Source organism: Mytilus trossulus, chromosome 10 (assembly GCF_036588685.1).
Source record: "Mytilus trossulus isolate FHL-02 chromosome 10, PNRI_Mtr1.1.1.hap1, whole genome shotgun sequence".
Classification (NCBI taxonomy): Eukaryota; Metazoa; Mollusca; class Bivalvia; order Mytilida; family Mytilidae; genus Mytilus; species Mytilus trossulus.
In genome coordinates, this window is record NC_086382.1 from 20,843,677 (window position 1) to 20,915,765 (window position 72,089).

A 72,089-nucleotide genomic window follows, 5' to 3' on the forward strand; every position below is an offset into this window, starting at 1 on the left:
GATCCTTTATCGTAGGATTTTCGGCTTTCCTCTACCAGGAATACAGCTGGGCATTTAGCGGTATCGGTTTGGATTCCAAGTATGTCCTCTCCGGTTTCCCGTTTGTTGTCTAGGCATTTGTGCGGCATCCGGGGTGACCCTATCCTCTATTTTGTATATAATTTTTTTTATATTATGCATTTTATTTTATATTTTTGAGGATGAGCGAGTCAGGTGAGTGGGTGTGTTCGTATGCTTTATTTCATTGTACTTATTGTTTTGGGGAAGGTTAACTTTCTGGTAGTAAGACCCGTCACGGCCAGGCTGGGAGACTGGATAGGCAAATGCTCACATTAAATCTGTACCGATACAGTGTGTTAAATGTCTTCCTTTTTACACCATAACCCATGGTGGTGCTCCTACTAAAGGAGGAAGATACAGAACATACATACATTGAGTGCAAAAAAAAAAAATTTAGGTGGATAGGGTCATTAAGTGCGAAAAGTGAAACGTTTAAGAAAGTATACTTGTCGCATATTAAATGAAAGGTCGTAAAGAATGCATTACAAATATCTGACTTTAAAGGGAAAGACCTTTCAATTGTTTTACAAAAAAATCGAAATACTAGTTATTTATATTATTGGACCAAAAAGAAATATGTTTTACTAATCGATTAGTCGGTTAAAATAATCTAGGTATAGCATTTAGATAAGAGAAAACATGTTTCAACCAAACTTCAAAACCAAATCTTTATATCTATGGAAGAATTTATTTAAGGTTTTAAGTAATTTGTGGTAACGAAATCCCTGGCTTAATAATTGACCAGTAATACATAGATTACGTTCTAGTCTGGTTTTTTTCATGATTCGTTCAACGTTAGATGATTCACTGTTTTCAACACAATTTGTGTAGCATGAAAATCTGTCAAGTAAAATAAAGAAGATTGCAGATTAGTTTCCATTAATTCTATTCAACTTGTTCACATTTTTTTACTTGGAGTGTTACTGTTCTGGCGTGTGTCTTTGTCTGATGACTGTATTGTGTTATTTACTCAATCTTAAAATAGTCTTACTAGTTGTGATGCTAATCTGTCGTTCAAAATTTATGCAGTCATAATTTCAAACCGTAGAATTATAAATATAAATGTACTTAACAGTTTAAAACCTATTTTGTAATTTGAATATATCCTACTTATAATGCGACAATTTGTGTTCAGAACATTGAACTGTGAGCGCAAACTTTTTTTGATTTTGTTATTCACTGATGTTATACGATATTCATATAATGTAAGATTTAATTACAGCTATACCTGCTAATAATTGTGGTATTCCTGCTGCAAAGTGCACAGATTATAACGGGACAGAATCCATTGGACCAGCAGCCAGATAATGTTGTGATCGTTGACAGTGGAGCTTCAGGTAAAATCATTCATAATTGATTAATTTTTGGAAACTAATATTAGTAATTATTATGACTTAGTATGAATCGCATTACATAGATTTTGCATCGTAAAACATTCATCTTTACCGGCTCTTAATAAAATTTGGTCGAAGGCATAGGCAAAAGACAGAACCCTTTTAGAAAACACGAAACTACATAACTATACTCTTCACATACTTCTTGTCTTGTCCATATCTAAAATGTAGTCGAATAGATATCTGAAGACGTGAAATACAAAAACTAGAAATGTCGGTTTTAAAGGGACTTGAACTAATATTTGGTTATGCATGTCCGACGTTTTCTTAGCTGTTCCTCCAAATTAAACCCTTTTTAATATTCTATATGAAAAAATGTACAATATATATATATATATATATATATATATATATGTAAATCTATGTCCAACCTCAAACATGCATTATTGTTGTAGATCTATATCCCGTAATGTAATGAAACAGAAAACTGTTGCTCTTTTTCCAGCCACAAATTTGTTTTTCGCATATTTGTGTTAATGACTTTGTGCAACTCACAGTTTGGCCCTGTGATTTTTCAAGACCATGTTGTTTTATAGCGCAGATTAATTCAGCGTTTGGCGGCCATGTTAAACCCATATATCCCATCGAATTTGAAACCACATATACAGTTAATATAAAAAAATAAGGATACGTGGTATGATTGCCATTGAGACAACTATCCAAATGAAGTGGATGTCAGCAATTATAGGCAACCGTACGGCCTTCAACAATGAGAAAAACCAATACCGTATGGTCATGTATATAAAAGGCCCCGACATGAAAAATATGAAACAATTATATTTAGAAAACTAACGGCATAATCTATAACGAAACAATTTACGAAAAACACATATGGTAGTCATGAACCAAGACAACCACTGAACTACTATACAGGCTCTGACTTGGGACAGGCACATACAGAAAGTGGCGGGCTTAAAAATGTTTGTGTGCGCTCAACCCACCTAACCTGGGACAGTGGTGTAACAGTACAACATAAGAACAAACTAGAAAAATAAGTAGAAAAAGGCTTAACTCATCAGATGGATACAAATAGAAATAAAATAAATGATGTAATTTCATGGCCATAGGGATCATATCTTTATTTCAATGTTTCACAGTCTCATGATGAAGCAGCATTATTTTCTATTATGACGTCTGGTGTAACTGACGTATAATTAAAAATTAAACTTCTACTCTTTTTTTTATACGAATAAGAAATTATGTTATCAAAATATGGAGGTATAAAGTTTTGAGCGGTAGAATCATGAAAAATACTAGACAAATGATTAATTTAATACCTCTATTTATGTATTTTATTTTTAGGAAACACTTTTTATTATCTTCAGGGTTGTCAATTTGAAGAAACAGTCTATGCTGATAAAAAGCTGTAATAATCCGTGTACACTTATATTTTGGACTAAAAAACGATATTGTTTCACACTCGTTATAAATATTATGTAATTTACTAATTGGCATTTGACCCAGTTTGCTTAATTATTCATGTCTACCATTGTTTTTGAATATAGATAAAGCATCATCAAGTGTAAAATTAAAACGATGTTTATTTCGTTGATTGCGGTTAATACGATTGCCATGAGATCTATGATTGCGTTGTCTTTTATCAACAATAATCATGATACCAATAGAGGAAATTATCGATATGTTCCCTTTGCCCATGATATTGTCATTTAGACCTAGGGAATACGCTGTCTGTAGTCGTTTAATCAAAGACAGTTCGCCAATTTTTCGGAAATCTTCAAACTGTTTATGTGATTGTCCTGGTGGTTTATGGACTGTTTGAAGTAGTTGGAATTTGATTAATTAAATATTGTGTTTGTGTTTTTCTAAATGTTAGTAAATTAAATTTTTGAATTTCTTAGGTCTGCGGAAGCGGCATAGATGTTCTTGTGTCCGTTTGAAAAAATCACGTCCAGTTTGCCCTACATATTAAATACCAGATTTCGGTTTGATCATGTTACAAGATATATGAGGTTTTGTGTTTTTCAAGTGATGTCATATGAAAAGGAGAAAGTAAAAGTTCTTCCTTCCACTGATGACCGAACAGTATCATTTGAAAATAATTTGGATCAGGTTTGTCATTTTCTGGCATTGCACGGGAATATTTGTGAATATCCACGTGCCTTTTTGTTTAACAATCTAACTGCAGAGGCATTGCCTCCTTGAACACAATTGTAAAATGTGCTAAATTTTGAAGGTGAATTTCAATTAGCGGCAGTTGAATTTATATTAGGAACGCAGTTTTTTTAGCACTTGGGTATTCAAAGTGTGGAAAGTTGTTTTTTTTTCGGTTGTTATTTTACCGTTTCTTAAAATCATGATTTTATATTGGTTAAAAGTAGATAAGTAAAAGAGACCGAATGTCAAAGCTTTCACTTAGGATCATAATTACGAGATGAGTAGACCTTAAGTTAACTGGCCCGAAAACACAGTTATTTCGTTGTGTATTTCTTTAAGACAATAAATTCATCTAACAAAATCGCTCCTGCTATATCTCAAAATGATTTTAATAGCTCTGACTAAAACTATGGACCATTTTATGTAAAGGAGCTCTATAATTCAGTACCAGAGCTACAGACATACTAAATTTTGACTTTATTAAACTAAACCAAATCCCTACTTGACCTAAAAATGCTTCACTTCACCCAAAGTTATTACATAAAATGTCATACGCCTACTTTATATTTCCAGATAAAATATAGCCTGCCTCATATTTTGATCTAGAAATTGACAATAAGAATGGGTTGAATACAATACCTTACGACAAAAGAATGTCATGATACAAATGATTTTTTTGCATACGTTAAGTGTCTTAAATTTATTAAAACCAATTCTATTGATTAAGTTATATAGACAAGAAAATATTTTTTTCAAGACCATGCTGATAAATATTCCGTATCAACTAATACAAATAATACATGTTATAAATTGTTACTTGGATGGAGAGTTGTCTCATTGGCACTCATACCACATCTTCCTATATCTATGATAGTCTAGAAGTATACATTCTAGTTACTAAAGTTGTTTATCATCTTAATTACTAGTACGTGTTATGGTGTTCTTTGTATTTGTCTTTGTATATTTGTTACCTTTACTGTCTAGTCCATTGTGGATATATACTTTTGGCGTGGCTAGGTGCTTATACATTCCGCCATTGTGTTATTGTGTTATGGTCATTTTTGTATTCTTGTCTTTTATGTTTGTTTATGTACTTTATCTATATGTCATTTGTTTATCTTTGCTGAAATAGTTATTTGTTTGTATGGTTATTAAGATTATAACACAATGTTGCCTGATGTACCCCGATTTTGACATTGTTACAAATTACGCCTGTTTGTTTTGCTCACCCATTGTTGTCGATATGATGGAATTCTATATGTCTGTTATACAAATTAGAGTTTTAGCGAGCTATAAAACCAGGTTTAATCCACCATTTTCTACATAAAGAAATGCCTGTGCCAAACCAGGATATGACAGTTGTTATCCTTTCGTTTGGTGTGATTGAGATTTTGATTTTGCCATTTGATAAAGGACTTTCCGTTTTCAATTTTCCTTGGAGTTCGGTATTTTTTGTTTTTTAGTTTACTTTTTTCAAGCATTGCAATTGGATGGGATTTTCAAATAACATTTAGTCGAGTTTAACAATTGACATTGCATCAAATTTCAAAGCTATTTCTTTATTTCTTTTTTCTCTCGAGGGCCAAGTGGTCTAAGTAGTTCTACTACTGTAATCAATAGCCAGTCAACACTGAGGTTGTGAGTTCGAACCCCGCTCGTGCGGGTGCACTCGACTCCGATCTTAATTGACTAGGATTGTCAGTTTTCCTATCGAAGGTCGGTGGTTTTCTCCGGGCACTCCGGCTTCCGCAACCAATAAAAACTGGCCGCCACGAAATAGCCCAAAAGTGGCGCTTAAAGGTGGCGTTAAAACACCAATAATCAATCAATCAATCTTGTTTCTCTCTGTATATACATGAATAGTATAAATACATTTAGTTTCAATCTATGTTCTCTTTACCGCAGTTGACACATGGTTGATGCAATAAAACATGATTTTAAAGATTTCAGTTCACCACAATATACAGGAACAACTAAATGAAATAGGTTTTTTTTACAGGCATGTTCTCTCATTTTTGTACAATTTGCTATGAAAAACATTACAAATATATTGAATTTAAACGATATTTTCATATGCCTTGTATGTGCATCAATTAAATCCCAGTTATAAAATTGATAAAAATGTTTCCTGTTCAGTAACCTGAATATTAAATATTGAAATTCAACAACATAAATGGTGTTGTATCAAATCGTCATGGACAGTAAACACATTCGAAGTTAAATATTTTTTCGATAATCTTTCAATGCTCAACGTTACATTAATTAATCAATTGTTTCTTATTTTCAGACACCACATTAGTGATTGATACAGAATTTGGGACAGAATCAGCTTTTGGATTCCTTTCTACACCTTTCTTACCAATATCGTTACTCATGATGGCATTGCTAATAATAACAAGTCCTGTTGTTCAAACAGCTGTTCCTGTTGTTGTTCCTGTTGTTGTTCCTGTTATTGTTCCGACACCTGTTCCGACAACACAAACAGCCACACAAACAGCCACACAAACAAGTAAATAGTTTGGGATTAAGATGCTTTAACTTATTATTTGGGGAGATGTAATTGCATTGCTTGAATGCTTCAACGTCGAATCATATTATTCGAACAAAATGTTTATACAAATAATGCAAGTATGCAGCTTTGCATTGAACATAAGTCGTTCCTCTTAAACCACCATTATTATGTTAGTTTTCTACTTTTGTTAGATTAAACATTAAGCTGTTCTCTACAATTGTGTTTGTCAACATCTATTAAGGATATTTTCTCACATAAATGCTATAATAAGCCTTCCCCTATTACAAGTCACGAACATCATCAAGTGATTATACTTATTGGATGTAGAATATGTCACCTAAATGTAGGTATATGTAACGCATAAAAATTGCGACCAAAACACATGCTTCACGGTCTTATTATTTTCCAGAGCACACCGTAATTATACAATGGAGTGTTGTGCAAAGTCCATATGATCGTGTCCAACTTATGTTAAACGTACCAAAGTCTCAAACTTCCAAACATTCGAAACATAGTTGCCTGATAAGGAACGTTGATGGTCACAGTTGTAAGTCTTCGAATTAAAGCATTGAAAAGCAGTATTCTTGACGAACATAAACAACTTCTTTCTTAAAATATCAAATTGTTAACAACTGCCCAATTTAATATAATCATTCAATGTCAATTAAGCTATGGGTATTAGTCGTCAAATGATCAGGGGGAATAACTTGAAAATTTTATGATGTTTGTTTATTCAATCAATTTAACTTTATGCTGTTGCTGTTATTTCGAATAATCAACTCATATTGTGTCATATAAATAGTACCATGTGTTCCAAATAATAATCAACTTATATTGTGTCATAGCAATAGTACCATGTGTTCCAACTAGTTGCCCTGAAGGATACATCATTTCAAATGACTTAACAGCTAGTACTAATTGTTACTTCTTCAGTGGAGATGATGAGCAAAGCTGGTCTAATGCGTTAGTGAGTATATTTTATCTTATATCAAATTAAAAAAAAAGTAAAATCAGAAAAATACTCAACTCCGAGGAAAATTCAAAACGGAAAGTCCCTAATAAAATGACAAAATCAAAAGCTCAAACACAACAAACGAATGGACAGCAACACCTTATCAGAGTAGGTTTGATTTAGATTATGAAAGATGGTTAAAAAATTATTCAAAATCAATTGCAAAACATTTAATACTTATTCATGCATATTTGCCTCCGTTAAAAAAAGACTTTCATTTGTTATAGCGTTGAAATTTTACCATCTGTTAAACATTTATATATAATGGATTAAAAAAAAAGGGTAAATCGAAAGTAAAACAACAAAAAAAGACACATGAGTTAACCTTGACACTAGTATTAGCCTTGTTATATCTAAAAATCATAAAACCTAATCCTTCACATATTTTCACGTAGAGAATTGATGGAGGTATTTACAAAGTCTAAAACACTTCTACGTCTATGAGAAAAACTCATAAATCGAAAATAAACTGACAACGCCATGGCTAAAAAAAAAAAAAGACAAACAGACAAACAATAGTACACAAAACTCAACATATAAAAATAAAGACAAGGGTACACTAACCCCACCAAAAACTTGCGGTGATCTCAGATGCTTTGAAAGGGTAATCAGATCCTGCTCCACATGTTTCACCCGTCGTGCTGCGTTATTATTGATCGTGTTTTTCTACATTGAAGGCATAAAGTAAATAAAGGCAACAGTAGTTGACGGCTATCCAATAGTCATAAATCGATTAAGCGAAAACAAAACACAGCAACTATAAGAGGGAAACAACGGAACAACAGAAATATTGAACTGCTACAAAACATAACATATCATTTGTTGTGTTATTTAGAAATATGATATAAATGTAGATACTGGATCTGTGTCTTGTTGTGCAATTTTAGAATATATGTAGGATGAAAGGTGCGTACCTATGGGCGCCAAATACCTTGGCAGAAGCTAATGCTGTTAGAAGTACGACGGGTTTCGGTACGTTATGAGTTAAGTAATCGGTTGTTGTGCAATGTTGTGTGCATCGTTGTAATTAAAAAGAATAGCGACTATTCATTGACAAACACATCCTTACTTACTTGTTTTTAGTAAGCATGTAAATGGTCCTGTATAAGTTTTAAATCTTTATTATTTGAATAACATGTATCGAGACAAATATTGTTTTATTGGCAGTGGACAATAATGCTATAATATAGCAGATGGAGATCTAGATATTAAAATAGTAGGAAAACTGTTAGAACTTCAAATGAAGATTGCTATTTTAAATGCTTAGATTATTAATAGAAGATGCAATTCTATTACGATTAATGTTTCAGTTTCTATCTTCGAATGTATGGTATCCTACTACCAACCAAGAGCAACAAGGACATTTCAAAAATATTGGTTTAAAACTAGCAGTTGAATACCCCAACTCAATACCGTCTTTTGTTAATTTTGCAGTATGATGACTAAGTTATGAAATCTGGAAAAATTAGGGATCTGCAATCAGTTTCATTATTGGAAGCACAAACAATTAATATGTTTGCAATGGACATGTGAATAATCTGCGCTGAAAAAAGAGTGTTTTGTAAAAATTGGCACCAACATAACAACGTCCAACCGCTTTCCCGCCATCACCATATTATGTGCTGGTGTTGCATTTCATCCGATTAAAAATTATGAATGTTTTTTTTAGAACTACTTCATTTAAAAAAGATAAGTACTTTGACTTTTGAAGAAGAAAACAAATAATCCCGATCCACATCACCCACATCGTACTTTCCAATAACTAGAACCTATATTTCAATTCCATCACCTCTTTGTGGAAGGTTTTCAAAAGGGGATGCGAAGATTTCAAATCCTTCATATATATTATAAAAGCCATAAATATGTTTGCTAATAATCTTCAACTTCGTACTTTATTTGGCCTTTTATAACATTTTTGATTCGAGCGTCACTGATGAGTCTTTTGTAGACGAAACGCGCGTCTGACGTAAATATTAAATTTTATTCCTGGTATCTATGATGAGTTTATTTTATTTAAACAGAATTTTACAATTGTAAATGAAACATAATCAGTCACTGTATAGATTAGACAACGTTATTTGTAGCAACAAGACGACGACAACATGTCGCTGATGATTTAAGACACACACTTACAATCATACCGGAACTTAACACATTTATAGTCTCGATTTGCATAACGAAAAATCACTACAAAAAGTCCGTTTATTTCATTTGCTTATTCATCGTGAGACGATATCACGACAGTTCCATTATCTATTCGTTAGGTCATTGATCCCTTTCAAAAGTTTAGACGATGTAAATTTCGTCTTTTGGAACAGACATTTCTGTTTTCTTCAATAATATACCCCACACTCTGACTTTTTGACCATAAGAGAAAAGGGTATAGCAACTCGTGTGAAATGGATAACTTTCGTTAATTGATTTAAATATTCATAATAAACTCACCGAAGGATCGTTTACTGTTGTATTGAAATTAATTACCTTCAGATGTTATCAAGCAATATCAAATTCTCACTCGTAATGAAACCTTTTAAGAAACAATAATGACAGTGATAACGATTCAATTTTGTTTTAGGACAAGACGTAAGTATATGGATAGGTGCTTATAGTCCTACCAGTGACGAAAATTTTGTATTTGTCGTTGATGGTGGTGCTTTTACATTGGATACTCTTCCATTTGGAGAGAGTAAGTTTTACCTTTTAAGATAATTAGGTAATGAAATATGAATAAACGAGATTTGGGATACACGTCTTTGGGTCAATGACCCATTTACACAAAATCAACAGAACGAAGTCAACATACTGTCAACTGTATACAGTCTTAAATTCTCCTGAGCTTAGGAAAGCAAATCCGTTATTTCAACTTAGAAAATTGAAGATCAGTCAATTCAATCAAACTTCCAAAATATAACACCAAATAAATTATGTATTACAAAAGTAACCACGAACAATTTATCAACTTCTTCAGACTGGTAAATGAACATGTGGCAAGGTAACACAACGTCATAAAAGATATTGATTAATAATTTTGTACGTCAGACATGTTTCCGTCTACAGAAGACTTATGACTGGCAAACAGATTGTAGGACAACTCATTTAGAAAAATATGGCGCATTGAAGAAAATCATTTCAAAAAGTTCTGCCCGGTAGGGTAAGGTTAGCGAAAGAAATTGATACTGTATACTAGTAGTGTTCGAATGAAATTGTTATGACATAATATACTTTCCCATAAAATTTCAGTGAACACGAAAGAAAATACAATAAAAAACTGTACAGCAAAACTGATATCACTCAAATAACGATAAACTGATATCAAATATCAACGCAACAGCACTTTTACGATATTCAGATATAATAAATCGATTAAAAGATAAATGAAGGAATCAGACAAACACTGATGGAATCGCATGAACAACTAAAGGAGCAGACCGGTTGTGTCGACAGCGTTGGCGTCTTCTGTTATGGATGCACCACCCTCCATGCAAATTCACACTCAGTTCAAATGTCCCAACCAGGAATAGGACACAGCCGACGAAATAACAGATTGGACGAGTATTTTGTTATCTAAAGATCTAAGATTACAAAAATATCTCTAATGAGGAGAACACAGACATATCGAATTCTTCCTCACACTAGTGACCCAAGTTTGATTTGAAACGGCCATTTTGATCTGTTCAACTATTAAAAAACTGAATAATAACTATTTCAGTCCTTTTAAGTATTTCAGTCAATTTTAAGACTCATCTCCTGTGGTAAATTCAGTACTGATCAGTCGTTAATTTTGCAGTCAATTTAGATCTGTTCAGTCAATGTTCAGACTTAAGTATCTGCTGTTTTCCTGTACACATAAACATCATACTATATTGTCTGAATTGTAACTGAACAGAATAGAATTGGCTGCAAGGGAACTCTCTGAACAGCACTGAATTTACCGAAGTCGATATGACTGACAACATTTCGATATTAATTTGAAACACAGACATATCATATCGGTTAAACAATTAGTTGGTGATTGTAGAACTTATATTGTAAGAAAATAAGGCGATGAGGTATGATTGCAAGTGAGAAAACTATCCAACAAGTTCAAATGAAGATGATAACCCTTAACCACATATTCGGTTATCAAGGGCCCGACATGAAAAAAAGAAACTATTCAATTGAGCAAAACAAATATGACATACATGAATCAACGACAACATCTGAACTACGCTCCTGACTTGAGAGAGGCACATGTCGATTTAAGTCATTCTTACTCGGTCCTCTACTGAAATACTGGAGCAGTTTATATGTAATTAACACACTCCTGAATTCTGTAAAATTAGTTGAGTTTTAAGAAAGAGGCTAAAGATACCAAAGGGGGCTTCAAACTCCAAAAGTCGATTATAAACTGACAATGCCATGTAAAACAAAGACAAAAAGACTAACAACAATAAACAAACACAACATAAAAGACTGAGACGGAAAAACACGAACTCCGCCAAAAATCCGACTGTGGGCTTCATGCTTTTTATGATTTTCTATTCAGTCGTTATTAATCATGATTTTCTATTAAATCGTTATTTATCAGGATTTTCTATTAAGTCGATATTCATTATGATTTTCTATTATGTCTGAACCAGTCAGGGATATACAAATTGTCTCTTATTCGTTTGATGTGTTTGAACTATTGATTTTGTCATTTGATAAAGGGCCTTCGGCATTTTTTGTAATTTGTTGTTATTATGTTATTTCACAATGATGTTAGAATAATATTTTTTCAGGTGATCCAATAGACAACGACGACTGTGTGGAATTTGAATTTGCACCCAATAATAACTGGAACTGGGATGATGATCCTTGTGATAGAGCCCAACGATATATGTGCGAGTTTCCAAGGGCTGTTAGTATGAACAACCTTTTAGGAATGTTGTTTTTAGAAAACTGTATATCTTTTATAAATATCAAACCGAATCAATCGTTACCAATTAAAATCAAGTACGTGCATGACGAATAATCATACTAAGTGTAATATTGTTTGGGTTTTATTGTGGGGTTTTTTTTGTCTGCAAAATTTATAATTTTAAACAAAATATCATATTTAAATGGGTTATGATATCTTACTGAATTCATTTTTTTCTGAAGAGTCTTTGATCACTAATAAAACTTTACCAAAGAAGTATTAGAAATCTCACGCTACTTCATGTTTCAATACTGAAGATTTGTTTTGAATATAGTTATAATACAACCATTGATTTCCCCTATTAGTCTTTGTAAAATCTGCACTTTTCAAAAAATTGTGCAGAATTTATCTTCGTTTCAAATAAAGAAATACTTGGCATTAGTAAAGTGTTATCCTGTCCAGTACTATCGACAAAATTTCACATAAAATAGCATTGCATATAAGAAAATAACCTTCACTGGAAGTTAGCTAATCAAATGTTCAACCTTTTTTTTTCTTGTGTACAAGCTTGATTAACCATGTTACCTCAAGTTCCCAAAATATTCTATAGAAACACCAAATAAAAAAATAATGGTGCTTTGAAGCACCTAAGATATATGTTTATGACTCAGAACTTTTCCTGCAATGAAATGTAGGATTCATTTCCTACAACTGTCAAATTCAAGGGATTTTTATTTTTTTTACCCTTTTTCGTTTGCAACCGGATGTGACGTACTATGATTTGGTGGTATTACACCTAAAGAAGACTATTTTGTTGAATAAACTGAATGTGATATTTTTCCTTTGTAATACTTGTTATTTCATTTGTATTTCAAGCATTACTGTCAAATTTTGTCACAATCAGTTCAAAATTTGAGAAAAATCTAGTATTATGTAAGACGACATCTAAAATGATTCGAGCAATTTTTTTTCGAAAATTCCAAATCAAGACGCATCATGACAAATTATAGTGTGGATCATCTGCCCACAAACAGTTGAATATGATACAAAAGTTGATTTTAGGATGATAAATACAACTATTGGACCTATGTGTCTTCATTATAAAGTCTGTTTTGGTCCATTTGTACCTCTTATTTCCTCAAAATTTTGAGGCCAATAAGTAAAACATTTGGGTTAACTTTCACTCATTAATGCAAAAAAAATAATAATAAATGAGTTGTTAATGTATTCAAGCTGAATGAATTATCCATATAAAAGTTAAAAGACTACATAAGGAGTTTTAAATAAGTCTTTACTTAAAACTTAATGTTACTTAGCGTTCCAGCGAGTGACATAAAAAGGTTCCATTTTAGTGAATAATTTGTTGTAAATGCTTCGAAAATTATTTCATTTACTTATAACTGAATATCTATTAAATTGTCACTTATGTTTAAGTGTTTTTTTATAGTAAATTATAAGAATTAAGTAGGAAAAGTTAGGTAAAGCTCCAAAAACACTGAGTCTGGCTTGCTCTGTCCATCAAAATTCATGGTAGAGCCTTTTTCAAGGCAATTTTGTCATAGAATGTGATTTTAAGACTCAATCCATTGGGAATATTTCATTTTCTTAAATAGCATGAAATTTTAACAAATGCGAGTACTGAAAAGGCAAAGGAATATGTGCAGCTTCCCATCATAGGTGTAAAACTATCATTGATTTTCCCATATAAGTCTATGTTAAATTTGCACTATTCCACAAATTGTGCAAAATTTATCTTTGTTTTCAAAAAAAGAAATACTTAGCATGAGTAAAGTTTAATCCTGTCCAATACAAAAGACAAAATTTCACATAACATTTCATTGTTTATAAGAAAACAACCTTCACTGGAAGTTAAATAATCAAATTTTAACCCTTTTTTCCTGTGTATAAGCTTGAAAAACCATGTAAATAAACTCATCATAGATACCAGGACTAAATTTAGTATATACACCAGACGCACGTTTCGTCTACAAAAGACTCATCAGTGACGCTCGAATCCCAAAAAATTGAAAAGGCCAAATAAAGTACGAAGTTGAAGAGCATTGAGGACCAAAATTCCGAAAAGTTTGGCCAAATACAGCTAAGGTAATCTATGCCTGATGTAGAAAAGCCTTAGTATTTAAAAAAAAACAAAAAAACTCAAGTTTCCAAAATATTCTACAGAAACACAAAATTAAAATTATAATGGGGGTTTAAAACACCCAAGATATATTTTTATGACTCAGAACGTCTTTACAGCAATGATATGGAAGATTTATTTTCTTCAACTGTCAAATTGAAGGCAATATTTTCTTTAACTGGATGTGACGTTCTGTGATCTTGTGGTATTACACCTATAACAGTTTCCAAATAATTTACATTTAAGATAACTAAGAATTACCAAAAAATCCATTTATTTTTGCGAGCTGTTGCAATTTTAATCAGTAAAAATAAAAATGGATCGAATGGATATTTGCATATTCCAAACATGTTTTAGAGTTATATGAGTCGGGGGACACCCCAAAGACAACGAAAGACAAAGAACAGTATACAAAACCCAATAAAAAAAACTAATTAATAAAAAACTGAACGATAGCAGGTGTTTCTTCAGAGTAAGCAGATCTTGCTCAACATGTGACATCCATCAGATTAATTATAGTACGGTATGATTTGAATGATTCAGACGTAGTGTAGGGATATTCCATTTATCTGAATAAGTTTTCCAGTAAATTTAAGTTTGACATGGTTGACCAAGAACTTAATTCCAAGTTAATTATATGAGCAAATGCTATATCAAGTTATTATATTTAGACTAAACTATATCATGTTATTTTGCAGGAAACTTGTACGTAGAAGTATATATGGTCGTCGTTAAATTCTAATGGATGGATATTTCTTATCCTTGGCGCAAAAAAAATATAATCATATTTTTGTGTTGTTTAATTTATTGTTTTGGCCTTGATCGATCAATAGCAGTTATTCTTCGGCTCTCTCATAGTGGAGCGGCGGAGAGGACAATTTCAGAAATTTGAATTACCTAAATACCTCATGGATTTTTAATAGCTCATTGGAAAGCTGAAATCATGTACTTTTTGAAAATATGTGTCGTCAATATGAAAGCTGGTACCATTATGCCGAAAATCAAGGTCAAAGGTCATCACTTAAAATATTCATATTCTCATCTCGAGAAACAATACCATTGATACTTTTCAAAATTAATAATCTATTCAATAAATTAAATGAGTATTAATATGTATCACTGTGTTAGTTCATACAAATTTGTTTTTTTTATTTGGACTTGACGTCAAAACAACGTTATATCTAACTTTTTTGAAGGTAGTCCGTGGTATACAAATTTTAAAGCCTAATAAAAACCAGTAGTATAATAACCTTGATATTTCACCTAGACAAATAGCATTTCTTGAACACTTTATGATAAAAGTTTTTAAAAGAGAATCCGAAATGCATAGTTTATAAATCAAACAATAAAAATTTGCAGCCGTGCTAAATTTCCTTTCAGTTTTCAAGGATTAGACATGTCACTGAGTTTGCCTTAAATGAACTTTCTCAATACAGGATACCTTTTGTTATAATATAGTTATTGGAGTGGTAAACTACACAATGAGAGCAAGCATTTTGAAGAAAATATTCAAACATTAAGACATGATCGTTTTTGTACTAGTATCTATGATGAGTTTAATTTCATAAAAAATGAAACGTGGAAAAAAACATAGCAAACCAAAATAAAGCTATCAAATATTGTAACAAGAACTATTTTCATGATATTTCATCTGTGTCATCAGCTATGTCAGCGGATACTGACTGCACATTATTACAACTCCCTACATTTTGGCAGACACATAAATCAGTGCAAGGAAGACCCTGCTCCTTGCAAACACATGCTTCCTGGCATGCTTTTTTCCCCTTACACGAACAAATAAGATCTTGTAGAAGGTCTTATGCCATTTGTCCCTCAAAGAAACTGGCTCTAACTTGTCATTTTGTGCAGTTTTCCAACCAAAAGCACATGGGGAGCCATTATTCGGGTTGGCCAAATTTGCCGACACCCAAACTTTGCTTTGCCAAATTGCACGCAGTACGTGTTGCTTAAATAAGGATTAACATGGCGGAAGCTTTATAAGACTTTTATCTTCATTGATAGCCAACTGATGTCTCAGCAAATTTAAATCGTTGTGATATTTCTTAAATTTGCACTTTGAGTCGTATAAAGCAGCAACTACCGCACTATCAACATCATCGTGTGTTAAGGCTACAAGATTACTGAAAGGACTTGGTTTTGTTCTCAGGAGGTTGAATACCGACTTTTTTGTTATTTCAGCATTCGCAACACTAGTCAAAAACTAGTCGTCATACTTGACACAGAAACCATGTGCATTTAAATTTTCAATCAAAGACTTTGATCCAAACTCATGATATAACTGTACTGCAAGACCAAGACTAAATGGAGTAATTATGTTACTACAATTTGACACCAGGCACTCTGCGAGAGCAGCACATTTTCTTCGAATATCATGCGAAATATCCATTGATACTGAAGAAAAATGTTTCAAAAGACTTTTTGTCAAGAAGCCAAGTGATAAAACTTATCAAACTAGCTGGCAACATTGCTTCTGACATTTCCAATTATACTTCGTCATTTGCAGATAATAATCTACGGTAATGTATACATTTTCCATTTTTTGTCTTAATATTGAGGCGGCTGCATAGAGTATATGCATATAGGTTTGTTCATTGGTTTTGGTGGAGCTACATGTACTCAAGTCGGCTTTTATCTCAAGCAATTCTAATTCTGCTTTGATGCTATTAGCTGCCTTAACAGCGTCACCAATGGAAATGTCGCTAGCAAATACAATACTACATTTACCTTGTCCTTGTTGAGCAAAACATACAATGGCATCCTTGTAGTGCTTCTCAAGTTTAGCCTTAAGCTTGGAGGAATTACAGTAGGTCTTACTTATTTTATCAGGTAAAAAAGACTGGTACATTTTCAAGAGTGATGACAATAAAAGAGACCTTTTGTCACATATGAGGTCTCTGTTTATAATTTCAACCACTCTTTCAAATGCCAAATCATACGCTTTTGATTTTGGTCTATATGCCAAGTATGTAGTCAGACATGCTGCATAATACACTGCTTTATTGAGCAAATTCTCGTTCTCTATTCGATTAATCATTACAGCGTCGCATGCTCTAACAGCAGCATCCTTAAGATTGGCTAACCGTTCAGCAGATGAAATGGTATGTAATGTTTTCACCCTTTTATGTGACATTTTGCTGCAAATAATACACTTTGATGTATTGAGAGGGTGATCATTATTTCCAGGCACCAAAGAATAAGATAAATCGTAATTTATATCTGGTGTTTCCTTTTCAGCTGAAGAACAGCTTTTAAAACATGTCCTATGGTACCTAAATACGGGTAATTCACTAGATATTTCATTGCAGAATTCATTAAAAAAAACTGAACAAATCATCACGTCTCTTTGATGCAGCATTTATCCGGCTTATCTTCCAGATTCCGTTGATGTTATTAAATTTTCATCATCAACAGAACTGCAGATAATGCAATTGTCAACACCAACTTCCACTCTCCTTTTTTGGCATCCGGCGGGACTAGTTTTAATGAGACTGATAAATTGTCCATTTGATTAAATAAAAAACAAATCAAACACACCTGAAAACCAAACAAACCCTACAATGATATTCACTTTTCTCGTTGAATTCAACAAAAACTAATACACAACAATACCAAACAATATAAATTAACCACAAAGCTTCGGAAATTACAAAATGAAAAAGAAATATGCTTGAAAACGACTACAATCAACCTTCGAAAAATTGCAAAATGTAAGACTATAACTAGAAACAACAACAATGTCGGTAAAATGTGTGACAAATATTCGGACTTGAAATCTCGATAAAAAGCAGATATTTAGCCAAATATCTATCTTATAAGAAATTTATTGCAAAAAGTAAATCGAGTCGATTGTAGTATTATACGGCGGCTTTATTGTTGTGCCTTTAAAATACACCTATACTGCACGTGCAAATAATGCTAGGTGAAAAACGATGATTTTTCAGTCTTATTTTCAACCATTTTCAGATGCATTGTGCTTTCCATATAGGACTATTTGAAAATGATCTTAAATTGTATGACGTTCAAGAATAATTATATTTACCAATTTCTTTCACAAATTATTTTTTAGAACGTGTTTGATATGAAATATGAGTACCGAATCAGCAGTGGGGTATACGATGCAAGTTGGGTAACGTCAGTTAAGGCTATTTTTAACGCAATTTGTACCACATTTGATGTTGACGACAAACATTTTTCAGAAGTTGAATAATCGATAGACATTTTAAGCCATTAAAATCCCATGAGGTATTTAGGTAATTTAAACTCGTTAACTAGGCGACATTTTTAACTTTCGCCGCTCCACTATTAAGAATAAGGAGATGTTGTATGATTGTCAATGCGACAACTTTCTCTCAAAGTTCAAACGAAGTGGATGGAATTAGTCAATATAGACAACCTTACGGCTTTCAACAATGTGACAATATCAGTACCGTATGTTCGGCTATTAAAGGCCTCGACATGTAAAATATGAAACAATTCAATTGAGAAAACTAATGTCCTGATTTGTAATATTTTGAGCATTTAAATGTGATTATATTTTAAACACCATAGAGAATAATTTAGTTCCATGGTTTCGTGAGGCAGATTTACTGCACACATTGCACTTAACATATAGTTTTCAAATCGATAAAGAAAAAAGTAAAATAGCACAAATACCGAACACCAAGGAAGATTCGAACCGGAATTAGATGGCAAAATAAAAAGCTCAAACACATCGAATGAATGGAAATTAATGTCATATTCCTGACTTGGGACAGACATTTCATTATGAAGAAAATGGTTGATCAAATCGGGTTTTATAGCTAACTAGATTCCACACCTGAAAGACAGTCCCATTGAATGCCATTATATAGACAACAATGTATGGACTCAATACTAAAGTCATACGCATACACACATATCTATTTTGATATCTATCCGCAGTTTTTATGCCCCGCAATCAGAGCATAGGGACATTTTATTTTCGTCGATCTATTAGCCTTTCTGTCATTAAGTCTCTTAGTCCCTCTCATTTCATGCTACATTTTTGGGGTTAGGATGGGTCACCAGGAGGTTGCAGTAAAATCAATTTAAATCTTATAGTACGCATATGTCTATCGTTATGTTAATCCTAACGAAATCATCCCACATGGTGATATTGTCTAATATTTTACGGTTCACTGAACGTAGATATGTGAAATTCGAATGATATATTATTTTTAAAGGGCTCATTTTCTTGTTGTTGTTGTATATTCTTACATTTTTTTGTTTAGTTCTGTAATTTAAATGATTTATGCAAATATAAGTCTTAGTGACACATTAATTACACATAGAATCGTGTTGCAACGTTATCCATTATGATAAGATGAGTATAAATTGATTAAAACTTAAGGTATTAACTTACCGTTTGCACAAAATATGATTTTCTGTAGAGTTAAAGGCACAATAAAACAAAATCTCAATTGCGATGGAAATTTAATTTCATTCCACTAAGGATATTAACATTAATGAAAGCGTGAAGATTGTATACATTAAAAATGCATTAAAGTTAATCACACCTTAAAACATACATTAAAGCAACAAACATAATTTCGAAAGCAGGTCAAATTGTTTGCGGGAGTCATAGATGTCGGTTGAACGATGATTTATGTAAAAATATTTAGCAGGGAATAATGTTGCCAAACTTTGGTAAATTAAGCTGCCAAAAAAGAGATACCCATTCACTATGTTGACAAACTCGTGCGGTTCTTGGGCATACGTGTTATATGACATTTTAGACGCCGTGCCTACGTCTACCTCTGGAATGACGGCCTTCGGGAGAATCTCTTAGTTCGGCAATCCGGCAATAGTAAAGTTGGACTATGTGAAATATTAGGTACCCTACTATATATTAACAACTCGTACAGGTCCAGGGCATTAGTGATAATGGCCATTTTAGAGGGCATCGCCTTTTCTACCTCTGGTATAATGGCCCACGTGGAGAATCTCTTAGTTTGGCCAGCCGAAGGACTTTTATGATATGTTTGTAAGCGACTAAGCTTAGTTTATACACCAATGAATTCATTTCAAAAGTTGTTAGATCTTTATAATTTTCTAAAAATGGAGAGAAGGAATCAAATTTCCACACTCATAACTTCTATCACACGTAAAATGTATAATTGTTCCAATGAATAGGCCTGGTGCATGAATACATGTTTTGGTGAACGCAAAAAAAGACTCCATGATATTTGCTGTCTAATAAAAAATAAACTACAAAAATGTCTGATTATCATTCAAGAAATGTTTTCTGTTTATTTTCTAATTTAACGATGAAAGCGAAGTGAAAATAAATAGTTTTAACGTCGCCGCCATCTTGTATACATTGGTTACAAAAAGTAGTTCCGTCAGCGTCTTCTGCTGAAAAATAAAAAAACGCCAAGAGCCACTACTGGAAACCCTCTCGACCAATCATATAAACGTATTCCTTTATATGTAAATCATAAAAGAATTATTGCTATATAAATCCCGCTGCAAAAAAATCAACGCTGCAGATCTTACATTGTTGGGCTAAAGGACAAGGTACGATCTGAATTATAAATTTAGCAGTTGTTTGAAGATTTTTCTTTTCCATATGGTGTTGCATCCTAATATACTATCATTTATATCATTATTCTTTTTAACAAATTCCGTATGTGAGCATTGCAACATAATGTTGCTTAGCAACAGCAAAGAAATGTTAGATTTTAAGACAACAACATCAATAAGTCATTTTATTGAACAAATTAAATGAAATCCAATGCTGATTGTCTGCTTATGAAAAACTTTTAGTTAGAATTGAAATGTCTAGATCTTTAATGAAATGCGCACATTTTGAGAGTGGTATGTAATTCATGTGTAAGACTTTTAATGTTAATATAGAAAATAATGTGTTTTATCATATTTACGGCTGTATTTTCTCAAAAACACAATATTTTTGTTTAATTCATTTTTTTTCAACTTTGCAAAAAAAGGGGAGATAATTCAAATAGTAGGGGAGATAATCCAGATAAAGTAATTTTATGATAGAAAGTACTAGTGTTGTGAATTTTCCTGTTTTAATATGTAGAAAGAAAATAAGTTCAGTGACCCAATTTTTTTCTTTTTCTTATCTGAAAACATGTTATTAGAGCTATCTTCTCACATTTTATCTTAAAATTCTATGGCGTACTTTTCTTTTTATCACACAAAATTGAATTTTCCATGCATAATCTATACAAAATCTGACAATTTTGCACAACCTGTAGCGTGAAAAAAAAGTCCGGTGACCCATACTTTTATTATATTTTTGAAAAGAACATGATAATAACTTCATTTTGACAAATTATTAAAAAATTCTATGGATTTTAGTTAAGACCCCCCCCCCCCCCCCCCCCCCAGCCACCTTAATGCTGATCATCATCTTAGATAGAAAACAAGTGCATACATTGTAGCAACCTCTCAGTAATGGGTTCTTTATGGTGTCTGAAGTATGAATTTGAAATTTTGGAAGAATTTACTTTCTCATGTCGTGCTACAGTATAATATAAACATGTAGATCGCCATTTATTTTGTTTGAAGAATTCCATGTCAAGCATAGAAGCACGGATGTTGCTAATTAACAAAGGCACATTTATTTTTCTTTCATTATAGACAATTACAAAACCTACGTTTCATTTTAAAGGTATTTTCATGAAAGGGGTTAGATGTTAAACAATTTCAAAAAAAACAACCATAACCTTGAACAAAACCACACCGAAGAACCTAATTTTGCTATAAAATTCTCATTATATGAACAACACATAGCCGAGAGGGTGATGGAGCAGATTTTTACCCCAAGAAAATGTTGTCTACCGAGCAAACACACTGATTTTGACAAATGTTAAGGGACTTTCCGTTTTGAAATTTTCTTTGAGTTCTTATGATCATAAACAAGCTTCTGTCCAATATCCAGGATATTTTAAGAAAGTTACATGACTCGTAACATGATATTCATGCATTATATATGAGACTTTAATTGTTATCACCGTTTCACATGAGTCCCATGCGTTTAATGAATGCCTTACTTGCTGCTTCTCGATGTTAACCTTTGAAGATGTGTGCCACAATGATTTTCAAAACTGACCAAAACAATATGCAAAGCTACACGTTACTGCAATTTATATTTCCTATCTGGTTTGCTCACGTTGGAGTCACTTTGCAGAGATTTTGAATGCCATAAAACTTACCAATTTGATCTACATTGGCTCCAAAACGTCATAACTATTGACATTCATTCATATTGTTCCGACGATTATAGTCACTAGCAGAAAGCAATTTGGACGAACAAAATTAGTATAATGTTATTCCCATTTTCTAGCACTCGGTCGAAACCGCTGCTCGCTGATTAATAGTCACAAAATATACCATCAGGTCTTGAGTCGGTGCTTTCGCACTTACATGATTTATGATATAACTTTCTGAAATCATCAGTTGAACTTGTAAAATTTAAGAGTTTACAACTCCCTCAGGTACAGATGAGCCAATATAGATTTGGCTATTTTAAGGTAGTTGTTGGTCATAAGATTTCTCATTAATTTAAGTTTTAATATATTATTGGAGAGAAATCTTTTAGGGTTCAAGCACTGATTATGAAAACAAAGAAATAAAACACTTTTGACGCACCTAATTCATAATATGTAATTTTTGTATGCATTTTTTCAGGAATTGGGCTATTTGTATGTACAATTATATCTCTTTAATTAAAAGTATAATTAAAGGAAAACTCCAAGTTTGACTTAAGCTGAGTTCATATGAAATAAAGTGTTTTATCAAACGTAAATAACCCAACGAGAGTTAAATGAACTCTTCTAATAATGAAATACGGTTTATTAAATTTGACATTTTCACAATAGCATGGTAGACGCCATTTGTAAGTACTCTTCTAATAAAAGACAGATTCGGTGCCAATTATTCTCGTTGTTTATTGTTTCAAACCGAGAAGCCCCGATTGTCTCGTGACGTCACACAGTCTGTTTGGATTAAAGCAGTGTGTATAAACATGTCATTAAAATATTTTTTTAATTCGCTATAATATAACATGATTAGCTGAATATTTCAATAAAGATGCCGTCTTGTCAAGCATTTAATTGTAATAACGAAAAAAAAAAGTTTTATCGTTATCCCTGATCCTTCAAAAAGTGCTGATAAAAAAAAACTTTGCAAACAATGGATCTCGAACTTGAAAAATTTGTGAACGGCGATGTCTCTCTAATATTTTGCAGTTCTTCTTGCGTAAACTCCGGTTCGCAATCAGATTCCAAGATTATCCCGGCCTTCTGCCATTTCGCAATCGCTTCACATTTTAATAATCGGAAACTTGTTGATTTTCTATCCATAAATACACCTGTGCTTTTGTCTTGTAAACAAACCAACTGTGTGACGTCAGATGTTCACCGGTCATGGTCGCTCCCAGTGAGGGCGGGAAATTTAAATATGTAAACATTTAAAATCCATCTTTTACCATTTAAATTGCTAAATAGTTAATTATTTTATATGTTTATAACAACTGAAACTAATTTGTAACAGATAATTACAAACAAATATAAACATGGCCTTTTCCCTTAAATATACTGACGATTCACAATTTTGAATCCTTTTGAAATTATGTGCATTTACAAAAATAACCTAAATGAATAGATGAATAATTTATCTACAAATGCAATACAATTGTAGAATGTAGACCTGTGTATTCCTCTAACAACGCAACCTTTTTAGTTTACTATCAAAGGTTGGTTATATTAAATGATTGGAGATACAATTACCGCTTCAAATACAATGTCGGAACATGTATTTTATATCATTTTTGTATTTCAATCATAAAATTGAGAATGGAAATGGGGAATGTGTCAAAGAGACAACAACCTGACCATAGAGAAGACAACAGCAGAAGGTCACCAACAGGTCTTCAATGCAGCGAGAAATTCCCGCACCCGGAGGCGTCCTTCAGCTGGCCCCTAAACAAATATATATACTAGTTCAGTGATAATGAACGCCATACTAAACTCCAAATTGTACACAAGAAAATAAAATGAAAAATAATACAAGACTAACAGAGGCTCCTGACTTGGGACAGGCGCAAAAATGCGGCGGGGTTAAACATGTTTATGAGATCTCAACCCTCCCCCTATACCTCTAGCCAATGCAGAAAAGTAAACGCATAACAATACGCACATTAAAATTCAGTTCAAGAGAAGTCCGAGTCTGATGTCAGAAGATGTAACCAAAGAAAATAAACAAAATGACAATAATACATAAATAACATCAGACTATTAGCAGTTAACTGACATGATTGATTCTGTTTGAAATCACTTGTTATTCAAAACATGAATGACTGATCCTACTCATATAATGCGACATCAAGTCACCAACATTTTATCGTTTTAAATCTATCGCACTATCTATATACAAATATCAATCTACATACTTGTACTGATAGCTATCAATTGAAATGTTGAACGAATAAACAAATCTGACGTAGGTCATCAAATTGTTTGTCCAATTTAACGTGTTAAACAATTTCGCTAGATTTTTCTCCCAATTAAGATATTCATGTTTTATAATAATGAAAGGGTTGCAATTAAAGAGATTATATATGAGTTTTCATGACACATCCTGTACATTTGAACTTTTTATTCATACTCAGAACTGTTTGCTTTCATACAAGAGACCAAAGGGACAGTCACACTCACTGTTAGCAAAACTTTGGATTTTTTAAATACTAAGGCTTTTCTACCTTAGGAATAGATTACCTTGGCTGTATTTGGCAAAACGTTTAGGAATTTTTGGTCCTCAATGCTCTTCAACTTCGTACTTTATTTGGCCTCTTTAATATTTTTGGATTCGAGCGTCACTGATAAGTCTTTTGTAGACGAAACGCGTGTCTGGCGTAAATAGAAAATTTCAATCCTGGGATCTATGATGAGTTTATTTACAACCACTGGATCGATGCCACTGCTGATGGAGATTTATTTCCCCGAGGGTATCACCAGCCCAGTAGTCAGCACTTCTGTGTTGACTTGAGTTATCATTGATATGTTCATTATTATAAATTAACTGTTAACAAAACTTTGAATTTTTGAAATACTAAGGCTTTTCTGCCTCAGGCATAGATTAGATTAGCTGTATTTGGCAAAACTTTAAGGAATTTTTGGTACTTCGTACTTTATTTGGCCTTTTTAATATTTTTGGATTCCAGCGTCACTGATTAGTCTTTTGTAGACGAAACGCGCGTCTGGCGTAAATATAAAATTTCAATCCTGGTATCTATGATGAGTTTATTTACTCACAGATCGAAAATAAACTGACAACGCCATGGCTAAAAAAGAAAAAGACAAACAAACAAATAATAGTACACAAGACACAACATAGAAAACTAAAGACTAAGCAACACGAACCCCATCAAAAACTGGGGGTGATCTCAGGTGCTCCGGAACGATAAGAAGATCCTGCTCCACATGTGGCACCCGTCGTGTTGCTCATGTTATTACAAATCCGGTAAATAGTTGAAATACTAAGGCTTTTCTACCTCAGGCATAGATTAACTTAGCTGTATTTGTCGGTAGGTCACATTCGTGAAAAGGGAAGGGGAATGTAGTTACGACATAAGAAATATCCGATATCGTTTGTGAAACGGTTATATCATACCGCACCCAGCTCGTGATGGCGTCCGTAAAATTTAGGAAGGGATGATTTCAACTTCACCATTTGGAACTCTTGGTTTAATAGCTTCCTTGTGAGCAGCAACCCTCTATCAAGGAAATCATGATAGGAAATACTTTGGTCGTAAAGTTTTGGTTTCAACCGACCCTCATTGTCAATTTCTAGATGTGAGTCAAGATATGAGGCAGACTTAACTGCATCTGTTGTATCCTTTATCTCCAGTTGGATGTGATAGATTCGTTCAACATAGTCACCAAATTTTGAATTATTTAGTGGAAAGTAAATTACATAGCGGAAAGTAAAGTTAAAGGATATTGCTAACTTCTTATCTTTCTTCCTAAAAAGTTACTGTATGAAGTCAGTCTCATAATAATAAAGAAACAAGTCGGAAAGGAGAGGGGCACAATTGGTTTCCATTTGAATTCCTACAGTCTGTTGAAAAACACGTCCTACCTGGTTATCTTATTGTCTGTCAATCTTTCTGGAAAACAATAACAAATGTTTTGTAAACATATGATCGGGTTCCTGAAAATTTAAAGCCAACAACCATATATAGCTTAAAAGATTTGTTTAGTCCGATACCTTTTAAGAACTTCAATTTTTTTTCTGTCAGTGAAAGTGTTTGGATAAAATTCCAAAGAGGCCTTTCATGAGTGTCGGATTTTTCACTTTTTACGTATATTTCATACAGCAATTGTTGCATTAAACTTATGACAACAATAGTTTCTAGATATTTAATTCTTATTTTCGCTGAGCAAAAAAGCCTTTGCAAAAGGTTGTCTCGAAATAAATATCTTCATGTAACTAATTAACTTGAATATCACCAATTATATTATTCAGAAAGCAATGCAACAATTACAGGCACAAACAAATATGTTTAACGATATTCTTGTATACGTCGACAGTACTTACCTATAAATCTTGGCTGATCGGTTCGAAAAAAGTTTTTTTAGTTGGTAATCTTCTCTTTTTACGTTCAATCACACCCTTAAATTGCGTGTAACAACATATGTCTCTAAACGTTCAAGGTTAATCAATTGTGTTCCTTAAAATATCAATATATGATTATTAAGAAAGCCAGTCTTGACTCCAATTTAGCAATATAAAACAGATAAATAATATTACTAATGAAACGTAGGATTAAAACAAGTATGACAATAAAAGATGTTATGCGTATCCCACTAATTCGCGAAATTTCGTAACGCTAAATCGGCAACCGTCAAATTTTTCTGGAACGACGTTACGTTCAAACAATATAAACACATAATTTAACGTTCACAACATTTAAACGAAAAAGGATACTTATTTACTTTTTATTTATAGTATATATAAATTGCTTTTTTCTTATCCAAATACTAGGTAGTTTGAGATAATAAAACTAAATCATCAAAGATACAAGGCTTATTATATGATACACCGACGAGCATTTATTCATCATAAGAGCCATTTGTTTTCGAATCAAAACTGTTGGAAGACTGTATCAAATACGAAGTTGAAGAAAACTTTCAAACTTCAAAACGTTGTACTTAATCAGGCAAAGGATGTCCATACTTAGGAGTATTACCATTAACTTTTTGACTGTTTATATCATTCATTATTTCTTATGTGTATATGGCAAATCTATACGACAATGCAAAAATATATCAACAATACACACACATAACACTGTACATAACAATTAAGCAACACAAATATCTAAAAAAAAAAACGCAGATGTTATTCATTGCTCCGGAATGGTCATTAGTTTCTATTCTACAATTGATTCCCTATGTCTACAGTAAAATAGTAAGTTCCGTCATTCATATATGCTTACAGATGTCCAGACAGACAATACAACCATAAATAATGAAAGATTCCTTTTATAAATATAATACTTAACAGTTCCTTTGTTGGTGTATTGAGGTTTGGTGATTTAACTTACAACCATCTATCGGTATTTTAAACAGACAAAATTTAATTTGTGATAAAGAGATAATGTCTCTAAAATGTAAAGATTAGATGATTATAGTCTGAAATGTTAATTGACATATGACGTATATGATAAATTCAGTAATGTTATCTCTGTTGTGGTTAAAGTCGAAGCCGTATGTTACTTCCTGATGGCGCAAATCTCAACAAACAAATGTGAATTGTGCACTGAGAAAGCTGGTGTATTTTATTGTTATGAATGTCAACATGCACTATGTGATTTGTGCCGACGAAAGCATGACAAAATTCCTTCTATAAGAGGACACTCGGTCACGGACATTCAAAATGTTGACCTTGCTACTTTCAATACTAGGTTACAATGTGTATCGCATGAAAGGGAATTTCTTTTAACTGCGTTAAATGTAGCGACCTTATTTGCAGTAAATGTGTTACAACAACACATAAGGATCATTCATTCTCAGAAATTGCTGAAATGGTACCAAAAGAAAGGGAACAGGCGACAAATACATTACCTAAACTCAACGCTAGAATGGAAACACTTTCAGCCATGGAAAAAAGTTTTGATAGATTGAAATAAGATAGCAAACACTTTGTTGAAGATATAGGATTCACTTACCAAGAACTTAGGCTCTTTGTTGAATCAAAGAAAGACATTATAATTACAGAAATAGAGGGCAACGAAAGTTCTGAGCGTCAAAACTATGAGTCATTCTTGCAGAATATTGGCCATGTTACCAAGCACTTCTCACGTACTTTTTCAGAACTCGAAAATATTTTATCAGAAAAGCACGATATAACATTTTTCACGGGTTACAAAACACTTCAAGGCGATATTAAACATCTAGACAATGTGCCTGAACCACCTACTACTGTTGAGGTCAAAAGTTTTGATAAACGAATGTTCTATAAAGAAATTGTTGACTACATACAATCAAAGGTTGATGACAGGTAAGATTAAAAGTTAATCGTGACAATGATACAAGGAATATGCAATTTTTGTTCATGTTATATTTTTTCAGAATGAATTGTTCTGCAATAGCATGACACATTGTTAAACGTTTCCCTTACTTACTTTAGTTTATATATCGATTAACTGTTTACATAACCATTATTACATATTACAAAACAACGCAGCGACGTTAAGGGCGTTTCGAGAAATTTCCCATTTTTATACACAGGAAAAACCATATTGAACTCAAAGTTTTTTTTCTTTGCCCAAAGGCCAAAAATGCACGTTAAAAGCGTCAACAGAGGGAAAAGGTTCTATTTTGAATTCCATTCCAAACTTTTATTTATAGAAAAAATATAAATACACTAGTGTCACGTGACTTCAAAATGAAAGTAAGGACATTTCCCAAATAAGTCGAAAGGGCAGGTGCAAGAATAAATCGGATCGCCCTGGTTTTTACTGGAAAAGTGCTGTGCCTAGTTTTTAACAGAGGTTTTGTAAATAAAAAAACAATTTAACGTGGAGATTTGTTTCGATTTATTGACTTTTTGGCACTTTGGGTTGTGAAATTTCTTTTAAACGAATGCTATATAACTTGGCACAGCACTTTTTGGAAAATTTGAAATATGTCCTTTCTGCAAATACCAGAATCAAGTGGGTTGGTATAGCTCTTGCATCTGCCCTTTTTAATTAATTGAACATGTAGTAGCAATATCGTCTTGAAATGCGAGAGAAAAACGTTTGAATGACGCTGCAGAAGTCGGATCGGCTGACGGAAAAACTAAGTGTATTTTTGTACTCGCCGTCAAGCGTTTCATAATAAGTACGTCTTGTTGGAGCAATTAAACACATATTCTGTTATTGCTTGCTTAATTTATTGAAGTTTCCAATTCATAACTGTTTCGATTTCAGAGAATTTTTATTGTGATAGGCTGGACTTTCATAAAATAAAATATTTACATCTTCTTGCATTCCACCCGTACCTCTTTCATAAAAAAGAATATTTACATCTTCTTGCATTCACTTTTGTGCAAATGGCAGAGGCGGATTTAGGTTAGGTTGGTCCCCTCCGTAAAACATTCAGTATGCCTTCGGAATATACAAATATTAACAAGAATGTCAATAACGGCCGGGAAACAGACTATATTTAGGTGTGTTCTGACTCTTGTGTGTCAACCAATTTATGGTTAGTGTTTACTCTTTATATGTCGCACTCCATAACTTTTAGTGTTGGGATACGCACCCCCTTTTTGTCCAAATCCGGAATCCACATCTCGGATCCTAGTGATGCTCTCATTTTGCAAGTTTAAGTATATTGGGAACCATTATTATTTTTATACCCCCGCTTTAAAAAAGGGGGGTATACTGTTTTACCTCTGTATGTCCGTCCGTCCGTCCGTCCGTCAGTCAGTCCGTCCCATGAAACTTTCGTCGCATTTTTCTCAGGAACTACAATACAAGGATTTCTGAAATTTGGTTTCAGGGTTTATCTAAGTCAGCTATACCGTGTGATGCGTTTTCAGATTGATCACTTGACAACTTCCTGTTTACCGAACACTTGTATGATTTTACATATGATAGCCAAGTTGAAAATTTTCGTCACATTTTTCTCAGGAACTACAATACAAGGATTTCTGAAATTTGGTTTCAGGATTTATATAAGTCAGCTATACCGTGTGATGCGTTTTCAGATTCATCACTCGAAAACTTCCTATTAATATTATCCACTTGCGGCGGGGGTATCATCAGTGAGCAGTAGCTCACAGTTTCACTTGTTTGTTTTTGTTTTTTCACAAAGAACTTTATACCATAATTCATATATATAATTATCATTTTTGAAGGCCATACGGTTACCTAAAGTTGTTGATTTCTGTGTCATTTTGGTCTCTTGTGGAGAGTTGTCTCATTGGCAATCATATATACCACATCTTCTTTTTTATATACATCTTTATATATATAATATACACATACACAAATGACTAAATAAATCACAGTTCTTACAAAAGTTTCAGGTGAATGAATCATGACATAGGGGACAGGACAAAATAGTCAGCATGGAAATTAAAATGATATACACGTATGAATGCTTATAAAACTACTGCCTACCACGCCTACCAAATATCATTGACAAGGGTACAATCAGTGGTTAATCTTTACCTGACCCAATCACAAACATGACAAAAAATAAAATTACTTAATTGTTAATCAAAACTTCATTGACAATTATACCACATGCGCTTACATCATGATGTACAAATGTATACACCTAACATCTTGTGCTGAACATGCTATATATAATAAGAATCTCTAGTCTGATTACTAATACTGTGAAAATTTTCCATCACAAGTTTTTAAGTTTATATAATTATAATACATATCCTTCAAATAGACTCAAAAACGTTTGAGTAAATTTATTTCTAAGTTATTAAACAATGCCAGGACAATAAACATGATAAATGTGAGATTAATTATTGCAGTTACAGAAAATCCATAACTGTAATACCATCATTTGAATAAAAAAAAAAATTTATGCCAAACATTTACAATTATCATGATTATATATAACCAATTTTAATTTAGACAAGAATGAAAACATTGCAAAATGTACTGATTTCCAAGAATAAATAAACTACATCATGTACATGAGATACACATCTACATGTACAATACATATATATGTACAAAATGGCAGCTACATTGTACATGATATAAATCCAAGCAAAGAAAATACCAATAATTATTTGTTCAAACATTCTGTGGCTGTTATAAAGAGGTTTTGCTCATTTATGTTTCAATCAAACCACTTTATCTTTTAATTACTCCTTGTCATGCCAATAACAAAACACTCATATTAAAGTCTTATAAATGAATGTATTTCCTTCTTTCCAATTCAACTGAAAATCATACACTGTACATGTCATACATGTATGTTTATCTGTAGATCTCTTACTTGATTAGATATTGCAGATTTTTCAAATATTTCACGAAAAGACCACAAATTTAATCCAGGAAACTGTTGAAACACATTTTTTTTATAAATGAAATCCTTTTTTGAAACTCCAATAGTAAGAAAATTCACACAAGTCTCCAAACTGCTTGTATTTAGAATTCATTTTAACTGAGATAAAAGCTCTTTCCGATGGTAAAAATCAAATTTAATGATACACGTTGATGAAAAAGAAGCTAAATTGTCCACTTAAGGGAGTACGCTGCTCAGGATGATGTAATTAGAATGCTTTAAAATGGCATAGAAAATAAAGATATTACACGTTTTAACATGTTTTCATGTTTAATTAAGAAATCCATGTAATTTTTTTTTTATCAGACAATCCGTAAAGGGAGGTAATTCTTCCCATTTTCAATAGAAAAAATACCTTTACCTTTAAATAAAAAAATCTCATAAAAATGAAATATAAAACAATAAATCAATTACAATTCATAATATTTAGTATAAATACTTGTCAAGTTGCAAACAATTTTTAAAATACTTGTTTTGCAGAAAGAAGATAAATTTCAGCACACCTATAACATGGATTTTTAAAAAAATCCACACTTCCTACAACCTTTTAGGTAGTAAAAAATAGGAAATTGTAATTAGAATCATATTTAAATAATTAACAGTTAAAAAGGTCTTATGATTTTAAAAACTGATACAAGAAAAAAATCAATGTTGGAATTAAAAAAAATCTTCATTTGAATTTTCAAAAACTGGATTTTGCCCAAAATCTTAACTTTTTATGATCTTTTAAGGCTTAAAAGATAGGAAATTGTAATCAGAACCACATTTCAACAATTAATAGTTAAAAAGGAAGGTCTAATGATCTTAAAAACTGATATAAGAAAAAAATCCATGTTGGAATTTAAAAAAAATCTTCATTTGATTTTTTTTTAAACTGGATTTTACCCAAAATCTACACTTTTTACAACCTTTTAGGGCGTACAAAATAGGAAATTGTAATCAAAACCACATTTCAAAGTTAAAGGTTAAAAAGAGAGGTCTAATGGTCTAAAAAACTGATACAAGAAAAAAATCCATGTGGGAATTCAAAAATTTATAAGCATAATTGAGATTTTCAAAAACTAGATTTTACTCAAAATCCACTTTCTACAACCTTTTAGGGGGTAAAAAATAGAAAATTGTAATCAGAATCATATTTCAATAATTAATTGTTAATAAGGAAGGTATTATGATCTTGAAAACTGATACAAGAAAAAAATCCATGTTGGAATTAGAAAATAAACTGAATTTGAATTTTCAAAAAACTGTGGTTTTGCCCATATTTTGTTCAATTCCAGTAGTATTTTACTTTAAAAACTTCATAAACAAAAATTAAAAATATGCCATTATAGAGCAAATGATCATGTGATGTTAGCTAGTAAACATAGTTTTCCAACTTTTTGTTTTTTCAATCTGTAACACACAGTCATATATGTTGACCATCACAGGAATTTGCTGGAAAATAGCCAATTTCAAAAATCCAGAATTTTGTTAAAATTTAACCCTTATCATAACTGTTAAAATTAACCAACTTTACATGCATACCATAATATGGTATAATTGTAACTATACCTTGAAATTGAAAGGGGGTTAAAACAATTAATGCCAAAGTTACAATGTAAATATCGATAAGTGCAGCAGTAGGTAATACCAGGACAATACTCAAAACCATCCCCTTTATTTTTTTCAGAATCAATCATTTGTAATAGCTTAAATATTTTTTAATTATCACATAAATTCTTGCTCAATACAGTCCCTTTGATCAATTTTACAATTTGAAATAAAGTATTTTTTTAAATATCAATAGATGACTCTCCAATTTTGCTTAGACCAGAATTGCATGCTTCAGATAATAAATGAATAGAAAAATAAACATTCTCAATAAGAAAAAAATACCTGACCATTATTTTACATGCCAATTAGTATTTTTAAGAAAACAAATTTATCCTCTGAAGACCCTTATCTATAGACATTTATTATAAATTTTGAATATGAAATAACCTAAAATACAATGAGCACTCTCCCATACATGTATACACAAGAATTGTCTTCAAAGCCCCAATCCGAAAGAAATCAAATGGGAAGAAAATTTAGATTTTTTGGATTATGATATCAATCCCATGCAAGATTGGAATGTAGTTCTAATTCGGGTATAAATATATGAAAGGTACATACTAAAGTACATCAATCATCTGGTTTTAAACTTTTGAAAAAGTCAGATATGGTATCCACTATCTTCTTTGATTTGGTGATACGCACTTTTCCATTTACATCCTCCTCTTTCATAACATCTTCTATTCCTTGGCGGCCATCTCTCGCATATGAAATGCATGCGTAATTGAGAAAAAGACAAGCCACTTGCTGCTATTACATCTGCAGTTCTTGGTGTGATTACTTTCTTCTCTGTAAGAGGTGTCAAAGTAGGGAGAAGTAGTTTCGTTTTCTGGTTGTGTTCAAATTTCCGTGCAGCTGAATCAAGAGAAAAAGATGTCAATTGTTTTGCTTCTGGAGCCAAGTGATGGAAAAGACAACTCAAAGCAACAACGTCCTCCATTGAAACATGACCGTCTCATGTTTTTTTTAATAGTGTATTGTACAAATTTGATTGTGAATATGAGGTTAATCCAGGTAATAAAGATTTGAATAGTTGTAGCGTGTCTAAAAATCCAAGAATGGAACATGAAAATTTATTTATAATTGAACAATTATTTAAAGCACAAAATAGCACTGGAATGTCATATGATTTTATGTTATGACCAATAATTATGTTTTCATGTATTGCCCTAAAAATAGTATAAACATCTTTAAAGCCTCTTTGATGCCAACAGATTTTACTTCCTTGTCTAGGCAAAACATCTTGCTCCCCTCAACTTTTATCCCTGTTATTTCCTGTGCTTTAGGTGTTATTGGTTTCTTTGGAAGTACATATGTGTTGATGGAACCTTTGTCAGATGTTGCAAAAATCTGTGTTATGTGAGAGTTTCTTGCTGAAATAAAAAAGGCATAACATTGGTAAATCACTTTCATGATAGGCATGTTGAACAAGCACTAGCCAACATAATCATGCTTTAATAATTTCCTGCAACCAATTGGATAAATATTTATACATTGGCTGCATATAATAATGATAAAGCATGCTTCTTATGTTGTACTTTTATACCACTGTCCCAGGTTAGGGGATGTTGGGATTATTTATGTATGTGCCTGTCCCAAGTCAGTAGCCTGTAATTCAGTTGTTGTCGTTTGTTTATGTGTTATATATTTGTTTTTCGTTCATTTTTTATAGAAATGAGGATGTTGGTTTTCTCGTTTGAATTGTTTTACATTGTCATATCAGGGCCTTTTATAGCCGACTATGCAGTATGGGCTTTGCTCATTGTTGAAGGCCGTACAGTAATTTATAGTTGTTAATGTCTGTGTCATTTTGGTCTCTTGTGGATAGTTGTCTCATTTGCAATCATACCACATCTTCTTTTTTATATAATGGTTTGAACAGATCAGATTTTTTTATTTTGGGTTATATACATACATCTTGACATCGAATTTGTGAAATGCCCCGCTTCCTAGTAATTTTGCTTTCAAAATAATATTATAGCCGTCATGGCTTCAAGACGTCATATTTATTTTTGCACCTGTCCTAAGTCAGGAATCTGATGTACAGTAATTGTCGTTTATGTATGTTATTTATACGTGTTTCTTGTTTCTCGTTTTTTTTATATAGATTAGACCGTTGGTTTTCCCGTTTGAATGGTTTTACACTAGTAATGTTGGGGTCCTTTATAGCTTGTTGTTCAGTGTGAGCCAAGGCTCTGTAAAGAAGGCCGGACATTGACCTATAATGGTTTACTTTTATAAATTGCTGTTTCCCTAATTTGGATGGAGAGTTGTCTCACATCTTCCTATATCTAATTAAGAAAGTTAAGTTACTTACATAGTTTTTTTTATTACTTTAATTTACATATATTACAATATGTATGCAGACATTTTGTAAATATATTAGGCATTTCTTAAAAAATCTGACATTTCGAAAATTCAATGTGATGTTCAGGGTTAGGATTATCATTATGATGATGTTTTTTTCAAGTTCCACCGCCACGGACCCTTTTTCACTTACTCATCGTATTATGTTGTGTTGAATAAGAGTGATCTTCTTGTGGTACATTCCAACGCTTCTTCTGTGCATCAGAAACTTTCTCGTATCATGACTTGTACTTTTTTGTGGGAGAAACCACCTTTCTTGAATCGTCCCGTTGTGTCGTTTTGCATTGCCGGGAAACGGCGCGTCATTCGAAGTGTCGTAAAACTCGTTATAACTATTTTATTTTAACAATAAAAATATTTTTGATTATTCTGGAAATATAGAAATAATAGTTTTGTTAGTAACATGATTTCTTTATTATTTAAATTTAAAAAAAACTTCGACCTCGTTTTACTATCAACAACTGATTTACCGCAGCCAAAACCTGACCAGCAAACTCCCTTAATGTTCCTCTGTCTCACAGCATCAAAACACTAAACTCCAATTCAATTGGTCTTGAAACAGTCAATGCTTCTGCTTAGTACATGATAAAGAATTGCTGTCTTTTTCTACTTTTCATTGACATAATTGGTGGCTTTCCAAACAAATTTTAATCAGATTTTCCGTATTAAATGGTCATGATGAGTTATAAATAAGTAACTTTCTACTGCTGTCTCGCTGCAGGTCATCATTGCTGAAATATGAAAATGCAAATATAATATATATATATTAAATGAAATGTTTAACATGATATTTATGATTAAAGTAATCAAAAGTAAGTGCACACATATTTCTTCAAGAAGTTACTGTTAAAATGCAAACAACATAATTCCCTGGTCTTTATATTTAATAACATAAATAATGTCTTCATTAAACATTTGAACAAGGATGTAATTTTCCACAAACATTTTAATAAGGTGCACTACTTTGATAAAACTTTTAAATAGAATGAGTTATATGTATAGATTTCAGAATGTGAGTTCCTATTATTGCAATATTCAAAGTTGCCTTATAAAAACATTACAATAATTTCTGAATTTACATCATACATTAATATTCTTACAATGTAAGAAAACAGAAATTTATTTGCACAAATTATAAAACAGGCTCACTAACATGTTTAACTTCTCCACATTCTGTATGCGTGTCAGGACACCTGCGAAACGAAAATTAGAAACGAATTTCAGAATAAAAAAAGAGATTGGGCTCTTGGTATAATGCAGGGAACTTGTTTCATTCGATATATTGTTCATTTATTGACGAGACTCGATAAATTACTTAAATTTCAGATATTTGTTGCAGTCTTGTTTTGTTTTGACCACGTGTATATCATGCTTGCCATCATTGAACTCGTTTTTATCTAATAGTATACAGTTTTCGCTCTCTGGAGCGAATGAGAAACAAAACAAGCAACGTATGTTTCATAATTAATACATGTTGTGTGGCTCACACTTACTTTTGTGTGTAGATTTTCACGTAGAACTGAAAATAATTTCCGCTGCAAGTTTCTTTCCATTCTGCAAACTGCAAACATCTATTTGACGTCGATCGTCTTCTGATTGGTTAATCCGCAAAAGAAGGCGGGGTCCACACGCCGACAATCTCGTCAAGAAAAACAGCTATTGCAACTGTTTGCCATAATTATTAAAGCACAAACATACAATATTTGTGTTTCGATAAATAAATTACATCATATGAATACCCGTTTTTAGTTAACAGGCATGTATGTAATTTGATTTCATACATTTTCATCGATAGACGCAGCTTTCGCCATTAATGAATATATGAATACATAATGAGGTCCTTAAGGGGTTATCTGCCCCTAACAAAATGTTATGTAAATAGCCTTAACATCGCTGCGAAAGAAAACTTAAGATTGAAAGATTTCAAATTTAATCATTAATGCTGATCAAACAGGATACTTAAAGAACAGATTTATAGGTTTTAATTTACGCCAAATACAAGATGTAATAGCTTACGCAGATAAGCTTAATATAAAAGGAGCAATTTTTATTTATAGATTTTTCGAAAGCTTTCGACACATTAGAATGGAATTTTATGTATCATACACTAGAATATTTTGGTTTTAATAAACCCTTCATAAATTGGATAAAAACCTTGTATACAAATATAAATAATTCTATATTTAATAACGGTTGGATATCTGTCCCTTTTAGACCCCTAAGAGGTATCCGGCAGGGATGCTCGTGCTCTTCTTTACTTTTCGTAATGTCAGTAGAAATAATGTCTAACCAACTAAGGCAAAACAAAAATATAAGAGGCATAGAATTAAAAATTGATGCTAAAACACATTGCTTAATAATCACGCAAGTGGCTGAGGATACAACTATATGCCTAAAATCTAAAGAAGAAATCCGAACAGCATTAAATATAATCGAAATTTTTGGAACTTTTTCTGGATTACAACTTAATAAAAATAAAATGGAAGGAATTTGGATTGGTAAACTTAAGCATTGTAGAGATAAAGTAGATGAAATTAATTTCACGGACAAACCTGTAAAAGTGCTAGGTATATATTTCGGCATTAATAAAAAAGATTGTGAAAAATTGAATTGGAATTCTAGATTTGAAAAGAGTCGAAATCTGATTACATCGTGGAAAAAAGGGAACTTAACCATTTTAGGTAAAATTCTAATAAATAAAACTCTCATTATACCACAATTTACCTTTTTAGCAAATGAAACAGTTTTAAGTAACTCAAAAATACTTGATCTAGAAAGAGAAATCTTTAGTTTCATATGGAATAGTAAGAAAGACAAAGTTAAAAGACATACTGTGGTAGCAGATTACAACCAGGGAGGGCTTAATATGACCGACATAAAAAGCTACTTCTCCTCTGTTAAAATAAGATGGGTCTCTAGATTGCTACAGGAAAAACAAGAAAATTGGACATTGATACCAAAGCTATTTTTAATAAGGAGAAAATTTCCTCATTTTTAGAATGAATTCAAACAACCAAACTTTAAAAAAACTAGATCACATAACTAAGGATATTCCAGAATTTTACTAAGAAATAATAAAAAGTTGGATTTTATTTCATGAAACGAACAACACAGAATTGAAAAACTTTGTCGAGATAAGAAAGCAAGTTATCTGGGGAAATAAATTCATAAAATTTCAAAACAAGCCGCTTATTATGCATAACTGGATACACAGTGATTTCATTTATATTAATGATATTATTGACGATACTGGAAAAACTGCCCAAAATAAAATATTTAAAAAACTGCGAAACACTAAAAATTGGATAGCAGAAAATTCAAAAGTCAAAAAACCAATACCCACTTCATGGCTAAAAGCTTTAGCCACGGAAGAATCCATCAAATCAAAAGTAAATTTTAACAGATTATTTATCAATATAAACAAAAAAAACATTGAAATTGAAAATTTAAGCAACAAAAACGTGTATCAATTGCTCGTTCAAAAAAAAAATTCTCCAAAAATTGGCAAAAATAAATGGAAAATTGAATTAGAAATAAATTATAATTTTACCAAATAGATGTTTAAGTTTTTACACCAACATTTAAAACTGAATAAACTTTAAATGTTGAGATGGAAATTAATAAGTTGCATTTTACCGAATAGAGAAAATCTCTACAAATGGAAAATCGACACCAGTCCGTTTTGTCAACTTTGTCAACTTAAAGACACGTATCAACACTTTTTTATCGAATGTAAATTTCTAAAAGAATTTTGGGAAATCATTAATAAAATCGGATCTCAAATGAATTTTAATAAAAACATCAACTTAAAAGATATTGTAATAGGCTACAAAATAACAGATAATGAGTATATCGGATTCAATATAATTCTGACACTTATAGGATTTGCTATCTACAAATCATACTATGTATCCAATCAACGAAATAAATCTACTAATGTATTCAATCTCTTTAAATCTGAATTTGACGAATACGTAAGATCCTACAATTTACAAGAATATACTACAGTCCAAGTGCTTCAAACTTTAATTTCTCCAACAGAAAAACACTTTCAAGATATTTCTAGGACACTTAAACTAATATGAATAAAGAAATGACTCACCTAATATGTTTAAAATCCAAATAAAAAAGATATAAAGTTGCCATATTAAACATACCTCCTTTAAAAAGCATGCTCTCTCTCTCACCTTTAAACAAGGTAAACCATCCGATCAAGAAAATCGATATCCCACACTCTTAAATCATGTAATTTTTAAACGAGATAAATTGACACCAGTCAATCAATTTCGGATAAGTGTATTATATGGGCGTTATATAAATTGATTACGTGTATTGAAGAAAAGTATATCATTAATTTCATATCAGTGTATTGAATTATATTATATTATTATTGAACATTGTATTTAATTGTAATATTCTAATATAAAATATAAGAAAATAAAACTTATCTATATGAAACCCTGTTCTTATAGATACTAGCCATTTCAGGGTACCTTACAGTTAAAGCTGTAGCGGTAAGGTCATTGTTAACAGTTTTAGTGCAATAAGTTTATATTCAAGTGTTAAACAAAAAAGAAAAGATTGAAAGATTTCTTTTATTAAAATTGATATACTACTTCATAATTTGCGATAAGAGACTCTTTTTTATCTGGACTATATATCATATTATTTCACGTTTCATTTTGAAGAACAATTGGAACTGCTTGATAAGACATATGCGCATCAACAAAATAATATAACTGTAATATCTCAAGCTACGATCGCGAACAACCACATATATAAAATTTAACATTAATAATGATTTTTTACCACAAAATGACATTTTTTTTAAGTTTGACCCGTCCGTTGATCAAACCCTCAAGATTATACCGATGCTGGTGTGGGTCAGTAATTCACCTATCCTACAATATAAAAAGAAAATACGAATAAGTCTAAATCAAAAGACATGAAGGCAAACATATGCCAAGCCCAAAATCACACACGCGTTTGCCGAGAATCTCTTTATTTCTTAGAGTTACATGTTCTAAATTCCGATGGAAGGTTCGGTATAAATTAGTTATATAGAGAATTAATACTAATAGAGGTTTTATTTTGGGGTCATAGTATATACATTTACAGATCTAACTTTGTTGGGTTGATGTTTAGACGAGTTGTATATATATATATAGATATAAATCAGAGTTTCGTTCTATTTTCTAGCATTTGTAAACATTGTGATGAGAAGACCATGACAATTGGTGAGATGCAGAAAGAACAAATGAACCTTGAACAAAAACTAAATAGGTTACTATTTTATTGTTAAAGTGTAAGAAATAGACTGTGCATAATGGTAGACTTCAGACCAAGACCAACCCACGACGTAGTTAAAATTGATAATTGAAATTGAATATATTGCTACGATAAATAGTATGGCAATGGTTAAAAGAGCAAGTAGAAGCTCAGAAAAATGACAAAGCGACAAACTATATTGGATTAGTACTTTTTGTATTTGAAAACATATGTACTGCTGCTAGTTTAATGTAAACTTTGTTAAGTTTCCAATTGTCCTTTTATTGTTTGTAATTTCAGCTCACTATAACAATCTGCTGCATATTTTCCAATTTGTTGCCAAAGTCGTTGTATAAATTTCAGTAACGTTTATATTTAGTCGCACTGTTAATTAGTTTGTATACCTATTATAGCAATTGTTTGATCAAGGATTAAATTTCGTGATTAATTATTGAAATTTCAATACAATGCTGTATCTGAATAATGCAGGTTTTTTTTGGAAGCACTTTTGACTTTAAATTTTCTTCAATTATAAAAATAACTTTGCATACATTTCTGAACATACAAATATGAATCATACGATTTGTTCTTTGCAATTATGCTTGTATCATTTTACAAACGTTTTGCAGTTATTTTATTTGAAAAAATTATCCTGATTTTTCCCCGAGACTTTATTTTGAGTAATGTACTTATAGATTATTTATGTTTTTTTAAACGAGATGCATTTTCTCATTCTCATCTCATCGAAGGGCGGAGCCCTGAGATGAGATGAGAATGAGAAAATGCATCGAGTTAAAAAAAAAAAACAGAAATAATCTATTTATCGCTATTATTTGTATTTTCGAATATCATTTAAAAAAAAGTATCTTATACGATGATAATGCATTTTCTTTTGTGGTACTATTTTTTTTTTTGGCGTAGGCTTTTGATATATATATATGTAGTCGCTCAGGTAGTTCATTCATTTGAAAAATAGATGTCTCATTTGACCATCCGGCGTGTTCAAATATGGCGAAAACCATTTTCACTGTTGAAGTAGACTTATGCAAAAAAAGGATTTTTTTTTATTTGTTAATAGTTATCAAAATTACCAGGATTATAATTTTATACGCCAGACGCGCGTTTCGTCTACATAAGACTCATCAGTGACGCTCAGATCAAAATAGTTAAAAAGCCAAATAAATACAAAGTTGAAGAGCATTGAGGATCCAAAATTCCAAAAAGTTGTGCCAAAAAACATGATTTGATTACTTTTATTAACTTCCAATAAATTATTCAACGGCGAAATTCACGGTAAAATATTAAAACGAGAAATCATCTTTTATTGTTGACATTTCAGCGAAGTCATCCGATAACAGTTTTTTGTATAGTTCTGGCTAATCTTTTCTGATTGGCCGACACTCTAGCGCATGAATTATATTAATACGCTGTTGCTAAGGACCTTAGAAACTAGCGATGATTTTCATTCTCACTCTACACGAGTGATATGAAAATTATCACAAAAAAACATCAAAGGAAAAATACAGATAATAGCGATAAAAAATAATATTACTAAATGAAAGACCTGGAATCACTACATGCAAAATAATATTATCTTGTGAAAAACAATATCACATTATTGTCAGATAAAACGAGATTTCATACTATCATTGACAAAAACTTTTCATGTGGTATAACATACATAAAGTTGTATCGAAGTACTGACAAAGCTTTATGACCAACAAAGGACATACAATAATACATAAATAGGTAAAACGCATATGTTAATTCATATGGTATTTTTTGTTTCTTCAACTATATTATCAATCTAAAAGTAATCGATCTTGTTTGTGAGCTAAAAAATATACTATACTAAGGTTTTCAATGTGTTCGTTACTTTCAAAAAGGAAACTTTAATCCTCTAGGGTGTCATCATTTGCTCAGGGGAAACAAAACTAAAGTTTGTCTAATGAGGATGAATTTTTGTCAAACACTTTTAAAATGTTTAAACTGTTTGTTTAGATCTATAAAGAAAAAAGACGATGAACTAAAAATGTTCAAACAGAAGATCGAATCGTTGGAAAAAAAATCTAGAGATGCAGAGCTCAGGTATGTTTTGGATACTTACAGTGATGTGACAATAGTTATCAAAGGCACCAGGATTATAATTTAGTACGCAAGACGCGCGTTCCGTCTACATAAAACTCATCAGTGACGCTCAAATCAAAATATTTATAAATCCAAACAAGTACAAAGTTGAAGAGCATTGAGGAGCCAAAATTCCAAAAAGTTACGAAATAAAACCTTACTGGTATAGAAGGTTTCCCCGGACTGTTTCGTAATATATGATACTATGAAACTAAAAACATCTTTACATGTCTGTTTTTTAAATTAATTGATACAAGTTTTCGTGTACTTGAAGTATCACGATTGTTCAGAACATATTTTGGTACCGACAGGTAAACACTTTGATAGGTTTTATATAAATGAACATACACAGTTTTATGTGACATTACCGTTCATGAATGGGTTGTATCATTCGTTTATTGTCAGTACCTAATGATTGAGGACAAAGTTCATGGTCACCATTATTCTTCAGTTACAACACCGACTATGTGGTATGTTAGTATGTATGCTGCTGGAGTAACTGATATCTAGTGTGCAAGAGTCAAACACACATTAAAAGGGAAATACTTAATGAAACGAACTTCAAAGAAACAAAATAAGAAATCCCCAATTAAAGTCTAATATCAATATTGAATCAGTTAATTGCGACTGTTTTTAAGAACAATTCAATTTGTAATTGAACATGTTGCAAAAGTTACTCTAATAAAAATCTAGGTTCACCCATATTATCATAGTATAATGTATTTCAAACAATATTAAATGCTAGAAAATGTCTTTCAAGAGCTACTCAGGACATACAGAAGAAAGATGAGGAGCTAAATATATTAAGACAGGAGAAAGAGAGTTTGAAAAACAGAAAGGCAGAAATACCTGAAAAAGAGTACGTATTTTATAACTTTTATGTGCAGCTTCACACGAAACTTGACTAACTACAATTCCGCCCCCTTTTCCCGATGTGATCTACCAGTATAGACATATTACCGGGTTCGTAGTTACATGATCAACACCACGACAGTAGCAATATCTGCTTAACTCCGGAGCACCTTAGATCACGCCAGTTTGTGGCGCGGTTCGTGTTGCTCAGTCTTAAGTTTTCAATGTTGTGTTTTATGTATTATTGTTTGTCTTTTGGGTTATTTTGTTTTTAAGCCACGGTTTTATCGACTTGGGAGTTTGTATGACACTCTTGTATCTTTCGCCTCTTTTTTGCACATGAAAAGAATAATCCTTTTTGAAAAGTCGCATTAAAAAGTATCTTTTTAACTAGTATTTATTACCGAAGAGCAACATTTTGGAGCTCAGATAAATTGTCTATCCTGTCGTTCGAACAAGGTATAGGGTATCATCGATATTGTAATAATTCGGAAAATGTTCTAAAAGCAATATGTAGCATAATTGGTTAGTTTAGGATCTGTCAAGTTGGTATCACGTAAAGCCGAATAAAGAATTATTCTATATAAAGAGTTACGTTCTTACAGTATTATGAATAATGTAGTCTTTGTTTTCAAATCCACTATGAATAAATATGTTTAAATAAATGTAGTCTTTCAAAAAGGTCAAAAGTAACGCAATGATGTTTTTAAATTATTTATATTTTTGCTCTTAAGTGTTAGTAGTAAAACTTAAAAAAATATATATACATTCTGTCTTATAATGTTTATAAGTAAGTCGCAATGAGTCGCAGATAGTCAGACATCGAAAAGGTCCGAAGACAATAAAAACAAATCGGAAATTCTATACAGATCTCTAACTATTGGAATCATCAGGTGCTTACCTAGAGAATATACAGTCCTTCGTTGACTAATGACATCTATCTTTTTTAAAGAAGAGAAGAGGGACAAGATATATCTAAAGGGATTATATAGAACAAGAGGAATTTATTTTTTCTTCATTTGTTTACCAAAGTCAATCTAGGATAGTACCTAGCAATCGTTTAAACCACGATATCATCCTAAAAAATAGCAGAGATGAATTTGTTGTTATTTATTACAACGTCACAAGTTCCAAACTCAATAGTAGAAACTAGTAGCATTTCAACTCCTTCGTATAATTGTTATTATCCAATTTATTTCATATTAAGATCACATATTTACTGCTATTGTCATGATATCGGCTTTTAAACTAACTACCAGATGGAATGTTCAAACGTGTAGGACGTTTCCATGCATAACAGAGTTGTTAAACCTATCGAGGTACTGTGTGTTAATCAATTTCCTTTATCAAATTCCTTTATTGCTAAATTCGGTCGTTTTAATAATTTTTTCCAATGCAACAACATGGCAGAATACAACATAATAGATCTTTTCAGATGTATAGTTATGGTCAGCACGGCATAAGCAACAACATAACACCAGCCATTTTACTCAATTTTCAAGACGTTATATGTTTATTTAAGATTTACTTAATTGTTTTAAACCTCATTTGTAGAGAGGTTGATGAGCCTGACCAGGAAACAGAAATGTGAGTTTTGTATACGTTTACTGGAAGGCAACCTGTATGAATAGTATACCTCCCCATTCGTAACAATTTAACTCCTTCATACATATTTTCATAATTATCCCATTCACATTGTATTAGGATCACATTTTTAATGATTTTTTCATGATGTTGGTTTTTCAAACTCACTACTGAATGATTTTCAAACGTGTGACAGATATACATGCATAGCAGGACTGCTCACCTTGTCAACACTTAGGCCGTGTTCGTATTAGATACAATATAAAGGTAACAAAGAAACAGGCCGGTAAGAACCGTTGCCGGATAGTTTTTCTGCACAACGAGTGCAGAAAAACTATACGGCAGGTTGTTTCCGGCCTGTTTTTTGTTACTTTTGTTTTGTATCTGACTTGTACGACGTTTCAAGGAAGAAGTATTACATTTTGCAAGACTGAACATTTGAGAAACTTAAATGGCCCTAAATCAGTAAATGTAAGTTATAGTATAAAGTTAACACATTTTTTTTTCATTTCCCTTCAACCGAGTTTTTTTTCTAGAAAAAAAATCAGGAATCCAATAATTTGGTAAAAAAAAAAAAAACATTTCTAGTAAAAGATGAATGTTATCACATTTGAGACTTTTAAAATGTAACATCGTAAAAAAGTAATATATTAAAGAAATATTGTTGTGGTAAATAAGATATCGTTCGATTTTTATGGGTGAAGCGGAAAGCGGGGAAAAAAGGGGGGGGGTGTAAATTGATTTGAAATAAACAGGCTGTGATCTTTATTTTGATGAAAAAATGCAGGATGTGTCATTTCATCACACCCCCCCCCCCCCCCCCCCATTCCCCCTTAAAAAAAATGTAAAAATCGCACATTTGCTGCAAAATACATGAATTCAATATTCAGTGGGGGAGGGGGTTCCGGGGGTTTGAACCCTTTTTTTGAACGATCAATGTATTTGAATTGGGACATATAGTTGGACCCCCTTTTTTCCTGGGTTGGGAACCCTTTTCTTAAAATGGCTGGATCCGCCCCTGGTAGATTTGAAGGCTACTTAAAGATAAATTCAATAACAATATAAATATATCAAAAGAATAAATTTTCTTCTTCATTAGTGAATGAAATGATATGAAAAAATGGATTTTGTCTTGTTATTATATATATTAAGAGAAACACTTAAAATTTTTTTAAATTCATGCTCGTCTCTGCAAGTGTTGAACACGTGTTACAATATGATCCAATCGCAGCCTACCGTCCAAAATTGAGGACATAAGTTGAATGATTTTCTTCAAGAGTTGCTGCTTATTTGGACATTAATTACACGAACTCTTTTTATTTATAGGATCAATCGTGAATTGGTGAGTTGATAGGGATTTTATCTTTTGATGAGATTTGATTTTTATTTACATATTTCCTGTCTTTTGTACTTTAAATATAAACGTCGGTATCATCATTTCCTTACTTTCAGCATTGTCCAAAATACTATTCATGTCCATGTATTGAAGAAACTACGTTTATTGACCGATTATTTTGCTCCATAAAAGGGGGGAGGCTTATTTTCTTTTCTGATTATATCAACTATTTACCTTTACAACGTCATCACCCAATATATATATATTTTTTTTAAATTAGCAATATTATATATACGGTATTAGAAAAATCAAAAAGCATGCAGATCAATAATTTGTTATATGCTTTACCATAGTAATTTTTTCTCATAAAATTTGGGAACAAAATATGTATTGTTATTAGGAAAAAAACATACCCCCCCCCCCCCCCTTTTTGAAATTAAATGTCGAATCCCTTAGTGTACTGATATGAATATTATTTTAATGGAAATGTTTAAAAAAAAAATATTGATGCTAACGTAAATATTTTATTTAAAAAAAACAGGAAATATGTCGGTGAACCAAAAAGTTCAAATATAATTGAAAGTTAAAGTGCCCATGAACTCACTGATCATGCACGAGTGATTCTATTCATAAAAGTGTCCGTGTAACAACTAAAATGAGTCCGTGTAACACCCGTTGATGTACTGTTTTTCTATAGCTCTGCGGGGGGCAAATTCGTACAAACACCAAATGCCATGTACAGTAAACATGTTTATGATTAGTTTAATGTAATGTACACTGTTTTCAAATTAAATTTGTTCACATGTATACACCTGGTTACGTTACCTGTGCATAAGTTTTTTTCACACTTATAAACTATTATTATTATATGTGTCATTTAAATGTTCATTATAAAGAATCGAATTAACATTTTTCGACAACTTTTCTAGCAGTGATGAAAGTCATTTTGATGATTTGCACCTATTTTTAAGAAACTAAAGATGTCTCAATTACCAGAGGCGGATACAGTCATTTTTAAAATGCATTGGGTTCTAAACATTGATCGTCCGAAAAGGGGGTTCTAACCCCCGTAACCCGCCCCTTCTTAATCCGCCACTAATTATCACGTAGGCTACAAACGAAGAGATGTTTAGGGTGTTTTAGTAATGCATTTATGAGTGAATCGTTGATTGACCAGTGGCAAATATTTGTGTGTACGTCCAGCCATTTCGGGAAGACATTTTCAAATGAATTATGTGTTTGGCAATGATGATGCTTTGAGTCTGGATTAGGGGTTCAGGGAATGACTATTCAACTAAAAAAGGGGGTGCGTTTTTTTCTCCATAAAAAATAATCTGATTCTAAAATTGATGAAAAAATATTCTGTTCAATGAGGGAAAAAATAATCTGAACCCCGATTTCCCCCATACCTTATAGTGTTAAATTTTGAACAAAATTATTTGATTGATAGTTTTGAAAAACTAAATAAAATGGTTCGTGCTATACGCGAAAAAAATATTCTGTGTCGAACATTAAAACCGTAACCCCCTTCCCGCATGTAGTCAAATGGTTGCTCCCTAATAAGTAGTTATCAGATGTACCAGGATTATAATTTAGTACGCCAGACGCGCGTTTCGTCTACATAAGACTCATCAGTGACGCTCATATCAAATTAATTATAAAGCCAAACAAGTACAAAGTTGAAAAGCATTGAGGATCCAAAATTCCAAAAAGTTGTGCCAAAAGGAAATTGATAAAAATGACCACATTATTGATATTCATATCAACACCGAAGTGTTGACTACTGGGCTGGTGATACCCTCGGGGACGAAACGTCCACCAACAGTAGCATAGGCTACTTAAAAGTGTCTTTTTTTTATATAACAAATCAATTAATATATCGAGTTTAAACAAATAATTGGGTAAAAAAAAAACTACATGAATAATTGTTATAAATATTAATTCTATTTAAAAAACGTTTCTTCTTTAAATATACATGGCAAAATGCATGTTCTGAATACCTTGTTTTGTGCACACTGACTATCGACTGCATTTAGACAAAACATGATTTAAACTACATGTAAACATTGAGTTTTATCAATGGGAACGTAATTGTGTTTAGTTTACGTGTGATTTACACTAACACAACACTTTGTTTAGGTCAATGAGAACACGGCCTAACTGATATTCCGGTAGGAGCTCACTAATATCAGTTTTATTAAAGTGCCATATTTTGGGTTTTCATCTAGTTTTATAAAATCAGAATTGTGCAGTAAATAGCAATGCTACATTTTTCAATATACCCTGATGTATTGATATGAGGTGAACATTGGTAAACTAGCTTTATAGTTATCCGAACTGCTCGTAAATGTTATCAGCCTGGACACTATGCAATCAAGAAGTTCGGCTTTATGCTTTAATATAAAATATTTGAGCATCGGTATACTATCGGAATGTCTGAGTGCCCATCCGCGTCCACTTCGTGTTTTTATCAATAAACTCATCATAGATACCAGGACTAAATCTTACATATACGTCAGACGCACGTTTCGACTACAAAAGACTCATCAGTGACGCTCGAATCCAAAAAAGTTTTTTTTTTTAAAAAGCCAAATAAAAGTACGAAATAAACTCATCATAGATACCAGGATTAAATTTAGTATATACGCCAGACGCGCGTTTCGTCTACAAAAGTCTCATCAGTGACGCTCGAATCCAAAAAAGTTAAAAAGGCCAAATAAAGTACGAAGTTGAAGAGCATTGAGAACCAAAATTCCTAAAAGTTTTGCCAAATACAGCTAAGGTAATATATGCCTGAGGCAGAAAAGCCTTAGTATTTCAAAAAATTCAAAAATTTGTAAACAGTAAATTAATAAATATAACCATATCAATGACAATTCATTTCCATTTTTGGATCTGATGAGTTTTTAACTATTTTTTCTAGTGGTGTACTTTTGCCCCAAATTGAGGAGGGTTGGCTCCTTTAACTTTTTTAACCCCGCCACATCCTATATATATATGCCTGTCAAAGTCAGGAGCCTGGAATTCAGTTGTCGTCGATTCCTGTTGTGAAGCATATTTAGTCGCTATTTTGTACAGAAATTGATCTGTTAGTCTTCTCGTTTGAATTGGTTTACATTTGTCATTTCGGGAATATTATAGCTGACTATGTTGTTATGGTTTTGCTTATTGTTTAAGGCCATACGATGACCTCTAGTTGTTAATTTCTGTGTCATTAAGTCTCTTGTGGACAGTTGTCTCATATAAAATCATACCACCTGTTCCTTTTATATTGTTTACTATTTTTAGTAACTATTCTGGCTCTAGTGACCCGAAACGTCCGTCTGGAACTTAGCAATATTTCTCATCGTTAATCAGAAAAGCAAAATGTGTGTATTATCGTATCTTGCACTTGATAGTCGACGATAAATTCAGAATTGAAAAATTAGAAAATTGGTAAATTTATCAAATCTGTTTGTTTACTTTTTCAGTTACTATCCTGGCTCTGTGCCCCGAAACGTCCGTCTGGGACAAAATAAGACTTTTAATCGTTAACTAGAAAAGCAAAATGTGTGTGTTATTGTATCTTGCACTTAATACATTAAGATAAATCAAGAATTGAAAAATGAGTAATTTGGTAATTTAATCAACTCTTTTTGTTTATTAATTTCAGTAACTATACTGGCGCTATAGCCCCAGAAATTCCGGCTGGTTTTTAACCAGAAAAGCAAAATGTGTGTATCATCATATCTAGCAATTGATAGATGAAAATAAATCCAGAATTTAAAAATGATAACTTATGAATTCAATTCAAAACTAAGTTATTCAAAGATCCCTGCTTTTTATAACGCATCTTATATCTCCTTTTGCAAATTATGATGCAAAAATAGCTGCTATACTTCAAAACTGATCAATCAATGGCAGTAATAATTAGTAATGACCAGAAAAATAACTAATTATTGTTTATGTCAAAATATTCAATAAAGGGCAGACATAAAAGTAATGACACTAGAATAAAGTAGAAGTTTATAACTTAGTAATGAATGAACATTTTAAGTAATCCCTTTCAGTATTTTTGAGTTATGAATGTCATAAATTAGTATTTGGTCTTTCAACTTGTCTGTGGGAAGACCTATTGATTCTCTTCTTATTAGTATCTTATTCCGGCACTTTTATTTCTGTCGTATAAATTTTGTTTCGCAAGAAGTCGGTTAGATGTTTGGTATATGATATCGCATTCGCGCCTTTGAAAATGACACTGCTTAACCGAATTCTTTTCATTGCAGTAGTTATCTCCTCGAATACCGTTTTCCTTGTGAATGCATCTCCTCCGTAACCGTAACATTTATTTTACCAAATTGATCGTTATTTCCTCAGTATGTTTTGTCCAATTTCGATCAGAGCGATACGAAGACTCCATATGACAGTTATTTCCCGTTTCGTATTTGACATAAGGTATCTTGATTTGAGGTACTTGGTCCCCCAAAAAATTAATTAGGTCACGGTCAAAGGTCAAGGCCATATTTAAATTTGTATATTGGCTATTCTCTGGCTTTTTATTAAGAATTGAATGCTTCTTTTTGTAACTTCATTGGGGTGTAAAAGCGTTGACCGAAGTACATTTTGTGTGAAGCGCTTCCTCTAAAAATGTGCGCACGGTCAACGCTTTTACAACCCTATGAAGTTAAAAAAAGAAGCACTCAATACTTGTAGTTTCATTTTTTAGCTAGGATCATGAAAACACAAATGTTATCATTATTTTTATTTAATTCACCTGTACACTGTATTGTGGGACCTCGTGTTATCATGAATGCAAAGTTTTATTGTGTACTGCAATTGCTAAAGTAATAACACGTGGTGTGCAGTTAGCCAATCAGAATAACGTAGTTATGATGAAACATACATCTAATGTAATTATTCAACCGTACAAGATACCGGCAATATGATGTTAAAACTGTAATTCATAAACATTTTAAGTAATATAATGTATATATTCATAAGAACCAGTCAGTACATGTTATTCTCATATATTTCATGTTGGTATAATACTAAACCCCTAACAGGGGAGATTGTGCCTGATATTCATATGATGCAGACATAATCTTTCAATCTGTTTAATTGAGGTCTGGAGCTGGCATGTCAGTAACTGCCAGTTGTCTGTTGTTATTAATGTATTATTGTTATTTTGTTTATTTTCTTTCGTTTCCTATTCTGACATCGGACTCAAACTTCTAAGTCCAGTCAATCTAGCATAAATTTGACCCTTACCTTGAAGTAATTGCAACAGAAGATTTTTAAGTTTTAATCTTTAGCATTTCACCCCAAATATACACAGAAAAAAGTCCCATAAAATCTTACTTCAGGAAGACTAAAAAAATCGCCGTTTAAAATTCCTATGGAGATAATTCTGAAAAAGAGGCAGAAATATTAATAAAAATTGATACAAAATTATAACTTTACCTCTTCTTTTTATCAGAATGTATCGATTCTTGATATTTAAACCGTCTTTATAGTATAACAAACACCTCTGAAGGTGTTTTCATATGTTTTATCAAGCTACAATCTAGATTTCATAATTCATCAATTGACCATTTATTGAATTTTACATGTCAAGGTAAAGAGTCTCAAATTTAATAAAAATAATTAAACATGTTTTCTTCTTTTTGTGGTTTAAAGTTTCTTTAAATAAGTAAGATGCTGAAAAAAATATAATATACAGATATAAACAATACCAAATTTTCACATTATTTTTTCAAATACATTTCATTAGCAGGAGATTGTATAATTTAGTCAAATACGAACTTATAACCCCATCAAAAACTGACCCCAAAAAAGACTCCTTTTTGCGGAGTTATCTCTCCTTCCAATGTTAATTTCTGATTTTGAGTTTTCCTCAAGTTAGATTTTATGGGACTTTTTTCTGTATATATTAATAGCTTAATGCTATAGATTAGAACTAAAACATTTTCTGTTGCAATAAGTTTGGGGTTAAATCTTAGTTTGACTGAACTATCTCTTTAACTGAGTTTTACTGTCGTATTGTTTTTTCTACATTGGCTAGAGGTATAGGGGGATGTTAAGATCTAAAAAACACATGTTTATCTCTGCCGCAATTTTGCGCCTGTCCCAAGTCAGGAGCCTATTGCCTTTGTTAGTCTTGTAATATTTTTAATTTTAGTTTCTTGTGCATAATTTGGAGTTTAGTATGACGTCAATTATCACTGAACTAGTATACATATTTGTTTAGGGGCCAGCTGAAGATGCCTCCGGGTGCGGGAGTTTCTCGCTGCATTTAAGACCCATTTGTTGTCTACTCTATTGTCGGGTTGTTGTCTCTTTGACACATTCCACATTTCCATTCTCAATTTTATTGTATATCAGGATCATGCCATCGATTGACAAATGACAGTTTTTGAATTATATGATACTAAATATGTGATAATCTAAGATATTGCAAGTAAATCCTAAGACATAATTTGCACAGATCACTTTTCAATGATTTTGATATTTGGCATATCATAAATGGTTTTAGGTATGGTGCTTGACACAGCTGGTCGTCGGTTCGATCCCAAGCATTTTAAACCTACGACTTCTAAATTTGTAAAATTATCTACACAGGCCATTTCGCCATAAATTTAGAGTACTTTTATTGAAAAGAACTCATATCGTAACAAAAAAAATTCTGATTTGCCAAACCATATAATTTGGGTTGATAGACTGTGTGTCTGATTAATGCATGACGCATATAACATTTAAATTATTCAGACAAACACCAGAAATCTGTTGAAAACAAATCTGTTGAAAACAAACCTTCACATCACAAGTTTCTTGTGCATATCCATAGTATATTGACATTTTTTTTTATTTTACAAACATGAAGTTTTTAAAAAAATTATGAGTTGGTATCGTCCGCCTCTATTTATTTAATGAAATCATTTTCAATGACAGTTGATCCTAGTTAGATAGAGAAAGAAGTTGACCTAGAGATTTTGTTTTTATTAAGAAATGTCTATCTGTATATTACGTTGTTATCTGTAAAAGTACGACATTCAGCAATGTGCTCTTATTTATTTTAGTCACAAACGTATCATTAAATCTGATTGTCTTTAGACATTCAATATCTTACTCTGTCTACGCCCTTCGTGTAATGTTAAATTAAATTAGAGATCTTCTTGTTTCATACATTTCAATTCTCATATTTTGGGTTTTTATCTATTTTCATTAAATTTGAGTTGTGCAGCACATATTCATGCTACAGTTTATCCGTATACCCTGACTTATAGAATATAAATTAACATTGTTAAACACTCCTTATAAGTAATTATGTAGTGGTAAGTGATATCATCTCAGGACACCGTTGAACCGAGTAGGTCGGCTTTATCCTTTAATATGAAATATTTAAAAATCTGTAAACTATCGTTTTATTTAACGACTCGAGTTCATACTTTTATACTTTATACATAGACTAAAATATTTTTGGCGTTCCTGATAAAGTTCAATTCCAAAAAGTGCGTCGGACGCATGAAATTTATAACATATTGTTTTCATTTTTTGACCAAATTGAATGTGAATTCAGTTTCAGAAAGTATAATTTACTTCTTGAGAAGAAATACACGTTTCATTCTCAATTCTATTTTCATGTGATCAATTGTAACATCAAAGACGTTCCTTTTTAAAAAAAAATGCATCTGTACTGTTTGATCAGTCGCATGATAGCAATTGATTTCTTACATGTTCATTATAATTTTACCCTCCTATTTTAATAATTCACACTTTTACAATGTTTGTAATGTTTGAAACGATTTTGTTTATTTAATTTGGTAAGTTGATAAAATATACTTGTTTACTATTTTCAGTCAATATCCTGGGTTGCCGCAATTTTCGTTTAGAACAAGGTAAAATTTATAACAGTAAACCAGAAAAGCATATTGTGTATTATCGTATCTTGCACTTGAGGAATGAAGACAGATTTAATATATATTTGTTATAATCTAAGAAATTAAAAGTAAATCCTAAGACATAATTTGCACAGATCACTTTTCAATGATTTGGTATTTGGCATATCTTAAATGGTCTTAGGTATGGTGCTTGACACAGCTGGTCGTCGGTTCGATCCCAAACATTTTAAACCTACGACTTCTAAATTTGTAAATTATCTACACTGGTCATTTCGCCATAAATTTAGAGTACTTTTATTGAAAAGAACTCATAGCGTAACAAAAAAAAATACTAATTTGCCAAACCATATAATTTGGGTTGATAGACTGTGTGTCTGATTAATGCATGACGCATATAACATTTAAATTATTCAGACAAACACCAGAAATCTGTTGAAAACAAATCTGTTGAAAACAAACCTTCACATCACAAGTTTCTTGTGCATATCCATAGTATATTGACATTTTTTTTTTATTTTACAAACATGAAGTTTTAAAAAAAATTATGAGTTGGTATCGTCCGCCTCTATTTATTTAATGAAATAATTTTCAATGACAGTTGATCCTAGTTAGATAGAGAAAGAAGTTGACCTAGAGATTTTGTTTTTATTAAGAAATGTCTATCTGTATATTACGTTGTTATCTGTAAAAGTACGACATTCAGCAATGTGCTCTTATTTATTTTAGTCACAAACGTATCATTAAATCTGATTGTCTTTAGACATCCAATATCTTACTCTGTCTACGCCCTTCGTGTAATGTTAATTAAATTAGAGATCTTCTTGTTTCATACATTTCAATTCTCATATTTTGGGTTTTTATCTATTTTCATTAAATTTGAGTTGTGCAGCACATATTCATGCTACAGTTTATCCGTATACCCTGACTTATAGAATATAAATTAACATTGTTAAACACTCCTTATAAGTAATTATGTAGTGGTAAGTGATATCATCTCAGGACACCGTTGAACCGAATAGGTCGGCTTTATCCTTTAATATGAAATATTTAAAAATCTGTAAACTATCGTTTTATTTAACGACTCGAGTTCATACTTTTATACTTTATACATAGACTAAAATATTTTTGGCGTTCCTGATAAAGTTCAATTCAAAAAAGTGCGTCGGACGCATGAAATTTATAACATATTGTTTTCATTTTTTGACCAAATTGAATGTGAATTCAGTTTCAGAAAGTATAATTTACTTCTTGAGACAAATACATGTTTCATTCTCAATTCTATTTTCATGTGATCAATTGTAACATCAAAGATGTTCCTTAAAAAAAAAAATGCATCTGTACTGTTTGATCAGTCGCATGATAGCAATTGATTTCTTACATGTTCATTATAATTTTACCCTCCTATTTTAATAATTCACACTTTTACAATGTTTTGTAATGTTTGAAACGATTTTGTTTATTTAATTTGGTAAGTTGATAAAATATACTTGTTTACTATTTTCAGTCAATATCCTGGGACGCCGCAATTTCCGTATGGAACAAGGTAAAATTTATAACAGTAAACCAGAAAAGCATATTGTGTATTATCGTATCTTGCACTTGAGGAATGAAGACAGATTTAATATATATTTGTTATAATCTAAGAAATTAAAAGTAAATCCTAAGACATAATTTGCACAAATCACTTTTCAATGATTTTGATATTTGGCATATCATAAATGGTTTTAGGTATGGTGCTTGACAAATCTGGTCGTCAGTTCGATCCCAAGCATTTTAAACCTACGACTTCTAAATTTGTAAAATTATCTACACAGGCCATTTCGCCATAAATTTAGAGTACTTTTATTGAAAAGAACTCATATCGTAACAAAAAAAAATACTGATTTGCCAAACCATATAATTTGGGTTGATAGACTGTGTGTCTGATTAATGCATGACGCATATAACATTTAAATTATTTAGACAAACACCAGAAATCTGTTGAAAACAAATCTGTTGAAAATAAACCATCACATCATATGTTTCTTGGGCATATCCATGGTATATTGACATTTATTTTTAATTTTACAAACATGAACTATTTAAAAAATTGTGAGTTGGTATCGTCCGCCTCTATTTATTTGATGAAATCATTTTCAATGACAGTTGATCCTAGTTAGATAGAGAAAGAAGTTGACCTAGAGATTTCGTTTTTATTAAGAAAGGTCTATCTGTATATTACGTTGGTGTCTGTAAAAATATGACATTCAGCAATGTGCTCTTATTTATTTTAGTCACAAACGTATCATTAAATCTGATTGTTTTTAGACATTCAATATTATTAAGTCAAATTGTTTGATCTGCAAGAGGAACTGGAAATAGCAGCATTTAATTTGTATTGATAAATTGTGTAGTTTTTACGAATATCAAATCTTCAATTAAGATTTTTTTTAAACATCTTAAGAAATAATAAATTTAAGATCTTTGCGTTTTCGTGTATCTCATACATAAATTAATCGATATTACGACCACACCTTATGAATATATTCGTGAAATGTAACAATAAAGATACACATGATACAGTTTAAATCTTTTTCCAAAAACTAAGCTTCTACCTGAATTCAAATAACGGGGATGTTGGAAACTGTAGGTCAGCGTACGGTATAATAATTGTCATCTCAATTTTATTGTTTATATAACATTGCACATTACTATATTTTAACCAATCAGTTGTGGATTATTGGATACAATGTCCCAGTTTCAAAACTCAACCTTTTAACTTCTTCAAACATTTGTAATTATCCCATTTGTATTCAATTAAGATTACTTTGCTACTGGTTTTTGTAATAATATTGACTCTTAAATTTACTACTACATGGTCATTTTTAAATACAGATAAACGTGTATAACAAAAGAGCTGCTTACTCTGTCTACGCCCTTAGTGTAATGTTAATTAAATTAGAGATCTATTTGTTTCATACATTTCAATTCTCATATTTTGGGATTTTATCTATTTTCATTAAATTTAAGTTGTGCAGCACATATTCATGCTACAGTTTATCTGTATACCCTGACTTATAGAATATAAATAAACATTGTTAAACACTCTTTATAAGTAATTATGTAGCTTGTAAGTGTTATCATTTCAGGACACCGTTGAACCAAGAAGGTCGGCTTTATCCTTTAATATGAAATATTTGAAAATCTGTATACTATCGTTTTATTTAACGACTCGAGTTCATACTTTTATACTTTATACATATACTAAAATATTTGGGCGTTCCTGTTGATGGTAAATCCAAAAAAGTGCGTCGGACGAATAAAATTTATAACATAGTGTTTTCATTTTTTCACCAAAATGTGAATTCAGTTTCAGAAAGTATAATTTCCTTCTTGAGAAGAGATACATGTTTCATTTTCAATTCTATTTTCATGTGATCAATTGCAACATCAAAGAGGTTTCTTTTTAAAAAAATGCATCTGTACTGTTTGATCGGTCGCATAATAGCAATTAATTGCATACATGTTCATAATATTGTTACCCTCCTATTACAATAATTCACACTTTTACAATGTTTTGTAATGTTTGAAACGATTTTCTATACTATTAAACGAGAAGACCTCATTTTGGGTGTCGCTTCTCTTCTTTCCACAATAAATTAATCGTCATGCCTCTGTGTCCTATAGGTTCAGTGCATAATCGCATTTGTCATCCATTCATATGATTATTCAGATTGAGTTATTTTGGGTGAAAAACGAGAAAAAAACGTCCGGATATGTTTCCGTCATAAGGGCGAAATTTTAAGTCAGATTAGACTTCCGGTTTGCGTTTTTCTGTATACTTTGAACATACATAAATACTACGAATACAGTGTATTTTCTGTCTTATATCCGTCATTGGACGAAATTTAAGTCAGATTAGACCTCCGGTTTGCGTTTTTCTTTTTACTTTGAAACAAATACATATACTACGAATAAAGTGTATTTTCTGTCTGATATCATTTTCAAGTTTACTATCCACGGCATTCACATGGTTTATTTAATAGGGAGGGTCTGAATAATATATCAATGACCGCTGTGGATCAATTATTAAACTGAGAATTGACTGTAAAAAGAAAATACACTTTCAGGACGTCTGGAGCGGGTGTTTTTAAGATCGAAATTTCAGGATTGACCATTTCGGGATCCGGGATTTCTTTTTCGAATTTCGGGATGTCGAGATATTTAATTTGTACCGAAGTGGCGGATCCAGAAATGTTCATACGCAGGGGGCCGTTGACTGCCTAAGATGGGGTCCGCTCCGGTCATGCTTCAGTGATTCCCTATATAAGCAACCAATAATTTTTCAGAAAAGGGGGGGGGCGGGTTCCCTAAATCTGCCTCTGCCCCGATGCCCCCTTTAATGAATGTTCATAATATACAGATAAGCGCTAAAATTATTCATGTGTCATTAAAATTAATAGAGAACAAAAAAACAAATTGTGGAAAAAGGAGGAGCCGGGCTAGAAAAACAATTATCCTGTCCCAAATTACCTATGACTTTTGATACCTTTTCTGAAATTCTCAAGTCGCTAAATGTTTTACAAAAAAAGAAGATGTGGTATTATGAATGCCAATGAGACAGCTCTCCACAAGAGACCAAAATGACACAAATTAACATTTAAAGGTCACCTCACGGCCTTCAACAATAAGCAAAAGCCGATACTGCATAGTCTGATATAAAAGGCCCCGAAATGCCAATGTAAAACAATTCAAATGAGAAAATTAACAGCCTTATTTATGTACAAAAAATGAACGAAAAACAAATATCACTGAACCACTGTATTACAGGCTCCTGACTGGAATGTTCATAGTACATGTACACTAAATGTATGTTAATAATGACATTAATAGAAAACAAAAAATAGGAATTTTGGAAATGAAGGAGGAAGGTTAATAAAAAAACATTTTCCTGTCCCCAAGTACCTATGACTTTTGATACCTTATCTGAAATTCTCAAGTCGCTAAATGTTTTACAAAAACAGAAGATGTCGTATTATGAATGCCAATGAGACAGCTCTCCACAAGAGACCAAAATGACACAAATTAACATTTAAAGGTCACCTCACGGCCTTCAACAATAAGCAAAAGCCGATACTGCATAGTCTGATATAAAAGACCCCGAAATGACAATGTAAAACAATTCAAATGAGAAAATTAACAGCCTTAATTATGTACAAAAAATGAACGAAAAACAAATATCACTGAACCACTGAATTACAGGCTCCTGACTGGAATGTTCATAATACATGTACACTAAATGTATGTTAATAATGACATTAATAGAAAACAAAAAATAGGAATTTTGAAAATAAAGGAGAGGGTTAATAAAAAAACATTTTCCTGTCCCCAAGTACCTATGACTTTTGATACTTTCCTGAAATTCTGAAGTCATTATAAATCTTTTACAAAATTCTGCCTACAACACTTTACATCTTCTCAAATACTCCTGAATGCCCACGATTTCGCGGGTGTGTTCTAGTGTTTATTTAATTTGGTAATTTGATAAAATATACTTGTTTACTATTTTCAGTCCATATCTTGACGTTGGGCCGCCGCAATATTCGTCGTATGGAACAAGGTAAAATTTATAACAGTAAACCAGAAAAGCATATTGTGTATTATTGTATCTTGCACTTGAGAAATGAAGACAGATTCAAAATTGAAAATTGATAACGGTTTATTCAATTTTAATATTAATTATTCACAGAACTCTGTTTTGTATACAATTTCTACTATCTCATTGTGCAAATTACATTACAAAATAGCTGACATCCCTTAAAACATAATCGGTTGATTAATTATTATGAATACATGAACGTATTACTTAAAAATTTGTTCGGGTCTATATACATTTTTTGTTATTCCATGGTTATTGTGCAACTCAAAGTTGTAGTTTATTACGATTTTATACATTTGTAGATATTTCATTTTCTGTACATCGATCTGACTTTGTTACTGGTTTTGTGCAAGCAAAGCAGGAAATGCCTACCCTTTGGACGCTTAAAGTATCGCATCTTTTGGAGTTTGTTTGAATTCCATGACTTTTCATTTATACATTGATTTGTTAATAGCAAAATAGAAAATTATTTGTGGATTTCGCCTCACATTAAAGAACGTCCTTCCTAAAGTTGTAGATGTGTATACGTATATGTTAAATTTTCTTTTGTTTTCTTCTTTGTGAAAACAAGAGAAAACCTGCGAAATCAAATTAAGAATTTTGAAAGTTTATTGTGTTTAGCGTTGGTCTGTTTTGCCAAAGGTATACGTATAATATCTCATTCCGTACAACTGCTTTAGTTAAAAAAAAATATTATCATTCTGGAAATTGAAAAACACCTTTTATTTATTCAAAATTTTGAATTGTCTTTTATGCGTCTAACGCCACCGGTTATTCTATGATGTGCACAATACGTACATTATAGAACCTGTTCACGTCTAACATATATAAAGATAGCTTGATAGAATTGATTAACTTTTATTTTGTTATTAATTGTTAAGATAATAAAATTATTTTTTCATCTCTAGACTGTTTGACGGTGATGTTCTTTTGTACTCATTATAATGTCTCAACAGTCATTCAAAATCAAAATTTAAGCATTGTAGGATTTGTAAGAAGAGGTTGAAATAACAGTCATTTCGTGCTTTTCTGCATCTTATACTGAAATGTATCGATTTTATCACCACATTAAGTATTGGTCGAAAGTGTAGAAATGTCACAGAATGAGATACAGAAGATATATCTAGTTATTTGATTTTGCCATGTGATTATGGACTTTCCGATTAGATTTTCCACTAAGTTTAGTATTTTTGTGATTTTCCTTTTTTTTCAACAATGTAGTTGATAACTATTCATTTTCAATACCGCTGCAGTTATTTCAATCACACATAAAACTAAGGACCTGTAGCTCAGCCCATATCGAAAATTGAATATGTATGATGACTAGTTTCGAAGCTGAGACGTTTTCACATCTATGGTTAATTTTCGGGTAGTACGTAGTGAGATTCATTTTTCTCGTAAATTCTTGTGGTAAAAATCCCTTTTTTCACACATTAAGTTCTAGAAAATTTAATACTTTGCATACATTTAATAACTCCTTAGTTTTAACACATTTATTCTATGGTTCTCTTCTTTCCACATCAACACAAATAGGTGAGCTCAGTCACTAGTTAAAAAAAGAAACTCGTACAATATTACTACATGTTTATGCACAACTTGTTAGTTCCTGACTTTGAGGCGCATTAGGGATATTGCCCCCGTTGGCATTAATACCGATGAGATATTTAACACATCGGCCAACATTAAACTTAATACATTGAATGTGGGTAGCTGTATGTCGTTGTATTGTTTGATAATCGACCTCACAATGTGATTACTTATTATCAGATGTAAGAGTAATAATTGATTTCTAATGATCTTTTTTAATTTTCTGCATATACTTATAAGTTATACTTGCTCTTTTGTTGTGGAGGTATACTCTAGTGGTAGACATTTTTATCTTGTCATCTATTGATGATACTTTAACGCCAATCTAAAAGTGTATTTAACGTAGAGCTCAGCTTGAGGGGAGCGATGCACAAACAAGTGAAGGATTCGCTTCGACTTATGCACATTACGAAATCGAAGTCAATTTTCTTCTAGATCGTTACGGACAATCTAGTTAACTGATCCATACGTATATGAAAGCACTGGAATCATATGTGCGAGAATAAGAATCACTTCAGAATCATCGGAGATTTATGAATCGCCGTCCTATACACAACAAGATTTCACATACTCCAACGAGCTTTCCAAACTTGCAAGCGCCTACACTTGCACATTCTGTGACAAATTGCAATATCAAATATAATCCTTTAAAAAAATGCATCTGTACTGTTTGATCGGTCGATTATAGCAATTGATTACATACATGTTCATAATATTTTTACTATTTTCAGTCAAACTCCTAGCAGGTCTCCGAACTATTCGTCGTATGGAAGAAGGTAATTTCTATAACAGTTAACCAGAAAAGCATATTATGTATTATATAGTATCTTGCACATGATAACTGACTAATCCAATTTTAGAATTAATCATTAGCAGTACCCTGTTTTTTATGAAATATCTTCTGTCTCATTGTGCAAATTGCTTTACAAAATAGTTACCATACCTTAGAACAGTATCGGCTGATTAATTATGACGAATACATGAAATTATAACTTAAAAAGTTGTGCGGTAGGTTCCAAAACTTTTTGGATATTTCTTACATACCCTAATTGTGCAACTAAAAAGTGTCATTATCACTATTTCATACATTTGCAGACATTGAATTTTCTGGATCTCGACTTGACATTGTGTATGGGTTTGTGCAAGCAAAGCAGAAAAAACTTACCATGTCGACGCTTAAGGTGTTGATGTTCATGGAGATCGTGTGAATTCCTGGATTAGTCATTTATACATTGATTTGTGAATAGCAAAATTGCAAATTTACCGTCGTTAGGCTAAATTTTATTTCTAGATTATTTGAGGGTTTTTAATTATTATTTTAGGAATTTTATTTTAAATTCTGAAATGTCTTTTTATGCCACAAATTAGTGTATGGTGTATTTGTCTTTTAGTTAAGCCATTTCAATTGATATTATTAAGTGTGTTATTCTATGTTGTGATGTTACACTATTGTTTCAGATAAGGGAGAAGGTTTGGTACCATTAAAACGCTTAACCCGCTGCAATTGTTTGCACCTGTCCTAATTCGGGAATTTGATGTTCAGTAGTTGTCGTTTGTTGATGTGGTTCATATGTGTTTCTTGTTTCTCGTTTTTATATAGATAAGGCCGTTGTTTTCCCCGTTTGAATGGCTTTACTCTAGTAATTTTGGGGTCTATTTAGATCTTGCTGTTCGGTTTGAGCAAAGGCCTCGTGTTGAAGACCTTACTTTGACCTATAATGATTTACTTTTATAAAAATGTTGACTTGCATGGAGAGTTGTTTCATAGGCACTCATACCTCATCTTTTTATATCTATGTACAATACGTCAATTAACGAACTTGTTAACGTCTAACATATCTTAAGGTAGTTTAATAAAGGAAGGGGTAAACTTCTTTTTGTTTGTTAGTTTTATAAGATTATAAGATTATTGTGTTTGCTCTAAATGATTAAAAATTACTTTAATAGAACAATATGCGGTGCATAATTTGAGCTCAAAACATTTATAAGTTTTATTAGATAATTTAAGGTTTTTGACGTACTTAAACGTATTATACCTTAACATTTAAAAGAAATGTTTATTGTCATTTCCCGTTGACCATTTAACTTAAAAAATAAACAACAATCGTATATTTTGACGTACGTAATACACCTTAACTTGGTCATTGTAAAAGTGTGTATGTTTCCCTTTCTACGTGTAGTTCAAATCTATTTGAAAAAGCGTATTCCACGAACGAGAGTTTACAATTGTCTTATATCTAAACATACGAAAAGGCATACTTTGATCGCAGGGGACACATGTATATTTTGAATGATATACAGTTAACAATTTTTCCTATTTTCGTACAAAAAGAGTTTCTTTTCAACTACTTTGTGAATATGGCGTGACGCGTTCAAAGAGTATACGAGAAAATGAGTTTGTTGACATATTTATTTTAAAAGGGATAGAGTTGATCAAAGATTAAGGACACACGTTCAGTAATTTAGGTAAATATATACAAGTCGATTGTAATGTTTTTTCTAATATTTAGGCATATTAAATACACGGATGTTTTTATTATCAGACCGTTTTAGGACTTGTTTTATTTGATTGCCATTGACATAATTACCTTCGAAGCATCGCTGGGGAAAAGTCAATACTCTGATAAAAATATAGCTGTAGTGGGAAAATAAAAAGGTTGGCGTGTCGATAAAAATAATTCCAATGCGACATGAAAGTTATCCAAGGCTGGATACGGTATCAAATGACGCAGAATGGGTAATAATATCTTAACTTTTTATGTCAACGAAGCGTGATTTGATTCTACGATTATTGGACCCGTCCCTTTTACCACGATCACCCGATTCATTTTATAAATTGACTGCCACACGGCAATGTTGTACTGGCTAACTGTCATTCAAACCAATACATTACATAACAGGTGACCCATTCCTAGTAGGTTTTCGAAAAGGGGCTTTTTCATATATTTTTCCTGTTGCATTGCCTTAAACATTGGAAGCAAATTATGCATTTGGAGCCTCTTATAAATTGTTGTTCGGTATGAGCTAAGGCTCCGTGTTGAAGACCTTACCTTGAACTATAATGGCTTACCTTTATAAATTGTGACTGGGATGAGGAGATGTCTCATTGTTACTCATACCACATTTTCCTATATATATATATAAGCGACTAACAAAGTTGAATGAAGCAGCATATTTGATTTTGTCAAAATTCGTGTACCTGCTCAAAGGAGGTTCCAAAGTAAAGACTTACCTAGCTCTGTAATCACCTTTTGTATTAGTTTCTGACAAATGCATTTGCTGTGTTCTGGACTTTGATCATATTGTTGTCTCTTTGACACATTCCCCATTTCCATCCTCAATTTCATATTCAAAAAAAGTTGAAAATAGTAATCGCTTTAAATTAACCATAACACACTTGCTTTAAAACTATCTAATAAGGTTATTCCCAATCTTATTAAATTTAAATATCTTATTTCGTTATTCTCATACCATTTATGAGCAGGCGAGTCGTGATAGTCAGAATATTTTAACTTTTGTTTTTAGTACTTATACATGCCATTTTGTACTGTTCATTTTTTATCACTTATATCAACTTATATCACTTGTTATTGTTGTGAGATCTTTGAACCGTTAGAAACCCAAACGGAAAAAATATGAAAGCAAAGTAAAAAAATCATCAACACATGAACAGTCGTTGTCGGATCAAGGACAGAGGGTTTAATGCAATATAAATATCCACAAACATAATTTAAGTTAGATGACATAAACCAATAACAAAACTGGATGAATTCAACCACATTTTTCATTTCTCTTATTGTATTCTTAATGTACATGTACTATCTTTAATATGCCAGTGTTCAACCAATGCTTAACACATGATCTTCTAAAACAGTGCCCTGTTCTTCTAATTGCCTTCAATGAAAATATTATCTGGCAATTTTAATGCTCGGCACATAAATTTAACCAGTGAGGGACGTTAACCACCGAGGGTAGTAATAAATATTCATCTTTACCGGATGATTGACATCGATGTAAATAAAAACATGAGAGTGGTTACCGGATTCAGTTGCAATTATTGTGTGTCAACGTCAGATCAAATTAGTTCATTTTAATTGTTAAAAGTAATGTTTTCTCCTGAAAAATGAAATTGAATGGAATGAAATGGAATTGAGCTATGTACAATACAGTATTTACAGTATTAGCAGTTAGAATTAGAGTAAACACTTAGCATCTTTTGCATGATTAATGTGGGGGGTGAAATGATAATGTGACATTTATGGGAAAGAGCATATGAGTTATTCAAATTAACAATACAATTGAAAGTTTATAACTATGTTAATATTAATTACATACATGACATAATAATTAAATTATTTAAAAACTATTCCAAAGATTGCTATCAAATCAAACAATTTTCTAGAGAAGAGCCTGTCTGAAATATATTCAGGGGTAGTCCAAATAAATACGACTTCTTAAAAGGCTATTTTATGGGATTTTTTCTACAGAAGGAAGACGTCAAAACAAAACAAAAACAACATAAAGTAGCCTTTCAAGACGTCATTATATGATAATAGTTTGGAATAAGTTTGGTATAACAATACATTTAACTTCCTTTGATGTCGAGGGATAAGTTTTGACAATTAATTATTCTTGAAAGTAACAATACTTATTTCTTATTGTTACTTTTTTCAGCAAACGCGATGTGTGGTTCTAGAGTTATTGTTTTAGAGAAGAAAAAAAAGGGGGGAGGGGGGTTGATACTATATCAAATTTACCAAGTTTGGAGTCACAAAATATTTAAAATCTAACCATTAACCCCAATGTTCCTGCTTTTCTAAGCAGAACAAACACGAGGCATTCTCGTCTTTGTTATAATCAAGAGTTAATTCATTTCTTCTTCCAGGTTATTTCTTAATCAGCTGTTTATCTGTTTACCATGTTTACGGGTTGAACTGGTCCGCCATTCCATCGTAGTGTAAAATCAAGTTAACACAACAGCGGTCCAGTTGTTTACGGGTAACGTCTGTAAACCAACAGCAATTATAAAACAGTGTACACAGTTCCGCAATTCCGTATACTTTTCTTATCTTCATACTAAACAGCTCCAAAAGTAGGCGTGCATAGGTGTACTGGGCGTGTCTGAAAAACCGACCCGCGGTGGTTAACGTTTCTCGATGGTGCCGATGAATTTGAATACACAATCATGACTTATTAATTTCGAAATAAAAGTGGTTCAAATGCAGTTACATTTACGTTTCTATTTAGCAAATATTGTAACATGTAGCTGAAGTAAACATCAATATCAAAACTGCTTCACTTTGTAGGCGTTTGCCTTCTTTTACAAAAACCGATTGATGATGATTGGTAGAATAATTTTTTTTGACACTTACAAAGTTATTTCGTCCTTGATACTAATAAATATAACTAATGTTTTGTTGACGGTTAGTGGTTCTTTGGCCACTCCGGTCACTTTGTCCTAAACCAACAAAAACTGTAAAAGTAGCCAAAAGTGCAGAAATGGAAATAGAGTCTTATACTATTTTGATCTGAGCGTCACTGATGAGTCTTATGTAGACGAAACGCGCGTCTGGCGTATAAAATTACAATCCTGGTACTTTTGATAACTATTTACACCACTGGGTCGATGCCACAGCTGGTGGACGTTTCGTCCACGAGGGTATCACCAACCCAGCAGTCAGCACTTCGGTGTTGACATGAATATCATTATATCATTATATGGTCATTTTTATAAATTTTCTGTTTACAAAACTTTGAATTTTTCGAAAAACTAAGGATTTTCTTACCCCAAAAGTAGATTACCTTAGCCGTATTTGGCACAACTTTTTGGAATTTTGGGTCCTCAACGCTCCTCAACTATGTATTTGTTTTGGCTTTTTAACTATTTTGATCTGAGCGTCACTGATGAGTCTTATGTAGACGAAACGCGCGTCTGGCGTATAAAATTACAATCCTGGTACTTTTGATAACTATTTTTACCAACAATCAATCAATCATTTTTATATTATATTATTAACCATCTAAGTACATTATAGCCAAAAATGACTGTTTATTAAAAATTACATATTTTCTGTAATGGCCCTGTTTTTTTCTTTAATGGCCCTGTTTTTTCTGTAATGGCCCTGTTTTTCTGTAATGGCCCTGTTTTTCTGTAATGGCCCTGTTTTTTCTGTAATGGCCCTGTATTAATGCCCAGTTTGTCTGTATTAAGCCAAGTTAGGTTTTTTAATAAAGTTAATAAGAGTAAGTTGTAAAGAGTATAATACCTTTTTGTATTTTATTTTATTTAGTAACCAGCAACCAACATTAAAGAACCATATTAAGGGATCACTGTTCATCCTGTTTTTCAACACATAACTTCTTTCAACTTTATATCTATGATATTTAGTACATTTAAAAGCTTTATCGTGGTGAAGTACAAATATATTTTTTTCAAACTAAACTGTCATTAAAAGAGCAAGAGGGTACATCAAGTTGGCAGTAACACATACACTTTTGTCCAGTTGGTTAATAAATGTATTAAGAAATGGGTGTCTTTATAATGGCCCTTTTTTATGTCCTCGGTCAGTAATAATGGCCTCGGATGCTTCCACGACCATTATTACAAACCTCGGACATATTACAGGGCCATTATAAAAACACCCATTCATTAATACTATAATAATACAAGTAAAATTGAGAAAGGAAATGGGGAATGTGGCAAACCGACAACAACCCGACCATAGAGCAGACAACAGCCGAAGGCCACCAGTGGGTCTTCAATGTAGCGAGAATTCCCGCACCCGTAGGTGTCCTTCAGCTGGCCCCTAAACATATGTATACTAGTACAGTGATAATGGACGTCATACTAAACTCCGAATTATACACGGAGAAACTAAAATTAAAAATCATACAAGACTTACAAAGGCCAGAGGCTCCTGACTTGGGACAGGCGTGAAATTGCGGCGGGGTTAAACATGTTTATGAGATCTCAACCTTCCCCCTATACCTCTAGCCAATGTAGAAAAGTAAACGCATAACAATATGCACATTAAAATTCATTTCAAGAGAAGTCCGAGTCCGATGTCAAAAGATGTAACAAAAGAAAATAAATAAAATGACAATAATACATAAATAACAACATACTACTAGCAGTTAACTGACATGCCAGCTCCAGACCTCAATTAAACTGATTGAAAGATTATGTCATCATCATATAAATATCAGGCACAATCCCTCCCGTTAGGGGTTTAGTATCATACTATCATAAAATATATAAGAACATAACCCGTGTCATGCCAATAACTGGTTATATTTACGAATTATTTCCTTATACCAGTGATAAAATTTAGTAAATGTTTTGACCGGTCTGTGATATGGAAATTTATGGTATTTCTCTCGCTAAAATCTAATACGTTGTTACATACACAAGCGAATCGTACAAGTTGAGATATATAAACACCATAAGATGGTGACAAGGAAACGTCACCATCTAAAAATGGATAATTAACGATAGGAAATGAAAAATCATCTCTTTTATCATATTTTTTTGTATTAAGCTTCCCGTTAATGATATAGATATCAAGATCGAGGAAAGGGCAGTGGTCATTGTTAGTATTAGCTTTATTTAAAGTAAGTTCAACAGGATAAATTTCTTTAGTATACATACTGAAGTCGTCATTATTGAGAGCCAATACCAAATATCTAAAAGTATTGTTAAATTTTTGTATCAAATGTTGTTTCGATGGGTCTTTGTTAATTTTAGTCATAACTCTTATAAATTTTAACTCATAACAATATAAAAACAGGTCCGCAATAAGTGGTGCACAGTTAGTCCCCATTGGAATTCCAATAACTTGACGATATACGGAATCTCCAAAGCGAACAACAATGTTATCAAGTAAAAATTTAAGCGCATATATAGTATCAAAGCATGTCCAATTGACATAGTTCTTTTGTTTATTGCAACGAAAAAATGACCTAAAAGAGTTTGAACTTAATTATATACTCGCATTCTGACTTTTTAAATGCCCAGTTAATAAGGGATGTGAATTTTTTCTTAATAAGAATATGAGGCAAGGTGGTATAAAGGGTAGAAAAATCTAAACTTTGAACAGATTCAAAATCACCAATATATGCATGGAATTTATCAAGTACTTCCAACGAGTTTCTGACACTCCAAAAGTAATTAATTCCACTATTTTCAAAGTGTATGTATTTATATGTAAACTATTTAGGAAGTGTATGTGTTCTTATTGCGAGTATCGGTGGCGGACCTAGAACTTTTTATAAGGGGACCCACTGATTATCATAAGAGGGGACGCTACAGTCTTGCTTCAGTAATTTCTTTTATAATCAACCAATTTTCCCAGGCCTCCAGACCCCTGGATCCGCCTATGGAATTGCTTTTATTCAAGCTCCAAAATTTATGTTAGTAAACATATTTGCAACATGTGTCAATTTATTTACACGATATTGATATAACTAAACCTTGGCCAAACATGACGAACATTTCGGTGACTAGCTTAAACTAATTTTTACTGCCTAAGTTAATGCACAATGCAGATCAAGCAACCAAGGAAACATATAATTATTGAAATGTTGAAATACCAAAGTTACGCTCCCAAACTTTCCCTTTAAAGTATGAATTTCCTGTGTTTTATATACTTGAACATTTAACTGTTAACTGTTAAGATTTGTGTGTTTCAATGCAATATTGCCTGCATACAAATTGTTTTAATATAAAACAGATAAAAAAGCTATCTCTTTGCAGATGGGGTATTTTGAGCAACTGAATGTGTTGTTATAATTGGCTGTTTAATTAATAAGAAGCGTAATTGCAGTTATATGATGATATCAAAACATCATACGTACTAAATTAAATATGTTATTTAGTTTTATGATGAATTATAGTTGACATACAGACAAACAATTTTGAAGTTCATGCATTTTTGTCAATTTCAATGAAATTTCTTGAAAACGGCGCTATTGATTTAAAATTCGACTTTAAGATTTCAAAGTGCTTTTGATAATTAACTATAAACACCTGCTCTAACAGATTTCAATATGTACATACAAATATTTATTATTCAGAAGACAAAATATGCAAAAATAATGATATCTTGTAAAATTAAATATTGTTTTTCCTTGACCTTTCTTTGTGATCTTACGGAATCTGCACATGCAAAGTTTGACGACCGGGCAAACAAGATAGTACAGATGTTGTGTTTTCGAATGGTTTATAATTTAGCCGTATATTAGGTGGGTGCACAAAAAATAAAATTTTAATGTTAATACATTCATCTAACATATTCCCATCCAAATATTCATGTAATATTTAGCACTGCACGTTTAACACTTTCACCTAATCTAGGTCGTCGTTTAGTAAAAGTACATGTAAAATACAGTAAAAACACTTCATAAGAGAAAATTGGAAGACAGCAATTACAAAATCACTTAATAATCACTTAATAACTGGCTTCAAATTTAGGACAAGAACTTAAAGAATGTGAATACTTATGTTTTGGGGATATGGTTAGGTTCACGCGTTATAAAAAAGCTGGTGAGTAAATAATTTATTTTGAATAAAATGCTTAGTTAGTAAACACTAGTCTGAAAAACAATTATTAATTTTCTCTTCTAATGTTAGAAAATATTTCATATTAATGAGACAACACATTGGTAGGCAATGTTGACGTTTGTAAACGTCCTTACTTGTTATGTTATAAACATGCATTACCTCCAGGATTTCACTTCATGAGACACGTAATTTCTACTTTGATAAGTCCTGATGCTGTTAATTCGATACAATTTGATAAGTTATGAGAAGTCTATGATTACCAGTATATATAATATAATATAGAATTATCTGTAATTTTCACTTAATTTCATTTAATTTACGACGATTATTAGAACATCCATTAACACCACAAGAATTCTCAGCTGGTTTCCTATATTTTTCGTTATTTGCCACGGAAATACGTGAAACAAAAAAAACGGTATAACCGATTTTTTATATAGACTACATAGGTTATTGATTGTACGTGCGTTATTATTCATAATTGCTATGGCCGACGTACCACGTGACCTCTTCATGGCAGCGAACATGTTTTTGAGATAAGACGTGGATAAACCCGTCTGTAGTGACTAAGATTATAACACAATTTTGACTGCTGTATCCCTAT

The 72,089-nt window shown here is 31.9% G+C and overlaps 2 protein-coding genes across 2 annotated transcripts; both read left to right on the top strand.

Annotated features, from left to right (window-relative positions):
* Nucleotides 1–4,900: 4,900 nt before the first annotated feature.
* Nucleotides 4,901–15,151, top strand: LOC134687740 (alpha-N-acetylgalactosamine-specific lectin-like). The gene is made up of 7 exons (XM_063548197.1): nucleotides 4,901–4,946; nucleotides 5,857–6,078; nucleotides 6,927–7,048; nucleotides 7,981–8,065; nucleotides 9,669–9,779; nucleotides 11,854–11,972; nucleotides 14,808–15,151. The coding sequence occupies exons 1-7, from the start codon at nucleotides 4,901–4,903 to the stop codon at nucleotides 14,820–14,822; spliced, it is 720 nt and encodes a 239-aa protein (XP_063404267.1). The 3' UTR covers nucleotides 14,823–15,151.
* Nucleotides 15,152–26,951: 11,800 nt separating this feature from the next.
* On the top strand, nucleotides 26,952–45,495 carry LOC134687741 (GRIP and coiled-coil domain-containing protein 2-like). Its single transcript, XM_063548198.1, has 6 exons — nucleotides 26,952–26,973; nucleotides 28,395–28,677; nucleotides 40,857–40,940; nucleotides 42,927–43,013; nucleotides 43,813–43,911; nucleotides 45,459–45,495. Exons 1-6 carry the CDS (start codon nucleotides 26,952–26,954, stop codon nucleotides 45,493–45,495), a joined length of 612 nt encoding a protein of 203 aa, XP_063404268.1.
* Nucleotides 45,496–72,089: the final 26,594 nt, after the last annotated feature.

What these genes read in the sequence shown, in the direction of transcription:
- LOC134687740 (XM_063548197.1), top strand. Translation starts at nt 4,901, where the DNA reads ATGCCTGTGCCAAACCAGGATATGACAGTTGTTATCCTTTCGTTTG. An exon ending in AGTTGTTATCCTTTCGTTTG is followed by an intron (nt 4,947 to 5,856) that starts GTGTGATTGAGA and finishes TCTTATTTTCAG; the next exon opens with ACACCACATTAGTGATTGAT. An exon ending in AAAGCTGGTCTAATGCGTTA is followed by an intron (nt 7,049 to 7,980) that starts GTGAGTATATTT and finishes GTGCAATTTTAG; the next exon opens with AATATATGTAGGATGAAAGG.
- LOC134687741 (XM_063548198.1), top strand. Translation starts at nt 26,952, where the DNA reads ATGACAATAAAAGATGTTATGC. An exon ending in GACAATAAAAGATGTTATGC is followed by an intron (nt 26,974 to 28,394) that starts GTATCCCACTAA and finishes TTATAATTACAG; the next exon opens with AAATAGAGGGCAACGAAAGT. An exon ending in CTTGAACAAAAACTAAATAG is followed by an intron (nt 40,941 to 42,926) that starts GTTACTATTTTA and finishes CTGTTTGTTTAG; the next exon opens with ATCTATAAAGAAAAAAGACG.